Source organism: Salarias fasciatus, chromosome 20 (genome assembly GCF_902148845.1).
Source record: "Salarias fasciatus chromosome 20, fSalaFa1.1, whole genome shotgun sequence".
In the NCBI taxonomy this organism is placed as follows: domain Eukaryota; kingdom Metazoa; phylum Chordata; class Actinopteri; order Blenniiformes; family Blenniidae; genus Salarias; species Salarias fasciatus.
Window position 1 is genome coordinate 17,525,378 of NC_043764.1, and position 60,948 is coordinate 17,586,325.

At 42.3% G+C, this 60,948-nt stretch overlaps 1 protein-coding gene across 1 annotated transcript; it reads left to right on the forward strand.

The window, feature by feature from the left end:
* The first annotated feature begins 25,412 nt into the window (after positions 1–25,412).
* On the forward strand, positions 25,413–60,123 carry LOC115407644 (prickle-like protein 2). The gene is made up of 9 exons (XM_030118070.1): positions 25,413–25,645; positions 51,764–51,948; positions 55,157–55,270; positions 55,369–55,506; positions 55,972–56,175; positions 56,948–57,134; positions 57,793–57,947; positions 58,069–58,870; positions 58,962–60,123. The coding sequence occupies exons 2-9, from the start codon at positions 51,817–51,819 to the stop codon at positions 59,909–59,911; spliced, it is 2,682 nt and encodes an 893-aa protein (XP_029973930.1). The 5' UTR covers positions 25,413–25,645; positions 51,764–51,816; the 3' UTR covers positions 59,912–60,123.
* Positions 60,124–60,948: the final 825 nt, after the last annotated feature.

The window sequence follows — 60,948 nt, forward strand, 5'->3', positions numbered from 1 at the left end:
TTTTTTTTTATTCTATATATGGTTCATTTGGTTCACAATATTGAAAATGTATGAATTGTGGCAGTTATTAACAGGACAACATTTTAACTCTTGCTCTCTCTCTCTCTCTATCCAGCAAACCACCATTTTTCATTTCTGAACCTTTTTTTTTGTTTGCTCCATTTTGTACCATTTCATGCCGCTGACAGAAAAAAAGCGATCTCATTTCCCAGCACAACAGACATTTGGCAGAGTAAATCTTCCTCCAGATTGGTGGCAGAAACAGTCACGCAGGTGTGAAACTGTCATTTTTTAGTAATCCTCCTTTAAAGAGATGCTAATATTCTGCTTTTGCGAGGTGTTTCATGCAGGGAGTCACTGTGATGAAGTAAACTTAGAAATGCACAAAGGATTTTGATGTGCTCCTAACTTTGAGGTACTTTTATTTGATGATAGAATGTCATCTCATTGAATGTATATTGAAATGCAACACATGTCCATCTGAGGTAATAAATCAAATAATCACTTTTGATATTTCCCAAGCAAAGCAAGTCAACTGTGTATATTCAGATAAAGTTTATTTAAAAACTGCTTTACATCTTATTATTTTCCTAACTATTCTCTACAGCTAAGATTGTCAAACATACGGCCTCGGGGTCAAAACAGGCTCACCAGAGGGTCCCATCCATGGTGAGGGTGAATTTGTAAAGACATTAACCAAACACTGAAAAATGACAAAGCATGTCAGTTATCAATAATGTAACTGTTGCATAAAAGACAGGGACATGAGGAGAACTGGCTGGATATTTAGGACTAGTCTTCCACCTCTTTTGTGTAATCCAGAGAAAAATGACAGTGTGGCCATGTCTGTTTTCAAGATCATTTCAAATGAGTGTTTTCAAAGAAAACTGTGCTCTCTGGTGGAGATCAGATGGCACTGACTGTTATTTTTGCCATGTATATATATATATATATATATATATATATATATATATATATATATATATATATATATATATATATATATATATATATATTTGATTGTACTAAATGGGAGGGTAATAAAAAGCAAAAGTAACGAAATTGCATTAGAGTATCTGCTGACATCAGTTTGGGGGTCAAGTTTGGACTCCTTCTGTCCTTCAGCCTTCAGTTTGGATCAACAATATGCACTAAAAGGTTCTACAGAAAAAGATAATCTCAATAACTTTATCAGAGTTTTGTTCATTATCAAACATTTATGAAACAAAAACGTAGTTTCAACAACAAACAGCTGAAGTCCAGCAATCAATGATACATTTTTGATTTGATATTGATTAACAAAATGAGCCAAAACATTGCTGATCAGACACATGCCTTTCAAGAATATTGAACCCTCAAGAATAACGTTAAAAAAAAATCATCAGTTCTGCTAAAACCCAAAAATTACGTTCTAAATAGTGGATTGATAAACACAAAATTGATTGGCCAAACTCTGAGATTACTGGTTATTCCACCTAATGCCAGCACCGATGAAGAGCCTGGTATAAGCGGCGATTTATAACATTGGAAAAGCTTTTGGAAAGAACTGCAGCTAGTAAACATCCTTGATCACACTGATGTCTAACGATAGGTATAAAATTAAAATGCAGTGTGCAAATTTAAAAAAAAACTTGCAAAAGATGTGTTATGTGGAGGAAGATACTTTAAAAGATGAAAAACACGGAGCAGTGTAAAGAGTGTGAAGAGACTCACTCATCTCCTGCCAGGAAGGGGTTTCCAGATGCTGCGGGCGGTGAGGGTGGACCTGTTGCTGAGCTGCATGACTCTCACATCACTCGGTGTTTTGCTGCCCTCTTCAGGATGCAAAGGAAGGCACACCTGTGTACAATGTCTTTAATCAGAATTAATAAGATCTAGAGGAGTTATCATTGCTAAATTGCACCCTCCCTTTTCAAGCTCCATCCAGTGATTTGAAGAGTGGAGTTTGCATGTTCTCCATCTGTGTGCAAGAACTTTCTGTAGGTACTCCAATGTCCTCCCTACAGTCAGAAAAACATGGAATTAGGCTGCAATACCGCCAGCCGGTGAGTGAGTGACTGTGTGTGGTGAACTCTGCCTTCATTCCAGCATGCTGAGCTGTATCGAGACGCCGTCTCTGGGACTGTTGGGTTTGATCAACTGCTGGATTCCCACAGAACTCTGAGACTAAAAATGGACGTCCCCACGGTATATAAAAAGTATCCATCTGTGGCGTGTGTGTTTGACGCCTCAGACAAGGACCCCTCTTATGAATAATACACCGAGAGTCGGCCTCCTCATGAATAGTGCATGACTTTCCCTCCAAAGGGAAGGAGATAAGTATAGGGAGATGTACTGTTACTGCCCACAGGTCTATTTATTTGTGAGGCAGTATGAAGGAAGATTCACACAGAATGAAACAATCTCCCATTTAGGCCCCATCAGCAAATGATTTCTTTCTTCAGCGGCATTTATATTTCCTAAGATGTGTGAGTTTTAACTCTTTAATATGAGCAGAGCCGTCATTTTTGACTGTCAGATCCACTGTTTTGGCAGCTGGCTCCTTTCAACACAGATGTGAGGCTCTTTTGATAGTAACATTTAGGCTTTTTTTTTTTTTTTTTCAAACAGCTCATAACCACACTGCTTGATTCTCTCTCTCTCTGCATATGAAGATGACTGTGGTTTTTAGAGGACGAGTGTGTGGGTAGAGTGTGATGCTCTCTCACTCTGCCCACAGGAACTCTCTTGCTGAGTGACCGGTGGAGAGAAGGGAACACTGTGACCAGGACATGGCACATTACACACCTCCAGCGCCCACATGCATCACACTGCCTGGTCATACATCACCGACCCAAAAGAGCAGGAAATGACACCGGGTCGAGCGGGCTGAAATCCCTTCAGGGTCTGCATGTCCAGATAATATCACTCTGTTGTATTTTACACTTATGTTTCTTATTTTTGGGAAGCTACTTGCCCTCATTATTGGCTTTTCTGTTACAGAGCTGCAAGATTTTTCACCTTTCTGTGAGATTTATACTGTTTTTATCTTCGTGATTTTGATACGTAATGTGCCATAACTAGGGAGAGTTTTTTTTTCAGACAGTAGAAAATAATCCTGCTGAGAAAAGGCTTTTCCCAGACCCCAAGTGTTCTGGTGAACAATCAGAGAGAAACACTCAGATATATTTGTAGAAAGAAATTCTAAAGAATGAATAGTAAAGGAGATAGAGGCTGGAGCCCTGGGCTATAAGGAACTTAAAAACATGGTCGCTAGCTGGTTACTGCAGCCGTTCATTACTGCCTGTGTGGATATTTACACCATCAATACATTGTTTTCTGCTGTTGAGATGGGGATCTCCATCATTTATAGCACTGAAATAATATTTTTAAAAATCTGATGTATAGAAAACACACAAAATAACAATGTAGCAACAATGACTTGGTTTATATGAACGATGAAGAATAAGTTTGTTAGGAAATGATGTGGGAGAGGAGAAGGATCTACAAACAGAAGAGAACAGATACATGACCTAAATGAGTCACTGCTGGGGAAATTACAGCTGATTACTTTGTGAACTAATAGTATCAGCAAGATCTTGAGGTGATTATGAAGTGGCTCAGGAATAGCACCGTGACTGTGGTTAGACATGATTAAACAACAGTCCAGGGAATAACATAATGACCAATAATCAGACGGTAAAGTTTCTGACCAGCCCCAAAAGACAAAAGACTATTTTTATATATTCAAACGAAAAAAAAAAGGGGCTGTAAATCAATTACAGCTTCACAAACTCACCACTGACTTCTGTGTGTGAAGCTGAAAAATCTGACATGAATTGTAATTCTGCTTTCATGAATGTGATGAATGTTCAAATATGTTTGAGCTCATTACAGCATTATTGACTCAGCCTTGCACTAATTTTCAGGGAAGCAACTGAACTGGACGTACTAAGGTCCCTCTGTTTACCAGCAGTGGGCGCCGTTTGTCTTCGGTGTGCGCGAGCACGTAAGGCTTTCACGCTGCATTATTATTGATTCAACAGGGATTGACTGAAGCAACGTTTGCATCTTGTTGCTGAATTAGTAGCGGCGCTTCATGTTGGCAGCGTCTGAGGGGTCTATTTATGACAGCGCACATTTAATAACAGCAGCAGTCCTCCTCCTGCATTCCGGACCCGTGTGAGTCCATTCAATCTTTGACACCATTGTTTTTTTTATTAGTGTGCTGTAAAAATGTGTGTCAGCTGCTTCTCTATTGACTCGCCCCAACACTGCTGCTTGTGAGGAGGAGTGTTCAGGCCCACTCAGCCTCCTGAAAGTATGGACGACAACAGGTCAGGGGTGAGTTGACAGACACGTTTACTGGAAATCTCAGTGCACTGTATAAACACTGTGGACATGATGAGATGTTGGGGTATTTGTTCGACTCTGACCGACATTTATTCATCTATGTACTACAGCCATTGATCTCTGGTCGTAGGCGCACTTGTTGGATTCTGCTTGTTGGTGATACTTTGACAAGCTGCAAATATGGCAGAAATGAGTCCCTGCAGTGGGAGAGACAGAGAGAGAGAGAGAGAGAGATTTCACCTCATTCATGAGTTCAAAGAGCAGGCATGGAGTCCCTCACGGGTCTTTTCTTAATTTCCATCACTGCCCCCCGATTAGCCGTGAATTTCTTTTGCTCCCTATGTCATTGTCTTTGTGATAGTCGTTCAACTACACACACACACACACACACACACACACACACACACACACACACACACACACACACACACACACACAAAGTGACTCCCTCTTACCACCCATTGTTCATGTTTGACAACTGCAAAGAAATTAGCAGTCTTTGGCATGATTCATCATCTTTGAATCGGCTGGTTGCTAAGGTGATGAATCCACGGTGTATGTGCAGAGTGCTGAAATCCTGCAGAGTGTGTGGAGAGCGGTGTCCTCAGTTTGACACACACATCCCGACTATGTGGATTAAATTGGAGGTTGGGCTTGGTTGTTACCTCTCTTGGCCCTGATGTTTCAGGATTTAGAGAAAAATGTCCCAGATGCTGGTGGTTAAACCTCTCACTGTGCGCTGAAATGTCAACCTCATCAACAAACACTTCCAGTTAGACGCACACACACACATACACACACACGCACACACACACACACACACAACACCTCCCACGCTCTCATCTGCACACGATCACACAACAACCGCTTCAAAGCCACACGTATTCATCAGCTCTCTCTAAACTCCTTTTATCATATCTCAGTATTCATATGCTAAACAGCCACATGGATTTTGGGGTTGTAAAGTAGAGCATGGCAGCGAGGAGGGTAAACACCGGGGCAGGCTTTTGTCCAGCTTGTGTTAGCTGTTGTTTTATTAAGCTTGTACGAACAAATGTTTTCTCCTGTTTTGCATTTGGTGCAGTGATAAACGCACCACTTTGTCTGTTTTGAGGCTGAGTCTGTCTGATGCAGTGATCACATGGAGCCCGGTAGCCAAACAGGGACCTTGATCAAATACCCGGCTCCTGCCAGACCAGCCACCGGTTATGTGCCAAATTCAATCAGTTTGGGCAGACAAAACAAGTCCTGAACGACTAATGAAAAACTTGTTCTCTGTCCAAATGATCTCCATGAACAAAGTCTGAACTGAAGTGTCATCTAATGATGAATACGCAAGCGCGTACTCCAATCAGCAACAACGTGATGAGAACCTGCCTGACACCGTGAGCGTCCCTCTTCTGCTGCTAAAGCAGTCCTGAGCCATCGGGGCCGCGACTCCACTCGACCTCTGAGGGCCCGCTGGAGTGTCTGGACAATAACAGCCGGTCGTTAAGGCCTGCAGGGTGAGTCTCGTGCAGGAATAATCCAAGGCCCTGGGTCACTTTTTGAGAGAAAGCCATCACAGCACAACCAAACCCCCCCCCCCACCCCACCCCCCCCACCCCACAGGAGGTCAGCTCTGTCGTCGAGCTGTTACAGTTTGGCTTTTGCCACATCCGCTCACATCCTCACTCGAACCCATTTTCCCTGCTTCACACATCAACACTGAGGAGGAAGTGTCCACTCCCAGCCTAAAGTTGTATGTTTTATTCATTTATGCACAGTTATGCAACATGTTTATAATTATTTTTTTATGTAAAAAATAGCACAACTTGTACACTTATGTAGTGAGAATTGTTTCTATATTTGAAACTATCCATTCAAGCTGTTTCACTGAGTTTTAGCTGTTTAAGTCATTATAGTTCTGTTTTGTTTTTTAGGTAGTTTTAGTTCATTTTAGTCTTTTTTTTTTTCAGACATCTTATTTGGAACCTTAGAAATAAGATCAAATGTTTCTCCACACTTGAGGAAGTTGTGGAAGAGTGCATCGAGCTGCGTGCGGCTGCTGAGTGGTGGATGGCAGACCCCTGCACTAACAAGACTAAGACAGACAGCAAATTATTCAGTCGGTCATAATGTTATGGCTGATCGGTTTGTCCTCAGCGATCGCCATTTGCATTCCATGTAGTCCATCACATTAGCCTCCTGTAGACTGACAGGGCTGGATTACTGCTGCTAATGCCAATATTAGTGCAACTGTAATCCCCAGAGCTTAAAAAAATTCTAATTATCCAATGAATATTCAACACCAAATTTGGAGTCAATTTGAGTCAATTGATAAGCAAATAAATCCTTCTCTTTGTCCGACTTTCTTTCTGATGCCAAAGTTGAAGTCTTTTCTCTGTTGACCATCTGATTTGTTCCTGGAAACCTTGCGCAATGATGATTACACCGCTTTAATTCACACAAATGAATAATAAATTAATTAAGCAAGAAAATCATGGGGCAGATCAGCTGCTGAAGATAAGAGAAATAAAAATGTCAAACTGTGGAGTCGAGGCATTTTGTCTGGATTAGCATTTACGGACTGTGACCACATGCGAGCGTAAATAGAGAGAGAAATTAATTTTCGGTAAGGAATCATCCAGTAGAGCGAAAAACATGTTGGAGGTGTTGTTGGACTAAATCAGTCCGCTGTTTCTGTTGGCAGGTACGACGTTTTGACCAACATATTCACAGCGGCTGTCTGTCTTTTGTCCGCTCCACAATGAAAACAAGGAATAAAACTAATCCAACGAGCAAGGCTGGAATGGATGTTTATAAAAACCGAATGTTAAAAAAAAAAAAAAGATTTTAACAATAAAAACTAAAACTAGAAAATTTGCACAACCCTGACATCCAACTCTGTGTTTCTAATTAGTTATTTCGCACCAGTGCAGGAAAGTGATGTCCTAGAAAAGCGCAGTCGTCATGAACATGATTATCTTGGGTTCAAAACGTTTTTATTCATGCATGACTATAAGAACAACTCACTAGTCGTCATTCCAATTTACCCTCACAGATTAGTTGTGGTGAAGCAGCATGTTTGTAATGTTTGAAGCCATTAATCATTGGACTCCTAATGTGGCGTGAATAGTAGAAAGTGGGCGAAGATGAAAACATTCAAACAGGATATGCATCAGTGGAGCTGCCTCCCTAAATTTGTCAAGTATGACTCCGAATTAGGAGAAGGGAAGAGAGGATTTCAAACATGTCAGTGAATTTACACAATTTCCAATTAAGGCTTTCGTTCCGTAATGAACGGGAGGGATGAATAGAGCACCAGAAGCACCAGATGAACAAGATGGTTTGAGCTCTGGAACAGGCCTTAAAAGCTTTATTCTATTTGACTTTTCTAAAAAAAACAAAAAATCACTTGATTTAAAGTCTTTCTGGGATGTATTTTTCTGTCAAAATTTAAAATGCTTCACAGTCTAAATACCAGAGGATTTTGTGTTTCAGTGAAGTCAGTGTTGTGAAAGACTCGGGTAGATCTCTCAAGGCTGGAAAGTGTGACAGCTGCATTTCAGGAGCTTCAGATCCAGCCTGAGAGTTGATTGAGGTGTGCAAGTGAGAAAGGCTTCCCTACATGAGCAGCGGGACCAGACAGCCTCGGGTCTGTTTATTGTATTACATTTCCAGGGAGAGGGAGGGTAACACTGGCCTGATGAGAGGGACTCCGAGAGAGCAGATATCAGACGGTTTTGTCTCCATGAGGAAGAGCAACATGTCATCAAATCCACACAATAAACTTGTGCTTAAACAAACACCAAAAAAACAACTGATTGTTTTAATACAGTCACTGTCAGACTATGATGCTGTCAATACAGTCAGACTATTTTAAATTGCAGCATGCACAATGCTGGAGTGATAAGGACTGAGAGTGTGTTACTGCCTGTGACTGTTCAGGGTGTTTCTAATAGTAAGCTGATGGATGAATGGATGGCTAGATGGATGGATGGACAGATGGATGGATGGATGGATGGATGGACGAATGGACAGATGATGGATGGACAGACGGATGGATGGATGGATGGATGAATGGATGGACCAATGGATGGCTAGATGGATGGATGGATGGATGGACAGATGGATGGATGGACGGATGGACGGATGGACAGATGATGGATGGATGGATAAATGGATAAATGGATGGACAGATGGATTAATGGATGGATAGATGGATGGATGGATGGATGGATGGATGGACGAATGGACAGATGATGGATGGACAGACGGATGGATGGATGGATGGATGAATGGATGGACCAATGGATGGCTAGATGGATGGATGGATGGATGGACAGATGGATGGATGGACGGATGGACAGATGATGGATGGATGGATAAATGGATAAATGGATAAATGGATGGACAGATGGATTAATGGATGGATAGATGGATGGATGGATGGATGGATGGATGGATGGACGAATGGACAGATGATGGATGGACAGACGGATGGATGGATGGATGGATGAATGGATGGACCAATGGATGGCTAGATGGATGGATGGATGGATGGACAGATGGATGGATGGACGGATGGACAGATGATGGATGGATGGATAAATGGATAAATGGATAAATGGATGGACAGATGGATTAATGGATGGATGGATGGATGGATGGATGGATGGATGGATTAATGGATGGATGGATGGATGGATGGATGGATGGATGGACGGATGGACAGATGATGGATGGACAGACGGATGAATGGATGAATGGATGGACCAATGGATGGCTAGATGGATGGATGGACAGATTGATGGATGGACGGATGGACAAATGATGGATGGATGGATAAATGGATAAATGGATGGACAGATGGATTAATGGATGGATAGATGGATGGATGGATGGATGGATGGATGGATGGATGGATGGATGGATGGACAGATGGATTAATGGATGGATGGATGGATGGATGATGGATGGATGGATGGACGTTGGATGGATGGACAGATGGATAGATGGATGGATAGATGGATGCATGGATGGATGGATGGACAGATGGATTAATGGATGGATGGATGGATGGATGGATGGATGGATAGATGGATGGATGGACAGACAGATGGATGGATGACGATGGATGGATGGATGGATGGATGGATGGATGGATGAACCGACAGACGAATGGCTGAATGGATGGACAGATGGATGATGGATGGACAGATGGACTGATGGATGAATGGATGGATGGACAGATGGATGATGGATGGACAGATGGACTGATGGATGGATGGATGGATGGACAGATGGATGATGGATGGACAGATGGACTGATGGATGGATGGACAGATGGATGGACAGATGGATGATGGATGGACAGATGGACAGGTAGATTTCCTCATCCAGACTCGCGGTGCTTTCACGTTGTGCGGTTTGACGATTTGTGTTGACCTGTTGACCTGCTACACAACTGATGCTCCTGGTGCGTCCTCGGGCCTCCCCTCCTGCCCCGTGTGATGGTTTGTTATTAATCATAGACTGACTGTTATTCCCTGCCTTTTGCACAATGTATGTGCCATACCTCGGTGATATATGCCTGCTGCTCTCTTGGCTGAATGCTGAGGGATGCATCTTTTTTTCCCATCAAATCCAAATATAAAGCCATTTGTAGCTATAAATGGTCCTGTCTTCTTTGAGGCAAGCGCTTGTGAATTATTAATTCCTTTTGCACACTGACAGCAGATACAGCCAAATATAAAAACCAAACAGGATGATAAACAAGGAATGGTAACACACAATAGATGTTTACATTTAGTTAACCAATCAGTATGTTGTTTGCATAAAAATCTGTGAGAAGAAAAGGAGGTGTTAATCCTGCATTAGCCACACAACAGATTTTTCACTGTTCTCACAAACAAAGACAGGGAATAGCTGCTACCACACACACACACACACACACAGAAAGAGAGAGAGAGAGAGAGAGAGAGAGAAATCATGTTTTCTGCTGATTACTTTTAACAAGGATATCGATAGTTCATTTTTAGCTATTCTCTAAATCGGTGTGAAACCTAAGGCTCCTGGGCCAAAATCAGCCGGTAAAGAGGCTTGAATCTGGCCAAAACCCCCAAGCAAATTGTACAAATTTCAAAGAAAGTGTCGCCCAGAAGCTATAATTACAGTTCTATCACACATTCATTTCTATCATACATACTCTGTGACACAGCAAAGAAAATGTTTCATGATTGAATGTTATTTTACCTCTCTATAATGTGTTTGTGGCCCTTGATCAATAATCAGATCAATATCTGTCACGTGTACATACATGTACCAGTACATATTTTCTCTACAGCAGTAAATGAAACAGCATCTTAGAATGTCCATTGTGCTGCATAGAACTATTTTTGGTACTTTAAAGCTGGCTGTTTTACACCTAATATAAATGAATCCATGTTACACTCCTCCATCTTTTCTCCTGCCTCATATAGGAACACAAGATGAAGCTTCTTCCATCTCATCCTACACACACACACTTAATGAAACGGCCCATATCAGATAATTCCTTCTAAATGATGTTGCCAGAAATACAGCAGTCACGTCACCGATCCCTGTAAGGCCTGGAATAGAACGGCACAGCCACAGTGCTCACATGATCACAGAACAGACGGTGGTGCTCGTGTACCCGGGGTGGGTATGCGCCGCCGTCCCTCGCCCTCGCTCTGAGTTCTTGTGTGATTCTGCGGCGGCAGAGTGAAATCTTTGCATTTGTAGATCTGTTTGCTGCTCGTCTACGAGGCTGCTGGCACAACAAATCCCCCCGGCTCGTCTTGAAAGGCAGAGCTCCTCGCTGTCTGTTGCAGCGCCTTGCAGATCATGAACAGTGTGCTTATGTTTGCTGAGCCCGTGGTCTTACGGAGCACCAGTCTGCCCAGTTTAACATTCCAGACACCCACCATATGAGCCCTGCGAACAACAGCCTTGATGCACGTGCTGCTCTCGTCTTAGCCAGGCTTTCAGCGGGCCTGCAGCAACCGGCAGAGAGTTTTCTGCACGATGTTCAGGGAGGGAAAGTGTTTGTTTTGTTGTTGTAAACATGAAACGAAGGCAAAGCAGCCCAGTTTGACTGGATCATGTGCCTTAATGTGTTTGGCAGAGGAACACAGGCGAAGCGCTGTGATAAAACATGAGACATAAAAATAAAAAAAACAAGAAAAGAGGAAACCCTGTGAGCTTCCATTTGTTGTTTCATTCCAATTAAAAGTCAGTCTGTCACATACAAGTTAAGAGGCTGAACTCTTCCTATATGTCCTGGAATTCGAATGTAACAGCACACTTAGCAAGAAACAAAACCGAAACTCACATTGTTTTTTATCACCAGTCATTAATGGATTATTAATCCCAAACTCTTTATGCAGCTGAAACAAGTGTAAAAGTAAGACTGGGATACCTCTGCTTTGGACTGATAATAAACTCCTTTAAACTGAGAACGCTGTGAAGCCTGCTTTAGGGTTCAAACCTGATGTGTGACGCCCACAGTTCTTTTTATTCTCTGTGGATTCTGATAGATATCATTTATTTATTGTGAAGATTAAAAACATTCATATTGAGAGTTTTGCCAACAGTGGGTACAATTACAGCATGTAATGCAATGAAAAAAAAAATAGACATAACAGAAGGAAAACATCAGCTGAAATCAAAGCCTGCCTGTATTTTGGATTCATAGTCCACAGAAATAAAGATAAATTCAATGGAAATTGCAAGACTGACAGATGAAGGCGGTCGCAATCATCTGGCCCATCCTGAAAGAAAACAGGAACTTCTGTGGTCTCTGTTCACCTGCTAGCTCAAACATTGTGGCACTGAGAGCCAGACTCTGAAAATCACCATGAACTGGGAGTAATTCAGCTGACGACCCGTAACTAATGAGTGTGAAGCTTTGATGAACACTGTCAACCTGGAGACCATGGGGCGCAGGCTCTGCATATAATATGCAAATCTTGGTGAAAAGTGCATTTCTTCTTGAAATTTGCAAAAAAAAAAAAAAAAAAAAACTGAAAGTTTCAAAGATCTTCTTTGAAAAATCTATTCACTTCCAGCTTCAAATGCAGCTTTTCTAAAACCAGTGGAAGGTCACACTGAGGCTGAAACTGATGGAGGTCGTCACTGATCTCTTTTTAGTTTAAAATGGTGGAAAAATTTACGATTGACATTGAAAGTTGCACCCTGTGCAATCTTTATATCAAGAGCATATAGAACATAGCAGCAATGAAGGAAACACACTCTCACCCTGTACTTCCATATTCTGAGTTTATTCCATCTGCATAAACAGCAGCTTCCTGGATTCATCCTGAAACAGTAGGCTGTAATAATGAAGTGAGGTATGATGAGAAACAGTCTGTTTGACAGGGAACGGGACTGAGCTCCTCCTGTCTTCTGACCCAACCACCCTGCATTTATTAATGTTTGGGCGACCTGCACCTCCGGCTTGTTGATGTTATGTCCTACTGGGGCTGTTAATCCATGACAGCTATGGAAATGTGGCTGAGAGCATTTAGAAATAGAAATGATGAGGGTTTTATGAGGCTATTAATAGAAATAATTCTAAAACATTCCTTATCTTTGGGTGTCACATCTTTTCAGTTCAATTCAATTATTTTATTTTTTTTTTTTTGTACAGCACTAAATACACCAAAGTCATCTCAAGGCATTTTTACAGAGAAAAAAAACAACTGCATCCGAGCAAGAAGAGAAGACGGTGGAAGGTAAAAAAGGAAAAGAAGTGCTGTTCCAGAACCTCGTGTCTCTCTGAAATCACCTCATGATGTACCGACTTCCATATAGAACCACTCAAACCTCAAACATGGAGCTGATGGCGTTGTGCGCGCTGGTTTCTCAACTCGAGTTTCTCCTGCCTTCTCCATTGCGAGCATGACTGATTTCCAAATCCATCCCAGGTGCGAGCGGTGGCTGTGATTGGTTCCCCCTTCTGTGAGGAGCTCAGCATGAGGCCAACCGCATTTTAGAAAACAAAAACACCAACAGCTGACGATAAAGCTATGCTGAGTCTAAAAGGAATGAGTAACGACAAGCTACCTAGAAATGTCGTGGAGTTGAAAGTATAATCTTTATGTTTGAAATGTAGTCGAGGAAAGTCATAAGTTTCCACGACTTTCTCACTGCAGGCAGCTCACGAGTCGCAGGTTTGCAATCCTTGGTTTAGTTGAAGCCACAGTGGGAGAGAATTCAGAGAGTTCTGCAGGATGGAAGCTGTATAACTGTACATAAGCTCCTGTTGGCAGTTCTAAAGAAGATACGGTTGATAGGTCTGGGACGGCTGTGGGGAATGTCTTCAGTTTTATCCCTGATAGAGTTTTGTGACTGAGGAAATTCAAAAAGTCATTACTGCGCAGAGTTAAAGGGATCTGAGGATCGACAGAGCTGTAACTTTTTGTCAGTTAGTCTGGTTACAGTGCTGAGGAGAAACCTGGAGCTGTTCTTACTTTCTATTACTGAGGAGGAACAGTCAGCAGTTTGAATTCTGTAAAGGGATTTTTTTCTACAGTAGATTAACAAGTTATCTCTCCAGGCCAAAAAAAAAAAAACACTTCTAAATGAGTTAGACTCCATTTTTTCTCCAGTTTTGTTGCCGTTAATGTTTGCTGTTTATTATTATACCATGTAGCTACCCTGCTCTAAGTTGTTGCAGAGGGTAAATACAATCAAGTGTAAAGTAAAATGAGGCAGCTGGACCGTCGACAGCAAAATCATCCTGGGTGGGGCTAATGCTAAACAGGTCAGCGCTGAAAAGCCAACAGGCTTCCATTCATTCTGGACATAAATGTGTCTCAAAAGACTCATTCAGACATTTTAGTGATGATTAATTTTAAATATTTCTGTATTTTCAGGTGCGTTGCAGGTCTGATGACATTTTCAAAGCCCATCATTCTGAACGTCCTCACAGCCATCAGTTTGAGCCACATCTGAAACTTCTGTGGGTGCAGAGAGTCGCTGTGAAGCTGCATGACTTTGTATTGGAGTCACAATTCATGAATGACCTTCAGTGCAGGATGGATGTTCACTTGATGGCAAAAGTTCAAATGTGTGCGGAAATGTACTTCAGTTGTACTTCTATTGACAGAAGTTAAGAGGCAAATGAAAAGTTTTTCCATTTACTTTTCCTGTCATAGTATATCTCGTCTCACATGTGCGAATATTCCTGGTTCAGATGTGAAACCTTGGGGAGGTTTCTGTGTGGAGTCTTCTCCCTGTGTGTGTGCGGCTTTTCTCCAGGCCTCCCGGTTTCCTGGTTAAAACATGCAGCTGAGGCTGATCGATGAATCTCCGTCTCTCCATGTTTCCCCTGTGGCGCTGGCCGGTCGTCTGGTGTAAACCCTGCATGGTGAGCTCCGGTCCGCTCAAGCATTCTTAAGCTCAGCTTTCGGTGTGGCCTACAGATCAATAAAGCAGGTTTTCTTGACTGGATGTTGCCGGTTAGAATCTTTGGAGTGGCAAAAGATGCCTCACTTACCCTCCACTCACCACCACAGTAGACCGATGAGGCCACTAAACACCCGAGTACTGCCCCTTCAGGGTGGGTTCAAAGCAATGGACAAGTATCATGGTGACAAATAAAGTAATTTATTCTTTTTGAAGTCACTTCTTTGCGGCTTTTCACATATTTTTCTTTTGATGTTGGCAGTTGTGGAAGAAGTCAGATGAAAATATGAGACCAACTGCATCCAGGGCCTGCGTGGCTGTTTCCTGTCATTATACATTTATCCCAAATGTATGCAACAAATCCATAGGGCTGTCGTCAGAACGCCACACGTCATGCTGCGGTGCTAAATGCTCAGGGACTAATGGACACGGACCATATACTCAGGGAAAAAGCAATATTGACCCATTTCTCTTAACAGACGAGGAAACTTGTGCCCAAACAATGCACATTAATTCAGGCTTCATGTTTGTTTTGTTTTTCAGTTGAGGTTATGAAAAAGATCAGAGAGCCACACTTCGATAGACTTTTTAAAAATTGTGACAGATTGAGAGTAGCATGAGATGAAACAAGGCTGGCGTTTGAAAGGAAAACAGCCAGAGACCTTGCCTATCATTCCTCCACTATTTATTTCAATTTTCCTTTCCTTGAATGAGACATCTCTACATAAAGGTTCCTTTTTTTGCATCAGCGAAAATGTCTCTTAAAGAAAAAAAAAGTTTGCTGCAGAAGAGAGATTTTCAAGCTGGAGATAATAAACACTCAGAAGGCAGAATGTGAACTGCATGTACAATGTTCTGTCTGTTGTTTTTTGTTTTTTTGCTTTTTTGCACAGTTATATGTCTCATCTTGTTGTCGAGCTGCGCTCTGCGGAGCAAGGAGTTTGTGCTTTGTGCCCATCTTTCAATCGAGCCTCCTTTTTTCAGCAGGATTAAGTCCTTAATGGAGCTGTGATAAAGACATTTCTGGTGAATAAAGCACACAGTGCCTCCGCAGGACAACTGTTTACCAGTCAAAGAAACAGGTGGACACGAGAAAGAATGTGAAGGAGACGTGAACAGATTGAAAATGGGGAAAGAGAGAGGATGGTATTTAAAGAAAGTATATTCTAACATGGCTTTTTTTTTTGCCTATATGTGAACGTGTCAAATGTTCACTTGTATCAGTGCGCTATTCACCCAGGGTTTTAGCACAAACAGCCATCCAATTCCACCTTAATCTTCTTTTTGAATTATATGTTGTGAACCAAATGCTTTTTCTGGTCCATGAAAGTGGATTATGTGCTGAGCAGCTCTCCTCCTCCTGCATTGTGGCTGTGCTGCTGTGCGTTGAACCACCAAACAATCAATGGTTCATCTCCTGGAAAATCTTAGTGGTCTGAAAGTGAGAGGTTATGACCAAGTGTTAAGCCCTGAGGTGTCCTCATTCAGAGACCATCCTCAATAGCCTCGATTCGCCGAGCTAAGAGACAATCTCATTTCCTAATGGCCACACTCATTTAGGCCCCAAAGAAATAATGAATAAAATGAGCTGTGTTATCCTGAGGGTGGAAAAAAAAATTTGTAAAACGATTGCACTGCAAAATAAATAATTATCACTCTCCACATTATCATATTCTGCTTTCCCATTTTTCATCGGATGTAGTTTCAAGAACATTGTATTTCATACATGCTTTGCATCTTATTAAGTAAAGGCATGAATTTAATACAAAAAATGTGCATAACTGTAAAAATGGCATTCTCCAGTCATTCCAGATATCAAAAATGTAGTGAAGGCAGTTTTGTTTGACTTTTATTTTATTTCAGTGTAGAGAATAACCCTTGGGGAGGAAAAAAAAAGCGGACCTTTGTTGGCTAAAAGCAAACAGTAATTGGAAAAGGGACACTGGGACACAATCACTCCATCACAATTCTGGTATGGCGTGTAAATATTCACACTTTGGTGGAACAAAATAGCACTACCTGGAAATGGTGATGTTTTGTTTAGATGGAGAAGGTCGTCTATAAAAAGCACAGCCTAACCGAAATGAACACAGCAAGTGTCTCAGGACACACTTCTCCGGCAAAATGTGCTGTCACCCAAAGGAAATACATATTTTTCATGTTGGTCTGCGCGCGCCGTGTTTCCTGTGTTATCTGCGAACAGATAGCAGGTCTTTCACCCTTTTGAACAATAGTGTGAATTGTATCTGGTCTCCGCTGAGTTGCGACGGTTTCAGCGAGGGGGTTTTTTGTCTGTGTTTTTAGACACAAACTGTAGATAACAGATACAACAGGCTGTCATTCTTGACTTTTCCCTTTTTTTTTTTGTTGGTGGGTGTCAGTGAAGCTGCGGGTAGGTTAGAACCAGATGCTGCTGAAACTATAAAACAAGTGCATCCTTTTGTTGGTTATTGTGATACTATTACCATCCATCCATCCATTGTCTACTACTACTACTACTACTAGTACCACTGCTATGACGACTACTTCAGGCTTCTTCGGCATGAGAATCCTGCTCATCAGGCTGCGTGATCAAAGTAAAGTTCCAGCACGGTGACACAGACGCTAATAGAGGCAGCACGTCACTGTCATCCTCATTATCTCCATTCCCCATTCACTCCAGGGCCTCGGTAACGGTGCTCAGGCAGCACAATGGGTCCTTACTCTATTAAACTTTAAACAAGGTTCCCTCCGTGGAGCTGAATCACACCTGCAGACCGGCTCGCCGTAATGAAAGCAATATTGTGCGTATCACACGTTCAAAGTTGACACACTACATCTGCACACGTCTACAAGCCCAGTTGCCCGTCTGTATAAGAAAAGGCCGTTCAGGATGTGACCTGACGGCTTTATCGTCCCCCGATGCCACACGGGGATGAAGATGAATATGTGAAATGGAGGATGGGAGACTGAGCCGCCTTTGAGCATTAAACATCAGCGCGCCGGTGTGGTTTACGTCAGAGGTTAAGAGAAAGTCACTGACTCTCAAAATAAGACCCAAATGGTTTGAGCATACCTGAACAAATATATGCAATTTATGGTAATCCCAAGATGTTTTTTTTTTCTTTTCTGTTTATTTACAAACTCTGTCTTTCCTGTCAAACTATGAGGATAAAAAGTTGTAAAAATCATTTAAACCATCGAGCAGCTGGTGAGGCTCAGACCACAGCAAGGGTGATATGATTGAGGTATTGTAGAAGAACAAATCCCTTTAATGAATAAATGATTGTGAATGATGTGCTAATGAGAAAAAAAAAAGGCCAAAGCTGCCCGCTTTAATGGCAGAGTGGAAAAATATCTTTGATTGTGTCGAGAGTATTTTATATACATGAATATTACTCAGGAATGTCTGGGCCTGTGTGACGACATGTGCCTGATAAAAGTTGTGTCAAAAAGACCTGAAAAAAGCACTACTCCATCAATAATAGGCAGTACAGGTGGATGAGTAATGTCTGCACATAACAGATGATATTTTCAAGTCTACATTGTAAATGTCAAGTACAGTTTTATGCGTTTGCCGTGCCATCTATCACTCATCGCTGGTTGCTGCTTTGACAAGGTGCCGCATTATGTAAGGATGAGCACAGATCTCCCCCCCTGCTTACCTCCAACCGTGAAATGAGCATTAAGGCCTCCTCTTATTCAGGCTGAGAGGAACAGGGGAACTCTCAGTGAGTGACCGCTGGTAAAGACCAGTGTTTTACCAGGCTGAATGACTTTAAACAAGATGATCCCAAAATAAACATTTGGCCACTCTGTGCATTGCGTAATCCAACACTTTTTACTTTGGTACTGTTTTCTAAGGACAGCCATTCTCCACTGCAGTATTTGGTTCAGGTTTGAGGTCGCATATCGAAAGTGCTGCCCAAAGTCTCTTGAATGACTCACAAGCCATTAAAAACTCATGTCTCACCTTTCTGTTAAAAAAAAACCAAAAAAAAAAGCCAACAACAACAGAGAGTATGTGGTCAATAGTGTTTCACCTCTGAGCCAACAATATAGGTCAAAAACAGTGTCTGTGCAAATGAGTCAACTACTTCAACAGAGTAGCGCTGTTGAGTTCCGGTTTTTGCTTCTGAGACATCGGGACAAAAACTGTTCACCAGCATGCCTTTTCTTGATGGTAATTAAATCAAAGAAGTCAGGACAAATGGTAAACCTGACTTGTTTGACCAACCACCTTCTCAACGATCAATCGTTCGATCCGTCTTCAATCCGGACCATGTCCAGTTCAGGGTAACGGAGCACTGGAGCCAGTGGAGCCAATGATTCCAGCTAACTGGAATAAACTAATAGCTAACTAGGTTTTACCACAGGAGGAAGCCTTGGTGACAGCTAAGAAGTAAAATTCCCCTTTTACCAGGACAAGACCTGCAGCAGGAGGTGAAATTCTGCTTGCACTGACTGGAGTTGGAGGATTACTTGTACATTCAAGAAAAAGAAAGAACAGAGACAGAAAGCAACAAACATGAAAACAAGTTGACATCAAACAGCAAGCTTATCTACATGGCACAGACTTGGAAGTGGATTTAATTTATAGAGTTTTTTCACTTATTCAGCAGTTCTCAATGTGCTTTATGGTGGTAACAGGTGTCATGCCACATACTCAGTCCATCCACTGGGAGTTTTTGCTCAAGAGCACTTTCACATTTCGAACCTGCAGCAGCTCACTCTTCTAACTGAGCCCCAGCCAACCCCAAAAGGGCAGACACAGGTCATGAACTTCCCAGCAGGAAGGTACAGAGAGGACTTCGATAGAGAAAGACAGACTGACACATGCAGTGGTGACATATTAAAGTGTGGAGGGAGACGCTCGGCGCCATCAGACTCAACTTTACACCAAAGAAAGTGGTTCAGGGTGACCTGAGCCTGTCATGTCTGTAAGCTCCATCAAACAGGAAAATGTTCTTTTTGGAGCTGAGCTCATCTCTCAGCGCTCACCTGGGGGAGGTGTGGTTTCTATCGTACATTACCAGCATGTTTTGGCTCAGCTTTATGGGAGTTGCTGTATCGTCCATCTTTGCACAGAGTCTGTGAGAAGAATTTGCTTCTACCTCTGTCTTCAGATGTACAGTATGTTTTCAATCCTTTAAAGGGCTCTGAATACTGGGAGGAGAGGTGCCCAAGAAAACCTTCATCCTGCCCCACGCAGTATTTAATACAGGCTATTAGTGTCATCAGGATAATGCAAGTGAAATAGTCGCATTTGATATTTTAAACACTGCACTGCACTCCTGTGTTCACTCATTCAGAATAGCTCCACCAAAATGAATCCGTTTGGTCCTTCATCTGTAAATTTTTGCTCAGATAATAGATATTTTAAGACAAGAATAGCATGGCAGGAATGACTACAGCTTAGTCGAAGAACCATCAGCATATGCTATTATTTGCATGTGATGGCAAAGTTTATTTTCACCCAGAAACAGAAAATTGGTGGGGAGGAAATGATTTTAATAGCTACACTGCAGTGTTCCTTTCAGCCATATGGTACAGTCTCCTTTTCTTCTCCTCACTTGACCCTCTTTCAAACTATCATTTTTTGATTCCACTTACATCTCTGTCTGTATTTTCTCACATTCACTCACTTTGGCTCAAATGATTTCTGTTCCTGGTCCACAGATGACAGGCAGCCATTCAGACGCGACCCACTCCAACAGTCTGGGGCTGACAGTTATTAAAACAGCTTTTGGTGACATTTAGTCCATTTATTGTATTGTATGGCACTGGCATCACACAGGTCCTGTATCTTATATGAAAAAAAAATTGACGTATTTGGAAATTTTCAGTTTGTGTCTCATCCTCATAATTGCTTTTAACCAAGCCAAATAAATTCTGCTCATAATTGAAATCCACCTATTGTAATGATGACTCGGTCAAATATTGTGTCCTTTCAATTAAAATATCCGAGCGTTTAATTTCAAACAGCCTTATCAGTCGTCACTCAGCGGAACAGCAGCTTCTCATGTAAATTTACACAAGAAACTCTGCAGAGAAGAACATTTTCTTTGCACATCTACACTGAAATTGGGCCTGATTTTGATTTGATGTAATATTTCACATTCACTTTACAGAATCAGTCACAAAAGAAGTCTTTTAGGTGCGAAATATTGCAAAAACTGAGTGAGAAAGAGGAAAACCACCAACTGCAAGAGAGAGCAGCACAATATTCATTCACTTATTCTTTTTTTTTTTTTTTTTTGCCAGCACCACACTGCACATCAGTGTTCATGGGAGCAAAGCACTTTTTCCCTGCATTCCAGTAGAGAGTTTATTAAAAAAAAAAGAAAAAAAACAAACAATTTAAAAATTCATCAGAATCAAGTTGTAAACAATAAAGCAGAAGATCGGCTATTAGAGAGGTAAGTATATCAGTCCTGCAGCAGACGCCGGCACAGGCCCAAATAAAATAAGCTTTAATACAGCAAACTGATGCTTTTTGCTCAGTGGAGTTGAGACAGTGGAGGAACTCGCTGTTCTATTTCTAGGAGAAGAAAGAGCTGTGAAGTCCAGCAGACTTCCTAAAAAAAAAAAAACCTCTCATGTCATGACATCCATGGTCACAATAAATCTCGGTGTTGTCCACTGTTCAGAGTCTCATGAGTGGTTTGAAAGTAGCACACAGAAACCTCTGACCATGTATGTGTAATCCAGCTTCCTGAGCACATGAATATTGAGCCTGCACATCACCACAGGCTCAATATCTAAGTGTCTAAATGTAGAGTGGAGAAGAGGCACTCAGTGCATCATGGGAGGACAAACCAGATTGATTAGAAAATGTTTGCCTTCCAGCTCTGCTTGACTCCACTGTTGATGTCGGGGTGGTCTGCATGTCAGTCACACTCCATTTTACCCTCACTCATGACCAAAAAACCATTTTCCAGTGAGGCCCCCACGCTCAGGCTGGAGGTGTAAACTCTGATCAGACTCTGCAGCCTCCAGCCGGGCCGGATCATGCTGGGGGTCACGGTCTGATGAAGCCTACAGAACCACAACGTCTGCACAGAGCACAGAGGAGCAACTTTGGTATCATGAAGCAGACCTCCTGCCCTGGACTGCCGTGGCACCCCAAAAACTGCAACCACAGAGAGTGACAATGCTCAAAATATCTGCTTCCAAAAAAAGCAATGTTCTTTTAAAATAATATTACTGAAATAAGACTACAAAGTATGCATTCACGATATATAAACCAATAACAAAGTGCCTGCATTAAAAAATACTGAAGATACTGAGTAATTGCTGAGTAGCCTCATTATCATCTAAGAAGTTAATAAACTATTAACTAACTAACTAACTAGTTCAAATTGAGATATACAGTATATAAAGTGCATTAAAATTAAATATATTAAAATTTGTCATTATTAATATCGTTACATCTTCATAAAACTACACATTGAGGCACATTTTACCTCAAGAATGCTTCATATGAATATATATTTATCCATTTATTTAATGCAAAACACAATTTTTCCAAACAAACATTTTTGTCACATCACATTATTTTTCCTTACAATGCCGTAAACAGAAATTACTGTTAAGTACTAACATTAACTTATTCATTTACATCATGAAAGGTCTTCAAATATGTAGCTTTTCTTAATGTAAAAAAATCAACTATTAACTTGCCATCTGTTTGAACCCTGCAGTGATATTTCAGTTATAAATACATGAATATGTAAAGTTCTGTATATCCAGACGTGCAGTACATTTAAAGTGAGTGGTGATTTGTACAGTAGACAGTCCCGTCAGTCAGCTCCTCTGTTACTGAGGCCTCAGGCTGATGCACAACTGCATGACACTTTTTAAAAACCTGTTTCTCAGAAACTAAAAAGTCTTAACTATTCAGATATTGTAACTATCTACATGAAAACCTATTTAACTTGTGTTCTTAAAATTTAGAAAACATGTGCAAAAAATATTCCAACACATTAAAGGTCTAATACACGATTTTCTCGAAAAGACGAAGCCCCGCGTCTGTTACTCACTTTTTGAACAAGTCGCATGCGCCAGACCATCCGCCCGGCTCTCCTGCTTCTCCCAGGAAACGCGGAAGTGTACGAGCGCGATCTCCTCTTCCCCGGACGTGCACGGCTCTGTTTACAGTTTCTGCGATCCGCCTCGCTCATAAATAAAGCTTTTTTTCCGAAACAGTTACAGTTTCATTATGTCAGACTCGCCATCGGTAAGTACTAGCTCAGAAGCTCACCGGCTACATAAACACTCTGAATGCGCATGCGCAAAAGGGAGAAGCTGATTGGGCGCAAGCACGTAGAACCGCCTTACGAAAGCAGCTCGTCAGAATGATTGACAAACGGACCCACCAATTATTTAGGTGATCCACCCGGAAATCAAAATGTTGTATTACACCTTTAATCTTAACAGAGCCAAATTCCTTATTTAAAAACCAGGAAGTGAACACACTTTCCTCTTAAACCAAGTCATGATGCCACAATGAATCAGAGCGAAAAGCTCTATAAAAGCCTACTTAATGAACTTACTGGACAAGATCTTCTATTAACTGAGAGATTCAGCACCGATGCAACAGGTGGGCATTGCTGGCAAATGTAGATGGCTCATCTTGTGTGAACAGAAGCATTTTATTTCTTCTGTTTGTCATTAATGAGAAAAATATACATTTTACACAAGTTGTGAATTTACACAGCTCATGATGATGTATTTCCTTTATGCTGATTTGGGTTTGAGTTGCAAACGGGTTAGAAAATGGATGGATGATATATTTGTTTCAGATGTTTTAATATTTGCATGATATTATCACACCTTTCTTTTGCTGTTATTGGCTTCCTCTGTATTTACGTCTTGGATGGTTTCTATTTTCTTTGCTGCAGCAGAATGAATTACAGCCACCTTTCTCAGAGAAGCACATACGATTAGAAAACACGGTACGTGCAACTATCCAGTACTGAGCTGAATAAATTAAAATAAAATTGTCTAACATGCATCAACATGAATATGATTTTTTTGGTGCAAATCTGAAAAATAGTGATCAATATCAATATTCAGACATGTAAATAAGATGGAATACTCACAGCTGTTGCTTTCTGAAGGATCCACGGGAAGGATTATGTTGGATTGCCCAAAGGAAATGTTTTATTTATGTTTACGTCTCCACAATACTGCATGCTTCCTCTGTACTTCTCTTACCTTCAACCACTTTCACAATAGAGGCTCAAAAGAACAAAACAAATGCATTATTAACCATCAGCTCGGGCTTTTAGCTTTATAAACACACCGACGGCAGAACAAACACTTTAAACATCTGTTTGCTTCCCTGGCCTCATACTCCTCCCTGAATTTTTTTTGTTTTATAGCTGGATTCTTGTCACTAAGACGACTAACATGAGATTGTAAAACCGTATTTTTAAACAAGTGCCTCACAAGACAGTTAAAACCTCTGTGGTACCTTTAAGGTTTGATAGCAGCTCCAGTCCAAAAATACATTTCTGTATTTTGAAGGTTTGTGTTTTTTTGCTGCATCTGCTTGGAGTGTTTTGTAAGCTTTGTTCCTCTTGACTTTTCCCTCGTGAATCAACTTGAATCAATCTTTCAACTGTGACAGTTGATTTGCTCATCGCAGAAACGCTTCGACAACTGAACAATGTCTCTGTAAAAAACACCTGATCCCGAAAATAGCTCCTCCCACTTTAGTACACCCAAGGACACTGGGACCGCCACGGATGAGTGTGTAGCTGTTTAATTTTCGACCAGTGATTTTGGAGTCTAATTTAGAAAAATCACCTCCGTGTCAGCGGGAAAGTTACGAGGGTCAGAGCCTCCTTTATTCAAAGGTAGTTGCAGCCTTGATGGAATGAATCACCAACCTCACTGAGTCAGACTTCAGAAGTGATGCAGTGAAGAGCATTTATAATCATACGGTGTCGTTGTGTTGTTTGCTTTGTATGCAACTGAAGATCCTCTAAAAAAACACACACACACACAACTCTTTGTTTCCTAGTTTTATAAAATAGTAAGGGGTGAAAGTGGTTTGAGGGTAAAAATATTCATATATTCAAATTTTTTTTTCCCCCCGTGTGTTTCTCTACTATTTGAAAGAATAAATCACGTAGGGATGTTCTATCGCCCGATCTCCCCCCCCCCCGCCAAGCAAAGTATGTCAAGCCCTCCCAGACAATTCTCCATTTTATCATGTCATTTTCATCCCCTTCAAAACTGGAGTGCATAAATACTCCTGTTATTCAAATCGGAGGCTGTGTGCCACGGTGCGATTGGCTGATGGCTGATGACTCATTTCAACAGGCTGGTGTGGGGCTGGCGAGAAGGAGGCTGGGTGGGTGGGGAGGTGGTGCTGCTGGTGAAAAGGGGGAGCAGAAGGTGGGAGTAAATCCTTCTCCCACTGCCTGCACACTTGTGTGTCAGAGCCGCCGCTGATTGCACACAAACACATATTATAAATACTTGGAGAAGGAATCAACTGCGTGTCTTTACTTTCTTACTGTTTCTCTCGCTCCAGCTATGATTGCCTGTAGCCATACTTGAGGAGAGACACAAAGCCTGGAGGAGAGAGAGAAAGAGAGAGAGAGAGGGGTTGAGAGAAAGAAAGAGAGGTAGAGCAAGAGAGAGAGAGAGAGAGAGAGAGAGTTGTGCTGATCACAGTCTGCAGCCCCCAGCCTTCCTCTGTTGCTACAGTACCAGAGGGAGAGGAAGCAGAGGCAGAGCTGCTGTTTGTCTCGGAGAGTCGGAGGGGAAGAGGAGAGAGAGAGAAGAGCCAGATCCAGTCTTCTGGTATGTGTCCAGTGTGAGCCGCTCAGCCCAGGCTTCCTCTGCACTTCTGCAGCTGTTTCAATATCCGCTCACAGCAGGACTCCAACACCAGCCACGCAAACAGGTCAGTCACCACAGCATCAACACGAATTACGCACTTCTGTGGTATATAGCTTAAAAAAAAAACTTTGATTAGATTGTGATATCCACTGGTCATTGTTTTTTCAGTATGTTTGTGTTGTCAGAAGCCAAAGTGTATGAATATGTTACTCCATTTATAGTCTATATAAAAAAGCAAGTGTGATTTAATATATGCCAGTATGGATGATGAATGAAAGTTCTCCTGAAGAAAAGAGGTGTATCCATCCTCTGTTGTGCTTTGTTATGTGTGTGTGTGGATGTGACAGGTGGGGGATGTTTTTCACATTTACGTTTGTGCTAATTCCTGTTTACCTGCTGACTGACAAGTGAAAAACATCACTGGGACCTGGAGGGGGGGGGGGGAGAAGCAGCCTCTGATAGGAGTGAATGTTCGTCTGATTTCAGCCCCTTTTCCCCAAGCGTAAATCCATGTGTCCCTGAAACAGAAAGTGGGTGGAGTGGGAACAGTTTCATCGCTGCTGCTGCTGCTGCACTCAGTCCTGTTAAGAAGCAGAACATCGAGATGCTGCGCTTCAGGCAGACTACAGTATTTGATGGCATGCAGATTGTGCGTATTTCTCAACCCGCAGTGTCTCAGTGTGCACTCTCAGGAAATTCTGCAGGTGTTTACAGTTCAGATTTTATACAGGTTTTTTTTTTCTGTAGCTTTGAGTGAGCCTTTTGTCTCAGCTGCGCAAAAAAAAAAAGAGCGACTGCACCCAACCCTCAATTATTGAAGCACTGACACATTATGATCACAAGATATTCTCAGATCAACATCTAATCTATTACATAACAAGGTTGTCAGCATTATGGCACGAGTTCCAAAAAAACAGGGCTGCCATCAAAACAAAGGTCCTCCCAGTGAGCCCCTTTTTTTTTTTTTTTTTTTGCTGCAATATTATCCACACAGCTGCATAGGTTGTGTAAAGTCATTAAATTTGATTTTATTATCAGTCTGTTTACCTTTTCACAGTGTGTCTAGAGTCTCATTACGGTTTCAGTTGATCCTTTCGCGGGTTTTAAATTTTCCTCAAAAAATCCTCAACTCTCATTATTCGCGCCATGACACAAAGCGGAGTTGAGAATTACCACCTTCTCCTCCATGTTAGTATGTAACACTTGTCGCTTGTGCTGCATCCTGGGATGTAACTGTGTGTAATGGCAGCTTGTGGATGTTTACTGCAACATTTCGGCAGGTCGGAGCGGGATTATTTTCCTCCGGTTGGAAACTTGTTGAATCCACTCCGCTTCTTTTTGAAGTTTGTCGGCGAAGTGAGCGTTAATCCGCCATGAGGACGCAGGGATACGAGGCTCTGAATAGACGCGTATGGCTGAATGAGATTTCACAGAGAGACATTGTCAGTGTCAAGACGGTTTAGACCCCTGAGCCATGACCGTGATCTGGGCTGGCACTGACAGTAGAAAAAAAGGAGGGAAAAAAAAATAAAAAATCCCCCCGGTGTTTGTGTCTCTCGGAGAGGATGCTGCTTTTGTTTGCTGACGACTGTCAATCTGTCACTGTGATGTGGACGAATCAGCCCCAGCTCCCCGCCGACTCCGACCCATCCCTTCATCAAGCAGCCCTCAGTGTGCCCCCCCCCCTCCCCCGTCCATCCATCCATCCATCCATCCCTCCCTCCCTCCCTCCCTGCCTGTTTCTCCCACCAGGTTTTTCAAATGTTTGTCTCTTCACTTTCACCGCACACCTCCCTCCACTCCTCTCCGCTCTGGTCGCCACAGAAACGGCTGATTCAGGTGGTGGGCGGGTGTCTCGGAGCTCTTGCTGCTCTGCCCCATGCGGTGCTTTCACAGTACATTTCTGCTTCTGTGCTGCTTTTATGGCCCTGATATGCTGACGGTTCAGGTGGCTCAGTCAGATGTTACACAATTGGATCAACCGCACAACACCCATTTGTTCAGTTCCCTCTGAGGACATGTTTGGCATTCAGCGCCGAATTACTATTCATGTTTAGTGTTTCCTCAAACAATGCATCTCAGGGAGCATCTTTGTTGCCTACTGACAAGTCACTGGAGCAGAGAGGGTTTTTTTTTTAAAGGGGTTTATTTATTTTTTTTTAAATTAGTGATGACTTTATTTATCATTCTGACGTAAATGGCTGAGCCTTGACCTGTTTTCCAATTAAGTGATCCAGAGAGATGGGAGGCCTATTTTTACCCAAACCTACATGACACCTCAGAGTCACGCTGTGCGTGTCTGTGTGTGTGTGTGTATGTGTGTGTGTGTGTGTGTGTGTGTGTGTGTGTGTGTGTGTGTGTGTGTGTGTGTGTGTGTGTGTGTGTGTGTGTGTGTTTAGAGCCTTTACCGATGCGATTAATAATGTAATATACCATGACCGGCTCATTTAATAATAGATATGCTATGACCTTTCTCTTACGTAAGACCGATGGAACAAGTTTGCATTGAGCGAAAAGAAATGGACATTTCTGTATAAATTCCCTCCTTGAATCCTCGTATTTCTGCAGACCTCCCACTCAAAAAGCATTCAACGTCAGCTCAAAGGATTTGCTCTTGTAATTACCCATGAATTTATCAGAAGTGGCTTTTTGTTTTGTGTCGTGGGTTTATCCATTTTGTTGTATCTCCGGATTGCTCTTGGTTGCCATGGTGATAGTTTGTACAGTAGCAGAAAACACTGTCTTTTAGAAAAGCTCCTGAACAGGAAATGAAACCTGTGTTGCACCATAGTCGATCCCTCACAGGTCCCCGTGAGTTTGTCCTGCTGTGCCTGATGAAATTAAAAAGGGAGTTGTATTCACTAAGGAGATAATCGTGAAGGCCGGCTCTGTCAAAATTGTTGTGAAAATCGAACTGTACAAACAGTTTATTGATTTGTCTCTGCTGCTTTATGGCATATCTTTGACAAATTGGCTGCTGAAAAAAAGTAATCGCAGTGCTGTTCAGCCTGAAAAGATGAAATTAGAAGTCTCACAAAAACATGAGATTTATGATTTAACTTCTGCTTTTTTGCAAACTTGGAAGTGTAAATATATGCAGGTTGCAGTTGTTTTTCAAACCTGCAGTGTTGAGCCATTAGACTGAGTGGTGACGCAGCCTGAGACTCATACGGCACACTGCAGACCCATCACGAGACACAGCCAGAACAAAGAGCACACACTGTCATCGGAGTGAAAAACTACAGACACACAAGCAGTCTCTGCACAACACAACACAACACAACAGATGAGTGTTGCACAGGAACGTGTGACATGCAGGATGACGCTGCGTTCCCAGACCTGACTGGCTCATCCTGATACACAGCGTCCTCCACCTCCACGGGGTCACTTTTAGATCCGTTTCTTACTTGTAAATATGGCGCAGAAATACTTGGAGAGGAGTTTACAAATGATGAAAACTTTGACATCATGCAGTTTGATCAGTTCACAGTGTTCAGTAAAAAAAAAAAAAAAAAATCCATCCACCTTGGTTCCCTCTCGGTCTCTGTGGCTCCCTAGAGAGCAGAGATGCTCTGTCAACTTCCTTCTGCTCTCCTGGGAAACCCAAGCTGCTCCCAAACCAAACCAGAGATGGAATCTCTCCAGTGAGTAATGGGCCTTCCGGGGGAGCTCCTCTCAGTCGGGCGTGCCTGGTAACCCCCAGATGGGAGGCGACCGGGGAGTATGCTAATGACCCAAAGTTCATGACTGCTGGTGAGGGTGGACGGAGACCGACCAGTGACCAGAGAGCTTTGCTGTACAGCTCAGCTTCCTCTTCTCCTGATGAGACCATGCAGGGTAATTTAGTGCTAAACTACCTAATAACATGAATGCAATTGATACACTAAAGGTTCCCCATTACGTACAAAAGAATGACAACGAGAAAGGGGACGGTCCTGGACTCATATCTTCAGTGCTGCACACTGCTCCAGCTATAAGATCGAAATCACAGTTTAAGAAGCCGCTCTGACTTTAGTAGGGATGCAACCCTTTAAAATAGAGAGTGCTAAAGAAAGTCTGTGAATCCACGTGGACACAATAAAAATGCCTCAGGAAGATGTGCTGTCAGTGGAAAATCCAGCAGCAGTAGTAGACCACTGGCTGGCACTGACCTGATTTACCATATTAATAAAAAGTTGCAGATGATGAAGGAACAACGGTCTACCTGGGACCCTGCAAACCGCTGTACCCTTGGCTGGAAGAAGCAATAAAAACAGCAAAAGTCAGATGATGTTATATATTTCCTCTTTCGTTATTTGAAAGCCATCCTGAGCTGCACCGCTGCGCTGAAAGACATTTTCCTTCGTTCCATCAACTCTGATATATTTTGAGTCGGTCCCACGTGAACTGTCCTGCTGCTGCAGTAATCCGTCCCCGATATACGAGCTATTTAAACTGCGCTGGCCAGCATCCATACAGTATCAGTCATTAAATTATTAACAGTCAGCCCACTAATGTACGAGTGTGTTCTTTGCAGCCACATATGAAACAAAGTGTGTGTTCTGACGCAAGTGTCAGAGCCCACACCGCACCGGAACATCTGCAACAGGTGTCATGACACAAAAATAACAAATGTTTCTCGCTTCACCTGTCAGCAGTCACAAGGTAATGGCTGATCGCTGTACTGCATGTCTTTGTCATGAAGCAATGCGCTTGCCACGGCGTTGGCAGTAAGGCTATCAGAACTCAAATAGAGAGATCATCATATGTCTGACCAATATTATATATTATAATAAGGCCACAGACAGACCACAGAGTGTGTTATGAATGCAGACAAATATGTGATTTTGGTCAGTTTGAGACTCGCCAACTAATGTCAAATATCTATAATGAATTTTATGCCTTCAGCATTACATGGTTCAGATTTTCAGTATGGAAGTATTTGAACAAGTGGCCTACAAAGTGTTTAAACCTTGAGAACTCTGTAAAGAAATGCAGTGGTCCAATAGCATGAAGCGATTGCATTTATTCTTTAGATTGGCCTTCAATATAGATGTCTATAAAAAAAAGAACTTCCAAACTGAAAAAGGAAATTATAGAATTGTATTTCTTATTTTTCTTTATCATAATGGACTTCACTCCGCTCTATCAGTAAACCATTCTCCTCAGTAAATTGTCCCCAGGCTCTAAACTAAACAATCTAGAAGAAGGACTGGGACATGAAGATGTACAAGAACTGTTGTCAGAAGGATTTAATGCAGATAACTTCTCATCTCAGTGATTTAAAGAAGGCCTGTTTTTTTCTTGTTGTTGACGAAAACATGCTCAGAGGAAATCTGGTAAATCTTACTCTGCATATTGTTTCATTTGTGAACTGAAAGGCGAATAACGATCCTAGGTGATTTAGTGGCTTCAGTTGACTGTTGTAAAATCCTTATTAAAACCCTTATTGAAGCTTGTTGTTGTGCTGACACCAAGGTGATGGTCATGGCTTTCTTCCCAAAGCTGTGTGATCCTGTGCGCGACACCTTAACCCTGCCCCAGGCCTCATCAGGACCAGCACCCTGCCTCAGTGTGCTTCTTTAGAGGTTCCTTGGCGCTTTGTGTCGGGGATGTTTCTACACCAACTTTGCTGTTCTGGCCAAAGATTCCCATCTGGACCCGCTCTCCCTACCATCTGCTGCGCCGCTCTCTCATTGGCCAGTTGTGAGCCTTCTAGATCAAACGGCCCCCACACGGTTCTGCTGAAAGAAAAGAAAGATGGAGGTGGAGGAGGAGAGTAGATGAGGAGGATTCACAGGCACAAAGATTTGTAAATCCCGGAGTTTAAATTTAATTCGCGGCCGTGTGTTTCTCCAGCGGGTGCCTCAGCAATTTCCAACCAATCTCTCTGTACCCAGAAAGTGCTGACTGGCTCATGATAGGGATCACTAAGAGAACAATACAGTTTATGCTTAGTCAGAGAAAGACTCTTTCCCTGAAATGAAAACTTAGAGAGAGAGAGCCGGGGACAAACAGATCCAGCGCAGGTGATCACTGCCAGAGGAGAGCGACGTGACGCACACGCCGCAGCTGCGGCTCAAGCTGTTGTTGGTCATGAACTGAGGGATATGAGGAAAGTTAACTCGAGGGGAATCATCTGTAAGCCGCCGCTCCCTGAGGTTCATTACTCACTGCCTTTAAACTAATTGTGTCATTACTGGGGTTCTGAAATCGCATTTCAACACTCACGAGATGTGTATGCAGCACACTGGAAGCCAAGCGGCGCATTTCCTCAAGGAAAAACTCATGAACCGTTCATCAGATAGCGGAGGAAATGGATGTTTGCATGAACACTGTTGGGTGACTGAACAAATGTGACTGTCGTCCACCAGCTTCCCATTAAATATATAAGCACTGCAGCATATCCTGAGCGTCAGAGTTTAACTGCGTCGGTTACAGTCTTGCCTAAATTATGATGTCTCCTGACTTTGTGTCTTAAATTATGAGTACATGAACTCATGCTCTTTCCACATTATACTGTGATGACTTTTTCTTTTTTAAAATTAACATTATGTTTTTAAAGTCTCTCACTGTGATCTCTTTCTCATCACATCCTTATCTTTTATCTGTATTAAATCCAAAACTCTGAAAATTCCTGAGACAGCTTTTTTTGCTTCCTAATGAATTCCTTGTGTCTTCTGCAATTTTAGTTGATTTTGACTTTTTTTTAATCACTGTAATGCACCCAGCAGATATATAATTAAAATATTGCTCTTATATAATAACAGATGTCCAACAGTTTTATTCTGAGTCCAAATGTATGGCAGTTGTCCAAGTAATTATGACAGTAAACTTGATTTATTAACTTTCTTTTGAATTGTGTGAGACTAAAATGTGATGATTTGCCAGAGCTGTTAGGATAATGAATGTGAACTGGAGGCCAAACGTACTGATAGAGAAGAAAAATTTCAGCAATTAAGGCTTAACCTTAATTTAGAGAGCTTATAAAAAACTGGAAGTTTGTTCAGGTGTGTTTTTTTTGTTTTGTTTTGCTTTGTTTTGAAATTGTATTTTAATGAAAACCATAATTTGACCCCTGTGGACACTCATCTGTTGAAGGTTGTGGTGAAAAACAGTTTACAGGGATTTTTTTCTGACAGATTTCATAAATTAGATTTTTTTTTTTTGCCTCCTCACAAAAAATATTGTTTGTTTTTTTGTGTTTTAAATGGCAACAAGTGTCATTTACTCCTTGTCCCGTGCGCTTTCTTTAGGTTAGTTGATCCCATCTCTGTTTCTCTTGGTGGTGTCATGAATAAAGACTGCCATACGTTTAGTATAATTCAAGAGGATCTTATACATTCAGAACAAGCATTCTGAAAAAGTCCAGCTTGAATGGTCACACCCTCATGTCCTCTTCTGTCTTTGATGATTCACATATAAAAGCAATAAGAACATTTATTTAAAATTTAAAAGACTTTCTTGTGTGTCTCCCATAATTCCATATGGATGAGAACAAGTATATCTTTGCTTATATTTTTGTTATCATTCCATCATCAGTTGAACAATGTATGATCAGGGTAACTGAGGTAATATAACCAGGAAAGAAAGTTTAATCAGAACAGTTTTATTTCCATTCAGAGAAAAATAATGTTCCAGATCAGTTTAATCCTGACAATCAAAGTACTTTTTTCCTTTCCAACCACTGAGCAGTTAAACATACAATCAAAGAAATGACATATTGACTGTTAGTAATTTAAACTGGCTGTTTGCAGAGGGTGTTCAGGCACTCTGGAACTGCTTATTCCAAAACGGCGAAAATGGAGGAGAGCATTTTTGCGTTTGCCATTTTTCCTATAATTGCAGATGTGTTTTACGTTGGTTTTACATTTAAATACTTTGCAAGTCCACAACAGATGAGCAAATGTAGCACCAAAGACAAAAGGATCACAACAAGCTGAATCACCAGCAAAACAGAAGATGAATTTTAAAATGTGTTATCCAGTTCAGTTTTATTTTTTGCCATTAAGATCTCCATATGTCAGTTTCCTGACTACATACCAGCCTTTCATGCACAAATCAATTCTTGTGTCCCAAACAAATTTGTGTTTGCTTGTGTCTTATTCACGCTGTTGATCGTCTGTTTCCCTTTAACAGGAAAATTAAAAAGAAAAAAATCTTTTCTTTTAACCTCACTGAACCTGCCAATACGTGGCAGCGACAACACAACTTCCCTAACAACTCAGTGCCTCCTTATTGGAGCCACTTCTTGCTTCTTTACGCATTAATCTGTTTGATTCGTTGGTCATGTTTAGTGACGATGTGTTGGAGAACACAACATTGGGTCCTTTATAAAGAAGCATCGCTGCAGTTTTAATTTGGGAGCATTAATGTCAGGGACACATTTCTAAACATTCCATTGAAATGATGTTTTTCCTGAGTCTGGAACAACACCGTCATCCCAAGAGGGTTTTCTGTCATTTTTTAAGTCGATTTTATTTAGAAATATCATGAATCTTAGCACAAAATCACTGCTGCACCGTAAACGTCAGAAAAGTCAACAATGCTTGTGTGTGATGCCCCAAAACTTGCAGCGCCGTCGAGCTGACGGGGAATTACTTCACAGACTGAAATCTTTGGTCTTGTCTGATGAGCCCTGCGTCACTCCAAACAGCCTCGATGAGATGGGAATGCGATGCAGGCAAAGCCGCTAACTATTACACCTCCTTTGTGAAAACCACACTCTACTCAAATACTTCTAACTAACAGATCCTCTCCGTGGCTGCACCACCTGCCTCTCATCAGCCCCCTCATCAAGCAGGATAAGATCGCTGCTAATCCTCTCGTCTCAGCCTGTGGCGAAGCCGCCGCGCTCCCGCTGCAGGGCTCGGCGGCTCCCTCGGGGCCTCCTGCAGGAGCGCGGAAAGGTGCTCTCAGCCTACACGCTCACTTCATGCCCTCTTTTCACTCTCTTTATTTACGCATCCATCTTTTTCTCTTCACCTGTGTGGCATTCTCGCTTTTTTTTTTTTTTTTTTGACTGGAGAAACAACCGCAGTTCGTGGGCAAGTCAGGCAGATTTTTTACCCATCGAGAGCTGTTTATTGGGTTCAAATCTCTCCTTTGTAATAGTGAATGATTAACAGTGTGTGCCTGTGACCTCCCAGCGAACAGGCGTTCATACGTATCATCACACTATATTAAACTACCAAAGTCTAATATCCTGCATGTAGATAAAACTAGATCTAACTTAACCAGCTACAGACGGAAATGTCGCACACGAGTGAAAATTTGACATTCAGAGTAAGTAAATTGTCATATTACAAATAATATTAGAACTCATTGTGTAGATTTGCAGCAGAGCATCGTGTTTTTATTTCTGCCAGACAACAATTCTTATCGTCTCATAAAACATGAAAATAGAAAATGAGGTTCTTGAAGGAAGCAGATATAAACAGGGGCTGTTTAAATGAGTTCATGTAGGTTTAGTACTGCGCAATAATGTTAATCATACACACCTCGTTCACTTTGAGGAGCATGAGCCAGGTTCTAATCTTAACGGTGCACTAATTCTGAACAATAAATGCTGCGACTGACCTATGAAATATATTTGAGGTATTTAAACCTCTTAAGATCTTTTCAGTGCAAGTGTGGTCTTCATAAAAGTTAAAATGATTATAACACATTTGCTATTTTTCACAAAATAAGTAGGATTTTTAGAAAACTCCTGTTTATCATCACTACTCCTGAGTTACTGAGTAAAACATGAGATGCAGAGATGTCATTGCACAATATTTAGTTTGAATAAAAGGTATAAATTGATAGCTATATCAACCAAAAGAATTTTTAGATCGTCTTGCAGCATTTTTCCACCACTGAATTCTGGACCTCATCTGTTTCATTCAAAGCCCCTCATAGGCCCTCCAAATGTGTCTGTGATTTGGCCCCTTCATCAAGATGTTGAAGTGGGACAGCCATAGGTGTTACTCTGGCCACAGAGTCCTCCAGAGGACCATTGGATCCAGGGAAGTAATTGAATTTGAGGTTCCAGCTAATGGTTTTCCTCGCAGTAGGATATCCCCCCCCATCCTGTGGGCTCGCAGCGTCATGTATGGCCTCCGCAGCGCGGCGCTCAGGCAGGCCCTAAATCATCCCGTAATGACTCTGGAGAAGCTAAGTACCTCTTACTCTTTTAACAGACCTGATTTAATAGCACTTGTTAATCCAAACAACATATAACAAGCTTTCCATTTTGTGTATCCTTTATCGGCTTCGCTGAGCAGATGTTATAGTAGATTCACTGCCTTTGGATAAGAGTGACATTGTTAAAAGCCAATTAGAAAGTAAGAATCTCAATGAGATCAGGATATTCTGGTACACCTCCACATTTTACTTCATTAGTTGTCCTGCTTGGATCGCTGTGTCTTTCACCTCAGAGGAAATCTGTTGTCCAATCCACTTAAACCAGTCTTCTCATTAGGAGCAGCAATAAGGTGATTTGTTTGGTCTTTCAAACTTTACAACCCCTTAAAATGTCATTTTGACAGGTTATACTGCCACAATAGAAATATAACGGAGACCAGATTGATGGTGCGTCGTTTCTTTGCTGTTTTTTTTAAAAGAAGTGTTTTAAAGCTCTTTCAGACCTGCCGCTCTCTGTGGCTCGGGACAAATTGACAGTTTTCTCTAAACCTGGAAACTTAAAGACTCATCGGTCTCATTTGTAGACTTCTCCCCTCGGACCCCTCGTCTCTGCACCTCCATTGTTATCCTTTCATCCTTTCAAGCAGTCTCCGTATCGCTTTCTGTCTTTTCCTTTGAGCAAATCTATCTCAGTCATCTACCCTCTATTTCGCCGCTTTACATATCTCGTTTTCTTTTTTTTCCTCCCTTCAGCTCCGACCAAGCGGCTCTTATCACAAAATGAGTGTGTATCATAATTGTTCTGTTTGCTGAATCCATTTCGGTGCCACGTCTTCTTGCTGCCCTTCAGCGGTGTAAAGTCCCCTCTAAGGGCCACTGGCTTTTCCTCATTAGTTAATTACATTTTGTCACGACGGCTGCGACTGTGAGCAGCTACCTGAGTGGCGTTCGGGTTAATGCTGACACAGACCAGAGCTGACCTTTCCCTGCACCTGACGCGGCGTCGTCTGTAATGTCTTGAATCGCCTTTCATTAGGTTGTTGTTTATCTTGGCGAACTCCGGCGAGCTTTTCAGCGGCGTCACATGATGGTTCGTGACGGAGGTCGCGGTGAAAAGCTCTCAGAAATAACTGTGGCACCTCCTGCTCCAGGTGTAATTACACACTCAGTGTCAGACCAAGTCATTTTCCTGTTTCCAGGTGTTCCGGATGGTTTTCGAGTTCAGCACACCTCTACGCCTGTAGCAGCTTCAGGCCATCATGTACAGACTTGTTCTCTTCACATATTTTTTTTTTTCTGACTCTGACTTGATCTGTTGAGATTTGATCGATTTGTCCCAACTAATCGTCTACTCCTTTTTTGTTCCATTGCAGCCAATTTATATGCCTTTGTTTGCTTCTGAACGACTCCAACATGAGTCATTTCTTGGCCATTGTTGACTGCATTGCTCCACAAAACTGTCTTTTTTTTTTTTTTTTTTTTTTAATAATAAAAATGCAGCATTGACCGAAGGTGGCAGATGAATCCAGCTTTCACTTGTTTTCGTTCGCTTCTCTCGCCTCTCTTTTAATTTCGGGTTGATACACCCTCCCTGCACAGGTCTGCTTTTCAGTGTTTGGCGGCGAACAGATGTTGTTTTTTGTGGGAGGTTATTTTTTCTTCCTTTTTAGTGCACGCCGATGTATCTGTTGCTTGTTGTTTATCGGCACAACGATGCATGAGCTTTAAGTGCAAAAGCCACTTCTAATACAACACTCAGGCCAATTGGAGTGTTGTTAACTCATCCACCGCGTCTTGGAGAACGAGGTGAATACGTGAGAAGAGATGTGCTGCATCCTCACATGTTCCACGTACACTCAATCATTCCACTTTACAACCCGCACTGAAAAAAGGCTCCATCGCCTGTAAATGTTTCAGAAAAGTCATTCATTCAGCTCAGAGATGCCTTTATGCACTTCACATATAACTGGAGATGCTTCCCATATGGCATCATCATCCACGTGTTCGTCAGTCCTTCTGTGCTGGTTTAAAAATATATATACATATATCTGCGGCCAGTTTTCTGCCAGTAAAAGAAAAGATTATGGAAATATATTGAGATTTAGAGCATTGTTTCTGGAGGGAGTGCTGAGATTGTGAAATTCCCACGGCGCTGTCACATTCTAGCCAAGTTCTTATCAGTCAAATGCATCCAAACAAATCAGAAAAAAAACTGCCTTTTCCCGGAACTAAATCAATCACCTCCATTGTAGTTCATCACGAACGGACATGGACACTGCTGTTTGACGTGTGTGCCGCAGTGAGTGCCACTGCCAGCTGAAACCCAACGACCATGGGTGGCATAATAACACTGATGGCAAGACACTTGCCAAAGAAAACAGAGGTGATTTGATCTCATTTCCTCTAAAGAAAACCGTAATTAGATCCATTGGTGCTCAGGTAAGTTCTCATCATGCTGCATTTATAACACAGTAATGGGTCGTTTTAGCAGCTTGTCTTTCAAAATGCACTAAAGTATGTTTTCATGGCGGTAATAATAGCTTCATTTGAGAGAAAACATCATTTATGTGGCAAAAATATACAAAGGGAGCACAAAAGAGGTGCAAGTCTGATTCGGGTGGTTGAGGTAGATGGATGGATCAATAGAGACCATATTTTGATTTTTAAACCAGGAGACACTTGGTTCAGCCTTGAGATACATGAATGATTTTTTTTTAAAAATTGGCAAAAAACACATGATAATTTCAAAATATGAATACAAAAACTATTTGATTGAATAAAATAGTTCCTCTCAATAAGCGAAAACAGAAATTCGGATTCTCAAATGCCACTCCACTTCTGTGCATGAATGATCTCTCTTCAACCAGCAATAGTTCAAAAATAACTAAGGAAATCATCAGGGGGAAGAGTTATGACAGATAATGCCACTACTATTTTGAAAATCATAATACAGGAGCAAAATAACGGTTGACAATTAATTAAATAAACTATATGGAACAATATTCAGATTTTCACTGTTGTTTCAAAGTAATAGTGCAAAAAATGAAACAGTAATCTCATTGAAAAAAAAGAACAAAAAACACTTTGATAAGTATTTTGAGAGCCAACAAGAAGCTCTCTGTCCTCGTTGCGATAGAACCACATGACCAGTGCCAGTCAAGTTAAATACTTGCTCAATAGATGACTGAAAAACAATGCAAACTGTACATTTTCATGACTTTATGAAAACCCCACGATGGAGAGCGTTTTCAGTTTATATACTGTCTGCAGTAATCAAAAACTCCAGTCATATTTATCCAACCACTGGATTTTAATGGTATAACTTTTTTTCTAAACGCAATGAAATCTTTATCCCAGCATAATTGATTTAGCTTGACGGGTCATCGCTTGGGGAGGTGATACATTTAACAAGGATCCATCACGTTTTTTGAGATTCTGATTTAATGGCTGAAACAGCAGGAAGAACAACTAAGTCTTTTCAGTCGAACGTGTGTTTAGTTTTTTAACTATTACATAAGTTTAAAAAAAATCTTACGTAATAAGCCGTGTTACATGACTCCGCTTTATAGGTTAAACTTGTGAAGTGATGCTGGTTGCAATGATGAAACGTAGCTCTGACTTCGGCGGCTTTAACCCACATTCCATCAAAATAATTGAGCAATCTGGTGAAACAACAAGCAATTTAAGAGGTCCAGGCCCTTTTCCCTCACGGCGTCAAGCCGCCTCGTGTTATCTGTCGAAGCTCTTCGGGCTTTTATTGCTAAAATGTTGTCGCCTCACAGGAAAATGGCTCGGCTCTGTGTTCGGCTCTTCTCTGCCGTGATGTTTCATGTGAAGAGACCAGTGGGAGGACGTGTAAAAATGCATAGCAACAGACTCTTTCTCCTGTTCTCTCTCTCTCTTTCTCTCTCTCTCTCTCTTCTTGCATACTTACACGGGCACATTCTCACACACACACAGGCATGCACGCACGCACACACACACAAAAACAAATAAATATACGCCTGCACAGATATAGCACACACGCTCCCTCCGCCCCGCCACCGACACGAGCTCAGTGGAATAACAATGGTCCCATGTTGAGGAGTCCACCCTCCGGCAGATGATGTAAATGGCATCACACAGCAGGAATTAGGCTGAGTTTATGAATCATCGGCAGCGGTCGAGGGGAGAAGCTGCGCCGCTGTCCGCCCAGCTGGACTCCTCACGCAGGTCACACGAGTCTGGTTCGGAGACCGATCGGCTCCCCCGGCGGCCTGCCGCCAAACCCCCCCACCCCACCTGACCCCGGCCGCCATCGCAGCCGATCACACCTGTCTGTCAGATTCACTTAGTAAAAAAAAAGATGTGGGGGCTCGTGCGCACAGACGGTATCCATTTCCTTCCCCGAGTCGCAGGATGGTGCGTGTGCAGCGGCGCGGAGCGCGATTTGCCTGTTGAAACCCTGCAATTCTATTTCAGGCCATCCCACACACAGTGGGAGAGGAGCAGAAATGTGTCACCCTTTAATTACAGCTTTTCAGGTCCTTGTGAAATTTTGTGCATCTGTAGGTAAAAGAGCCCTTCTTTGGATTTCAGGAACACACCTCCAGCAATTAGCACATCAGGGATACGAACCGTGCGTGTGTGTGTGTGTGCCATAATTGGTTTCATTTAAGCATTTTGGTGGAGTTGGTTTGTACTTTCGGGATCCACAGCGTCGGCACATGAAAATTATGTTCCTCCAGCGATTGATGACAACACCGCATGAGTAATACAGACGGACAGTTTGAGTGTGTGTTATGTTCCCAATTATATCACCAGTTTCGCCACTCACTCCAAGCTTTTCTCAGTCTGTTCTGCCAGCTGAACTGTGGAGCTTTATTCCTATAGGGTCAGACCCTTTCAATTAATTTCTTGTTAGTCTTGATCCAAATAAGCTGTGGTAAGAATTTAATCCTCATAACTGGATTATGAGCTGATTGGAGCTCCAGGAGAGCTGTTTGTTACAAAAAAAAAAAAACCATGATGGGTTACATAATTCAAGATGGCTGCTGTATTGACATCCAATCAGAATCAATTATTTGTTTTGTGGTAGTTTTGTAGAAAAATACAGAAATATTCATCGCTAAACGAGTTGATGTGGCTTTGATTGGAGGAAAACATAGAGCAGTGGGACTGTTTTTATTTTAAGTGCCCTTCATAGTGATCAGAGTCACTGAGCACGCACACACACACACACACACACACACACACCGTGCACATTAGGATTAAGAAACAAGATGGAGGCATGAAGGACACTGAACCAGTTTGGAAAAATACGCCACACATAAATTTCTTCTGGATCTCTGGATGAATGAACAACATGTCTGCCATGAAGCGTTTCTCCTCGGCCGCCATGCCGAGGTTTTCCTTTTCATTTCTTGGGACTGTTCTTGAGAGAGCCGGGCAGGGGTGACTGTCTTCACTCCTCCTGGAGCATCTTCCTGTATGGAAGGTTACCGCGTACTCGATTACTTGTCCCCCCGCTGCGCGCAGTCGTCCGTCGCCAGACACGCTCAAACGACTGAGAATGCATGTAAGGAAACCTTTTGTATACACTCGGCTGTGTGTTTATGTGTGTGTTTGTGCAGAAAGCCTTTATTATTTATCAGGGATGACTGTGAGGTCAGCAGGGAGGGGAAAGGGGGCCGGGGGTTGACATTTTGGGCTGATGTTAGTCCAACAGGGAGGCTCACACACACACACACACACACACACCATCACTGGAGCAGTAGGTTACTATTTCAGGCTTGGCAACAGCGCCGGGTTGTGTCTCCGAGAATCCGCGTGAATATGTTAAAATATTTGTGAAGAGATTTGCACCGGAATCCATTTTTAAACCTCCTGATCGTCGCCTTACTTCAGTGTTTTGGAGTGTTACTGAACACACACTCCGCAGAGAACGCCGCCAAACTAAACCCACCCAGCCATTTGAAAGACATCTGCAGCAGGAAGCTGACTGAGGTGGAGGGAATGATACCAGATTTCACCCATCTGTGGTCCCGTAAAATTGATTATATCAGTGGATTATGTAAGTGAGGAATGAGATGAGCCACCAAATTGGTTTCACAGTTCGGCCCCGAGCGCCAGCAAGATGCATCCCAGAGTGAGTTGACAAAGGCAATATTAATAAATGAGTGACAAACTGTATTAGCGTAATTTACCATTATATTATGTTGAAAGCAAAAAACTGGAAATGCAAGTTTTCTTGCTCCATTACAGCAGCACGTTCAAGAGTGATGGAAAAGGCACTTTGGAGGATAATTGCAGTGAGAAATGCTCTCAGACAGAGGCAGATTATAAAAACAAAGGCAACGTCTTTGAGTGTTTTCCTCGTCATGTATGTGTAAAACGAGCTTTTATCTAACACAAGACAAGAACTGGTTACTGGAGAACTGGTCTTCTCTTGACCTACAAAGAACGGTGTCAGTATAGTATTTCATAAAATAGCATAAACACCTTTTGCTTAAAGTCTAATATTCCATTTTTGGTATTATCTAGTATTTAAGTGTGATATTCCAGGTTAGTGCAACTGATTGATGCATTTGAGAACATTTGGGTTCCTTTTCCTCCGCTTACAAGAGATGCGATTGTATAAACAGCATGTGTGGTGTATTGTTGCTCTGACATCGAAGATGCAGAAGTATCCCATAATAAGTCCAGGATTAAACATGGCTTCGCGCGTGTTTTGGAGAGTGCCATGTCATGGTGGAATATGCACCAAACAAGCACTGCTGAATGTAAACTGCAGATTCTGTGTTGTTGATTTCGCTGTCCTCCTACTTTGGCGTTTTGATGAATCTCTTCATACCTCTGCGCCTCAGCAGTATCTCTAAAACGAGTAAACGAATTAGGCTAAGAAGAGAAGATGATACCTGAGACTGTTCATTACAGGACAGAGGGCTTTTCTTTTTTCTTTTCTCCTTCACAACTAAAACCTGCTCACCCTCTGAAAATGTCCCTCTTTTTTTTTCCATGAAAGCTGACCTTGTTGGATGTACTTTGTCTTTCCAGAAATGCGAGCGCTTCAGTCCTTTTAGGAAGTGGTTTCACTCCACAGGACTCCTGTATGTTTTTATCCAGCACCATAAAGCAGATCTATGAGGCTTCAAACCCTCCTCTGTACTCTGTATTAAATATTTCATCATTGTAGAAAAGTGCTGCCATTACCACATTACAGAACCGCATGAAAGAATTATTCTGCCTTTAATTGTAGCAATAGCAGTTTTATAGAGATATTTTTACAGCATTTATAATCTCTGGGCGTTCGTGCCTGTGAAGGCACTGTATCCGGCGCCATTACAGTCAAAGGGTGATTAATTACTCTGTGCTGGAATAATAATTCCATGCAGAGTTTGTTTACAGTGGGATGGAAAAAAAAAAAATAACGGGAGAAAAGATGATAGCCAAGAACCTGTTGAGACAATTAGTATCCCTGCTTGTTATGCTCTGTAATTTACAAAAGTCACTCCGCCGGTTTTCAAGAGTGACGCTTTGAAATTTCAGTCTCACTTAATGATTGAACTCAAATTACTTGATTATTTTGTTGATTGGAAAATGTCCACGAAAGGCTCAACGTGAGCGATTTGTTTCATCGTCGTTTTGCTGTTCCGACGGCAGGTTGTCCACATAAAGACAAGCTCATTAGTCGAGAGAAACTGTAATCACTGTCTGCGTTCTCCTGCTCTGCATTATAATTTCTGTCCGCTTTCGCAACAACATGGCACCGCTCTGACTGCGAAGAGTTAACCGAATCTTCAGCCGAGCACCTCCTCTCATGTCAGCTTTTACATAAATAAGAGCTTTTTCCTTCCATCACTCCCTCTTCTTCTCTTTCTCTCATGCACACCCACACAGTGCCTGTCAGAGGCACATGAGGAAGGGAGGAGGAAGGAGGGAGGTGGGTGAAGCATGACACGTGAAAAAGGAGAAGCGTTGCTCTTAACACTGCATCCACAGTCGTTTATCTGCTGCTTCTCTATTCCTCTTATCGTCCTTTGATTTTTCCAGTACTGTACACTTTCAAGAGTATTTTCTCTCAACGAAATTGGATCTATTGTGGGTTTATACACAGAGTCTCTTTGCTTTGTTCCTGAAATTACCCAATTTGTTACGATGATCTCTCCTCCGGCGAAGACGTGTTGATTAATCTCTGTAATTTATGTGTAAATGAAGACACTGCTAATTGGACTCGACCACAGAAAAGGCACTTCATGGAAAAACTAAATTCAGGTTGAGGGATGATTTAAAGCACAATATGCCGACAGCACGTACACGATCCATCAATAATTATTTATCAATTTAAGAGCGATGACTGTAGATGTGCTGTAGGTTACAGCACCGCAGGTCTGCCTGTACTTTATTGTTGAATCTCATGCATTTCAACAGACACAATTAAATGGGTGTTGTTCAAGACTTTGCACATACCAATCGGTTTCCATGGCAACTTTCAGAGTTTTTCCAAATGACTGAGAGTTGGCTGAATGCTGCCTCACTGAGCCGCACATCGGATGAGTTTTCTGCTTTTCTGTACACCATGATCATCAAGATCAGATAATCCCTCTGCTGCAAAGCTGAACACAATCTACATTGTCAAGAAACAGACCAAAATGAAGTCAAAGTGATTCGTCTCGATGTGATATTCACACTGAATATTCACCCTTTGTCTTTTTTTTTCTTGCTTTATGAAAACCAACAGCCTCTGAAGAGCTTTACAGCATTATCCTCACCCATTCTCTCTCTCTCTCAAACACACACTCAACTCAACTCACACAAACAAACTGATGGAGCAGGTGCCAGGTGACGGGTTCACTGTGTTGTTCAAGAACAAGTCGACAGGGTATCGAACTTGGAACCTTCTATTCGAGAGACAACCCACTCACAGCAACCCAAAATGCACACTTCAGCATTGTAATCATAGCTACAAGCCATCATTATTTCAGATTAGTTCGACATATGGTTTAAAATAACAAGCATTTTTGTCACAGCTTAATTTAAAATTAATGTAGCCCTAATGAATCCTCAGGGTAAACATTATGTGTTTGTTCCACTTGACCAGCCTACATGAGCTGACTTCTTTGCTGCTGGCATAATTACATAATGTTACATGAAAATGAGCTACGGTGCTACAGCGAACATCTTTATACACGTGCTGATTACAAATTGTTGTTTTAATTGTTTGCATGTGGCTTTATTGTTTATTAGAAAGAGATCAACCAGAATTGTTACTGCTAAAAAAAATAAGTGATAGTAGTTGACACAATGCTGTCACGATGTTTGGATGTTTTAAAGTACAGAATGGTCACTACATCGTAAAGTCATTATTGCATTTTTAAAGAGACATTTCTGTTGATAAGTTGGAGAAAAAAAATCCCAATACTCCTTTGATTTTAAGAAAATAGGCATAACAGCAAACTGTTCGCTCTGGGTGAATTATTCTTCAGTGTTTATCATTGTGCACACACACAGTGGAGGCAGACGATGGTGAGGAGATGGAGACATGACAGCTGATAGTATTCACGTTTTACTCCCTGCAGGTTCCATCAGTCACCACGGCTCTAAAGAAAAACTCGGCTGAAATCATACAAAACCCATCTGAACGATTCCGGTTTGTCTTTCCTCAGGTTTCCACCCCTGAAGGAGGTTCCGACACAGTATCATCGATGTTAATTGGGATCTCATTGTGGTCTAAAGGTTAAATATTGAAGGAAAACGGAGATAAACCAAGTTGGATTGTGAAATGTTTGAGTGGAGGGCAGAGAGGGTCTCTTCATTCCTGCCCGTCTCACCTCAGGGTCATTTTACTGATTACTTCTTTTCATCTGTTTGTAAGAGTATTGGTCGGCTGCTCGGTCTTTTGATCCTGCTCGCCACAGCCGTGTCTATTTGTGCTGCAGACCTTTTTTATACGCCGTTAATTATAAGTACCTTTCACAGCTGAGCCTGTGCGCATGAAAAAAAAAAAAAAAAAAACCCAGACCGACACTGAACATAACGTAAGTGTGCTTCTCAACATATCAATGACTTCTCGGTAGTGTAACACTTTGATCAATATAACTCTAAACAGAAACTGTCATCTTTCATGTGAGCTATCCTGATCGATAGATTAATTAACAGGCAAACGTTGATTATTTTATATTTAGAATTCTCTTAAATCTCAATCCAAAACAAGTCTCGACGCGCACTGATGGAAAAAGAATCAACAACAACAACAACAATGTGGGAAATTACAAAATAGAAAATTCTCAAATGTTTATTTTCTCCCTCAATATATTACCACTTCTCTCTGGATAATGAATAACCCAAAAGTAGCCTCCTCCAGGAAACAGAACTTCACAACTTGTCTCTCCTTGTGTTGCTGGGGAAGAACAGAGGAGTGTGTGATGACTAACCAGTCGGCCTGGCGAGTGTGTATTACGTCAAAAAGTCACACACTCATCAGCAGCCTTCTGTACCAGCTGAATGTGCATCCAGTCAAAAGTTATGGTGTAAAGACAGCATGCCGCCTCGAGACTGTTGGACACCGTGTCTTTCTTTAACGATGCAGAGCAGAGTACGGCACGTCTTCGTGACGAGTGTGAAGGGAGCACTAATCGAAGCTCTGATCTAACTGTGCGTGTGTGTGTGTGTGTGTGTGTGTGTGTGTGTGTGTGTGTGTGTGTGTGTGTGTGGGGCTGTGAAACACAAGAATTGAGTAGATCAAAATCAGCTGACTGCTGTATTTTTTCACAGGCTTGTATTTGTTTTTACTTTCTTTCTTTTTCTTTTTTTTTTGGGACCACGCTCATTATCACATCAAGAGAATTGACTGAAGCGAAGGTCACTGCCTTTTGAAAGATCATTTTTCCTCGCGGACCTTTTGACATGTCGCAGCAGGCAAAACTCATGGCCGCAGTCGACCATTTCACACAGCCAGCGTGCATAATACCAAGGCCTCAGCCATCATTGCTGTTATTCATCAGTCCTGTAGACTTTCCTTCTCTGACATGTCAAAATATCCACAGTGAAAAAAGCGTAACATTTCGGTTTCAGACCTTCAGTCTGCAGGCGTGATTTATTTAAGAGAGCACTCTGACATCCACTGCCGCTGCAGAGGATGAGACCTTCTCTTGGTTCAGAGACGACGCAGAGGGGGTACAGACAGTCTAGATCCCCTGAAGGGGCCCTCCAATAAGCGAGTCTTTTGTATTTAACACTTTCACATAAAAACAGATATTGTTACTTAACAGGCAGATCTTTTTTTACAGTTTGAAGTAATTTGTCATCTGGAGCAAGAAAAAGAAACAACATCAGACAAGTAATGTCTGATGGAAAATGCCAGCTTCACATTCTGTTTTTATATCCAAACAAAGCTTGAGTTATTCGTGTGTATTTGTCATTGGATTATTAAAAAAAACACACATATTAACAAAACTATCCTGAGGCCATAAAACAACATTTTGACAGTCCCTTTTCTTCTTTTCAGTCATTTTACTGTTGATGCAAAGCAAGGCTCAATAGCTGGATGATCAAATGTTTAACAACAATCAAAAACTGGCTCATATCCAGTCACTGCTGACAAAGTTTCACATGTAGAATTCCTGTTAACGTTACTCCCTGACTGCTTATGTTGTAATCTATTGCTTCACGTCCTCACATCGATTACTATGACTGTCTCCAGGACTTCCACAGTGGGACCATCCATTCAGAAATACCCAGTCACACACAGTCGAAAACAAAAACACAAACACACACACAATGAATTAACTGCCAGGAATGTTTCTTGGAAAATTGGGAGAAACTCATTTTTCTTTCATTGACAATTCGAAAGCAAGTAAATCAAAACTTAATCCAAAACTAAATGAATTTTTGTGCACCACATGTGACAGTTTGTAAGTCTGCAATAAGAAATCTGCCAGTGTGTGTGTGTGTGTGTGTGTTTCATGCCGATGCAGTCGAACAGATGTCAGTTGAAGAACATTAACATCAACCACACTGCAAGCAAGTGAATGAGCTGTAAACCAAATCCACGATGAAACAATCCAAATTAATTGTGTGAAAATCTAAAACCCGAAATAACTACTCCTCGATTGGCGACAACAAAAACAAAAAAAAAATAATCTATCTAACTATGTTATCACTGCAAAAATTAATTCTGAGACATTTTCCGTTAAGACTGTTGTTGGGCTCTGCAGCCCTGAATCGCAGATGTGATCTTGTATTGGCAGGATGAGTTGTGTTTGAATGAGGTCTAACAGGCTCCGGGTTAGCCAGCAGGCCCACTCTTCACTCAGACTCCTGGCACTAATGACAAACAGCCTCGGGCCAGGCTCCAGGCTCAAGGTTACATACCTACAGTCTCTCTTCACAAAGAAATCAGCAGCACCCATCTTAGAGAGATAAACAGTACCGGGTTCAGCCTGGATGGAGGCTGACTCACTGGCTCAGGCTGTGGAAATGTCTGCTGTTCCTTGGCCACTGCTTAAGCTGTGTTTTTCTGTGATTTCTAATCTGTGGGAAATAGTGTTGCTGTCTGAAACCGCCAGAGAGGACCTGTCTGTAGTCATAGTTTGAGAGGAATCATTTTGAATTCCAAATGTCAGGGCCTGTTCACACTTTCTCACCATGTTGTTTTTCTCCGTTAAACGATACGACCTTGATGCACGACCTGCAGACACCGAGCCGTGCTCTCATTCACTGTCTGATGTACTCGGGTACATAGTGCACAACCGTCTGTTAAACGATCACAATGGATTTTTTTTTTTTTTTTTTTTTTGTTATGTGTTATTCCTGATGTTTCTGGAAAGCCTGATTGTTCTCTGCAGTGTGCAATAATAATAAAACCTACAAGAGCTCTCCATTAATCAGATTCCAAAATAACAAACCATGAGATGTAAACACAACTCAATCTTGCTCTCATTTCTGGCTCACTAAATATTCAGATTGGCAGCTGAAGTAGTGGTTTTTCATTTTCATACTTTGGTGGTGGAGGTGATACCTTGTGTTAATTATTCATGTGTCAGTAATGTGTGCAGCTGTTCACCACCACACAGGGAGAAGCAGAGGAGGAGGAGATCAATTTGATCTCTAATCTATAGCTGAGAGGAGACCAATGAATGTTGATATAAAACGTGTCTGTCGATAATGACGTCCTGGGTTTGCACTGCAAGTAATATGCTGTTGATTGTTAGTATTTATAGCGCTGTGAATGCATTTTAAAGCTCTGGATGAGAATTTCCCTCTGGGCCGGTCAGTCCGACACTTCAGACTGTAAAACCTATCTGATGAATAATCACTGAATCTTTTACAAACAGTCGTAATCCCCATTAGGTTATTCCTGCTGATTCTGATGATGGGTTATTTACAATGTCTTTCTCATCTTTAAAATTTTTCTCAATATACTGTTTGCAGTGACATTTTTGATCCTCTGGTGATTTAACTGTGCATAACACAAATGATCCTATTGGTGAGCTTGTGCTTTGCTTTATGCTTTCTTATAAACTATAACAATTCTAAACATAACAGAACATTAGTAAACAGGACAGAATAGCTGTTGTAGCTATTGAGATGGGGATCAGTTTGTTGTGTTTCTTGTTATTGTATCAGTGCTGCACCTGATTCATGCATTCATCAGATAATGTAAAGTTTACTCTAAAGCTCATTGATAGAATTGTTTTATTATTTTAATAGAAGGACTTCCTGAATGCTTATAACATTCTCTCCCCATACCATTCTAGCTTCAGAAAACAGCACAGTACCACCACAGCATCCCTAATGGTTGTCAACAACACAATTGAGGATAATAACAGGCTTTGTGTCGTTCCCTTCACTGATCTTTCAAAGGTCTTCAACACTCTTGACCACCACATCCTGAAACAACGACTGCTCATGTAGTGTTGTTATCCCAGCAGGTGGTTGGCTGCTTTGAAAATCACCTTTCTAATGAAACTCAATGTGTTAAAGGTGATAATTTTGTCTCTACTGTATTAAATGTCACATCAGGGATCCCCCAAGGTTCTGTCGTGGGTGCACTTTTATTTACTCTTCATGTTAACAACCTGGGTCATAACCTTCTATATGCGCAGCTTCATCTTTATGCAGATGATACCGTCATTTACTTCAGTGTTGCTTTACCTTTACTCAATCACTTGAGAATCTGCAGGCTGCCTTTGACACTGTACAACGACACCTGCTGGGTTTAAACCTTGTGTCAAATGCCTCAAAAACCAAAATGATGCTGTTTTCTTACAATGGGCATGAGGCATTTTAACTGATGAACATTTAACTTTGAGACCTCATGTTGAAACCTAGTGAAAAAAAATTAATCTCAAGCTCAGTTTCTATTTCAGAGACAAGTCCTGTTTTTCCTATGCGTCGAGGAAAAAAAAACTGGTAGAGGTAACATTCCACCCATTGCTTGATTATGGTGATGGACACTCCTGTCCAATGCTTGCATTGCCTGCACACTGTGGTTCTTTGAGGTTTGTCACAGGCTTCTGAGCTCTATCTCACCACTACATCTCATGTACATACTATATGCTGGAGTTAAGTGGCTCTTCCTTATCATTTGTACACTCTGGTGCAAATGCATTAATAAATCCATCCTCGGCCTTCTCCTCTTTTACCTTTATGGGTACATTTTACTTAAAACCCGCAATTATTGTCTACACTGAACTTGACAAACAGGCTTTTACGCTCTCTGCTGCCTGGAAAAACTTCCAGACTGAGCTACAGCTTCAGGAACTGATCTTGATGAAGAATTTTCAAAATGAGTTGAACGATATGGAGCCAGGTTCTTTTTGAGAGTGTAACTGAGTTCATTCTGAGCCCGTTTACGAAGTTTAGGCCTTCCTTTGCAAAATTATTGCTGTTTTTGTTTTTTTTTTTAATAATGGCTGAGATATGTGGGGTTTTTTGTTTGTTAAATGTTATTGTAGCTAGGCACTCCTGTCATCTCAGGGCTCTCTGGAAAAATTGATCCTGCCATCACAATGGGGATCACCTAAGGGTTTATTTGTTTGTTTGTTTAGTTTGTTGCAACATGGCACTACAGATTTCAGTGAGTGCCCCTTTATAAAGAGTTGGTTCAAGAAACACTGGTAAATCTTGAATGGTTTCCCTAGCGCCCCCATGAGGCTGATATGTGGATTTCACTGAAAAATGTATAAATTGAAATTACTGTCACAGTTGATGCAGTCAGTCACAGTACCTTCAATAACCCTTTGATTTGGAGTCATCATCAAGCCCGAAAGCCAATTTATGCAAACATGTTGAATCTGCTGAAGTCAGTCATATTGGAGTTAGTTCTAAAGTTAGTTCATGGTTGAAGATAGTTAAATGTAGCTCTGACATGCAACATCACTCACCTGACTGCAGGAAGCTTCAGAGAGATGAGCAGCTCCACGACCAGAGTTTAATTCTGATTTGGACTTTTTAAAAAAAAATTTCTTGGTTTCCATTTTTATTTACTTTGCACTGCCAACTCGAGCTCCTGAATATATTGTCATCGTTTCTCAAACAATGATAATGAATCCTATTCTGACATTTCAAGTCCACTTCCCATGATGATTAGCATTTAGCTCAAAGCCGTCACAGATATGAAATGTGGGCAGTTTTTTTTTTTTTTTTTATTCTTCTGGGTAATTATTTAAAGAAACACACAAAAGATTAATATTACTTGACCTGATTTTTTTTATGAATGTCATCAATTTACTTATTTCCATCCACACTGAAAAATACTAAATTGGTTTCTCATTCATTTCCAAGCTCCAGCTGAGAGTTGAAGGATGCTGATCTGGGCAAAACTCCCTGAACAGGTCTCCAGTCCATTGCAGAGCAAATGCAGAGAAACGGTCACACACACTCACATTCACAGCTACGGTTTGACCGATTTCGCAGTGCTTAATTAACCTCAGACAACTGAAACTGTGCTTGGGAGAAACCACACACATGCACAGGGAGAACATGGAAGCTCCACAAAGAAAGATCCAAAAAGCCCCACCGCTATAGAGCGAACCACGACAGGACTGTCTGGGATTTTCCTCACACTCACGCTCCTGTCTGTCTGTTTCCCCCACAGGAACGCCTGTGACCACTAAGACGGCTCGTGTAGAGGAGCATGTTGTGACAGCCATGTCTCTGGAGATGGAGAAGACCATCACCAAGCTGATGTACGACTTCCAGAGGAACTCCACCTCTGACGATGACTCCGGATGCGCACTGGAAGAATACGCCTGGGTTCCCCCTGGCCTCAGTCCCGAGCAGGTGCACACACATTCCGTCGTTAGCGAAGTGATTTCGTTTTTGTTTTTTAACAGTGGATTATATGGAATCTAATCGAATCAGACAAAGAAATTCAGTCACTGGGCTGATCACGTATGAATATTGTTGCTTTAATGCCCTTCATGGCGCTTTAATCTCTTTGATTTCGAGACAGGAAGGGCAGGGATGACAGGAATCACCGAGATTCAGCTGTCAGGACTTTCGTGTGAGAAATTGTAAGGACATCTTTTGGTTGTCAGCGTTTAGCGCCGACGCTGCAGGAAACAAATCCAGAGTCAGGCAGAATGACAACTGTAACCACAATTATGAAAAGAAGCCACACACTGATTAGTTGATTGCATTATCTGAAGAACAGATGTGAATAGATGAATACATTGACAAATCATCAGAATCGCCCCATTGTTCCACTTCAAAGTGGGAGATTTTACAATAACGTTTTATGTGTACAGAGGCTTTGTTCATCTGGGAGGCTCCAATCTCGGTAAAAGGTAGTTTCCCTGATTATCATCGAGTACATGATTCCTGATTTTACAAAGCATTCTACCTGATAACCATGCTCGCGTTGTCATTTTCAGCCTAATGATGCTTTCGCCTTATTAAGCCTGGATTTTCTTGAGTATTTGAAAGTATCTTTGCAAGTTCAGACCCAAAGGAATGAAAGCAAATTAAACCAATTAACGTTTGGATGAGTCTAATTGAAAATGTGTGGCAATGTGTTTATGCATGCAGGTTTCCCAATTCCCTGTCTGGACTCATTTGCAGTTTAAATGCCTTTTAATAGCATGCATGAGCGAGCTAATGTAATCAGTGGTGCAAATCCACAGGAAGATATTTTATCATTGATTTTTTTTTTTTATCTGTTGTTTTCTCCTCGTATTGTGACACAAGATAAACACACTTGCGTTCAGCAATATTGAGTATCAACATTCCTGTCCTTATTTAGTGAGAGGAGCACTCTAATGCAACAGGCCTCCTCAGGCTCTGCTAACAGATGACAGGACGGGCTGATAACAGTCATTTTCTCCAGTCAGCCATCTTGACAGGATGCTGAAAGAGGCTGCAGCCTCTGTCATCCAACAGGAGGTGCAGCCGATTGTGGCTGCCTCTTTCTCTTTTAATGCACTTGAATGTAATGATTTTCGAGCCCGTCACTTTGGAGTTGTCTTTGCACAGCGTCATTCAAAAGTCTGGCATTTAAAAAGAAATCACCATTTTGTGTAGTGTCGTTTATTGAGTTGTCATCAGTCACAATCTGCCGTCTTGACAGCATTCAAGTTCGATTGTGAGAGACTTTGGTTTTTTTTTTTTAAATTCCGACAAATTTTCTGTCAAGACGTTTTTGACCCAGTTTTCGTTCGTCCATCTTCTGCACTCCTTTATCCATCTCAGGGTGGCAGGATGCTGCAGCAGATCTCGGCTGTGTGTGGGTGAGAGCAGGACAAGTTTTCACTCCAACACAGGGCAAACGTTCACATTCCTGTTCACACATACAGGCAATTTAGAGCTGCTCACCCAAAAAACTCCAGAGAGCTGATCACGGCATCACCACACAGCTGAAATCCATCCATCCGTCAGCTATACCACTTGTTCCTGTGCAGGTTTTCCATGTATTCGAATAAAAAGAATCAAAATAGCTTCAACAACACATCACATACAGCTATGATTAAACTCCACTGATGTAAAGGTGCTGGTTTTTGGGTGAAATTACTAATGTGAAATGACCTTGACTGGAGCAATGGCGAATGTCGATCTCATTGATGGAGAACAAAACAAGTGGGCCTGATGGGGAGCACTCAGAGCGCCGTGCCTTTGCCTTTCACTCTCCACCCCACTGATTATGTAAATTGAATCAGGAAAAACTTCAGCAAAATAGATCTTAACACTGCACTGAACACCAGACCACTTTGTGTCCAAGGCTGTTATGCTGAAATCAGAGACAAGTGACAAGATTGCTTTCCATCCTTTGAGTGTTTACTTCTCCGACGCCAATCAAGGTTTTCTATGTTTCACCCACGAACATGTAAATACAAACGGCAGTTCGGGCCACGGATACCAAGTGCAGCCGCATCGTGAATTCTAATTGCAGTGCCAGTGTGTGTAACTGAGGATTTCCTTTAAACCATGTGAATATTAGCTGTTGAAAATTTAAAGAGGCTGATGCTGCTGAAGGTTGTGTCTGCCGCAGCAGCACACGGCTCATTGTGCCACACTTTCAATTCCAGACACTGACTTCCAAGGGCAGCGATGAAAGAGGGAAAAATATAACAAACTTATGTTGGTATCAAGACCATGACGGGTTTATTTTAAAGCAATCCCAGATTCATCCTGGTTATTTGGAAAAAGGTAGATTGTGTGTAAACTAGCCAACATTTAGCCCAACATGATGTCCACATAATGGTGCAGATATCACTGTGTAAGCCACCTTTTCATTGTTGATATGAAAACAGCTTTGCTTGCACTGCTAAACTTGTTTTATTTGAATTATTGCTCATATCTCATCGGAGTACCTGCCTAAAAATCTCATAGCAGACCGATAAGATTATTACCAGTTTTCTAAGGAGCATGTCGCAAAGTAACGTGTTGCTGTAATGCCACTAATCAGGACAATAACACACTCTGATCTGAATACAATCATGTCACGATTGACACAAAGCCCCTTTAAACTGAATAAGAAGCATCTCTTACCTGCTGCACAAACCATCCGACTCTGAATACCTAATATTACCTGTATCCACAGTGTCTGTGATGTTACTTTTATAAAAACTGCTTTTGGCTGCATGTTGCTAGTTTAATGCAGCCATTCTGATGTTGCTTCTTATCTTGGTAATTAGTGTGACAACAACACAGCTATATTATCCACAATATCAATAGAGATAGATAGATAGAACATGCAAACTTCGTACAGAAACATGGTCAATCAGATTTGAATTGGGGATATTTTTGCTGTGAGGCCTGAGCGCTAAGTACTGCACTACGGTGACGGATCCTCCAGTTCCCACCAACAGTAAACTGTAATGATAAAACACTAGAGCTGCTTAAAAACCCACTGAATAATGATCTTGTGGTTTTTTTTTTATATCTGCTGGATTCTTCTCTTTAGTTTGTTTTAATTGTTTACTGCCAGAGTTATTCTGAAGTTCACTGCCCTCGTGCAGATTTCAAATGAATTTGTCGTTTTTGATGTTTTCAGGTACATCAGTACTATAACTCCCTACCTGAAGAAAAGGTTCCTTATATTAACAGCCCTGGGGAGAAATATCGCATCAAACAACTGCTTCACCAGTTGCCTCCACATGACAATGAGGTAAACAAATCAGAAGAAGGTGGAAAATCAGTTCCAGACGTAAATGTTTAGAGAAACGTTTGTATGAAGAAGGGTGACGATGAGCCGTGTCACTTCAGGTACGTTACTGTAACGCTCTGGATGAGGAGGAGAAACGAGAACTGAAGATCTTCAGCAACCAACGCAAGAAGGATAACCTGGGCCGGGGAAACGTCCGTCCGTTCCCTCTCACCATCAACGGGGCCGTCTGTGACAAAGTAAACACACGAGCTTTCTTCCTTTTCACCCTCATGGTTTTTTTTTTTACTCACTGAAAACATTGATGATCAGCCAAACAACTTCAAGAGCTCTTTCTGACAAATCTTCAGCCCTAAAAGGGCCATCTTGTCTCTTTACCTCTTCACATCTGAGTGTTTGTGTTCTCCGATATTTCTCCCCACACTGATTCCTCTCCTTCTCTCCTTTCCTGTTTGCTCTTGTCTCGTTTCCTGTTCTTTCCTGCCACTTCCTTTCCTTTCATTTCACTTCATTCTTTTTAATACATTTTCTTTCCTTTTTTCCATCTTCTTTTTTTGATTTTTCCAATTTTTTGATTAATCTTCTTTTTTCTTCTGTTTCGTATTCCTTCCCATCTGTTTCCTTTCCTTTCACTTCTCTTCTTCTCCTTCTTTTCACTTCTTCTTCTTCTTCCCTTCACTTCTGTTTCCTTTCCTTTCCTGCAGTGCGGTGGTCAGATAAACGGAGGGGATATTGTAGTTTTTGCTGTGAGGGCAGGTCATGGGAAGTGCTGGCATCCTCACTGCTTTGTCTGCGGCACGTGCGAAGAATTGCTGGTGGATCTGATATACTTCCATCAGGATGGGAAGATCTTCTGCGGCCGGCACCACGCCGAGAGGCTGAAGCCCCGCTGCTGCGCCTGCGACGAGGTGCGCTGGTCTGGGCCCGGAACCCTTCTGGGTTGGAAACGACCGAATGGTTCATAGTTCATAGACTTGGACGGGGTTGAAACCGGCCTGGAGAGAAAAGATGGCTTGGTATTCCTGCCATGTCTCAGAAAGTCTGTTTTCCAAACAGAATTTGTGGATGTCAAGCTTGAGATGTCAATAATGACAACAACTCCGGTTCATCAAACTCTGGCAACGTTTGGTTGGGAACGTTATTAAAAACCATCATCAGTTTGATACTGTCTCATCTATTCAACACCAATTGAGTTTCTTCTAAATATGTTCAATAGCAACCTAATGAGTCACAAAAAAGACTATTGAAAGTCTGGAAAGCTTCATTCCAGTTTCATTTTTAATGTAACATTGGCTTGCTTTAAGTCTTGATGTCTTTTGTTGTTTCAATTATTTATCTTATTAAAAAAAAAACAGGATTTTTAAACAATCTGAAAGTAAATCATGCATAACTCAACCAAGCTTGCTTAATTTCAAAGGGTCTTGGGGTAAAATGTTCATCATGGCAGAGATTTCATGAAAATATTATGGGAAAAAAATAATGAACTGAAAATGCACCCATGAAGGACCCAGAACATCATCCCACCATGAGAGGATTCTTCCGAGACAACATTAAAGGAAAAAGTTCATAATGAGCTGAAAACAATCAGAAAACACATATTCCTAATGTCCTCTGGTGGCATTCTTTCAGTTGAAACCAACTGTTGTGTCTGTTAATAAATGCCATGTCTGAATTGTGCAGATCATTTTCGCTGATGAGTGCACCGAGGCTGAAGGCAGACACTGGCACATGAAGCACTTCTGCTGCTACGAATGTGAGACCACCCTGGGCGGCCAGCGCTACATCATGAAGGACGGCCGGCCACACTGCTGCAACTGCTTCGAGTCCCTTTACGCAGAGTACTGCGACGCCTGTGGCGAGCACATAGGTACCGCATGTCTCCTGGATGGCTTATTAGCATTGCTCGTATAGTCCCGTAACATACATGAATTTGCTACAAAAGCACATGGACATGTTATTTTTCCACCAACATCACAGAAAAATCCGACAGCCGTTTATTGTAAGCGTGGGCGTTATCAGCTCCGCGAGCCATGTGCCACAGCTGTGGAGAGGCGGATCCAGTACACTGAGATGTGGATGCTTATTATCATCCCAGGCTCACAGTGAAAGAGTGTTTCAGAGGATGCTCCCATGTTGTATCCAGATGGGAGCCGCGAAAGATGATTACTTCCCCTTGCCGGGGAGCAGCGGCGGTGTAATGTATTTGTGCCATCATACAATTCAAGGGCTGATGTGTGAGAGTTTGGAGTGAAAGGTGTGTGTGGGGCTTTTTTTAGAAGTAAAAAAAAAAAGCTGTGTTCAAAGAAAATGTTATGACCGCCAGCAGACATATCTAAGTGGTTGATTTTCTGGTGAGCAACTATGATCAGAAAGTGAAGAACATGCTGTTTTACATATTTGTAGTTTTAGTTGCCTGAACTGTCAGTTTAGGCAAAAACACCTTTCAGTCGCAATGAAACGGACGCAAACCATTACTCCAAAGTAAGATATGTGAGTGAATCTGTTTCTTTCCCAACTTACCAAAGGCATTGACCAAGGACAGATGACATATGATGGGCAGCACTGGCACGCAACTGAGGAATGTTTTTGCTGCGCACGTTGCAAGCGCTCTCTGCTGGGTCGCCCTTTCCTGCCGAAGCAGGGACATATCTTCTGCTCACGGTCCTGCAGTGCCGGACAGGTAAGACAACAACAACAACAACAAAAACACAACAACTTTCTCAAGTAGGATGTACTTCCTCCTGAAGTGATTCGTAATTCCACCTGTTATTTCGCTAATCTGTTTGATTTGCATCGACCAGGATCCAGAAGAGTCTGACTCCTCTGACTCTGCGTTCCAAAGTGCTCGTTCCCGTGAGTCCCGCCACAGCACCAAGATTGGGAAAAAGGAGCGCAGGAATGCTGAGCAGGAGCGGCGGAGTTCAGAGACCCGCCAGTCGGCGCCTCCACCGATGCCTGACCGACTGTCTGCCGAGATCGATCCCCTGTCCGTTCAGATGGATCGTTTAAGCGTTTCTTCCAGCCAGACTCCGAGCAGGACACCTAATCGCACGCCGAGCCGCACTCCAAGTCGCGCCCCAAGCCTTAACCAGGTGTGGATGAGTCGGGATGATCCCTACATTCCTGCTTCCTATGAGGGCCCGCAAAGGGACCCATCCCCCTCTCCTACATCTTTGCATCTGTTAGGTCAGTGCAATGCTCGGCAAGGCTACAATCCTAATGCAAATGCACACCAACCAGCCCAGACTCCTGCCAACCCAGTGAAGAGGCCGGATTCGTGGGGGAAGGAACAGGGTAACACCAAGCGGGCCCCTATGGCCGCCCTGAGAGGCCATTCCTTTAATGAAAACTGGATCCACCACAACCAGGAAGAATTCCGACCGAACAAGCTGCGCACCCAGATGAGCTTCAACGAGATGTCGAGCCAGAATCAAGGCTTCTCTGACAAGAGGAGCATCAGTCTGCATGGATTTCAGAGAGACGGCAGACCCCCGCTGACCAGGAGGAACCCGATCAACGCCATGAGCTTCAATGAGCCTCTGACTCCTCTAGAACAGACTCCTCGTGGATCCATGGACTCCCTCACTATGTCCAATGCGACAGGTACAGTGTTGTCAGCTACGCTGTTCAATATAATGTTTTGATAAATTGCAGAAAATGGGATTAAAATGACATGTTTTATTTGTGATTCCAGCTGGGAACTCTCTGGATGGGGTCACTAAGCGTCAGGAACATTTGTCAAGGTTCTCCATGCCGGACCTGAGTAAGGACTCAGGCGTGAACGTGTCTGAAAAGAGCAACATGGGAACACTGAGCTCCTCTGTTCAGTTCCACAGCACAGAGTCGCTATCCTCCTCTCGGCCATTCAACAACAACATGTACACCCCGCTGAGAGTTGGCTACCCGCTGCAGTACTGGGACGGCCCGCAGCCGCTTGGCTTCGACGGCAAGGCTCACGCCGGGGTGATGGGCAGCAGCGGAAACCTGCGAATGGCTCCCATGAGCGACAGGATGCCACGCCGACGCCTCAACGCGCAGGAATCTGTGTCCCAACAGCAGCAGGCGCAGCCGCGACGCCGCAAACACCACCGTGGGAACAACGGGCATCACCGCAGCGGGCGCCACCACAAACGCTCCCGCCGCTCTCGCTCCGACAACGCCCTGCACCTGGTGGCGGACCGGCCCACTCAAATGGTGGAGCCGCCCTACCGCCGCGTTCAGGAGGATTACGATCGCTTCCCCTCTGGCCACGCTGCCCGGGAGTTGTACGGTCTGGAGCCCGGCGGGTACAGGCAGCAGCCCCACCGGCCCTGCCCCCGCACCACGTCTGATCTCACCCTGCAGAATGCTGGCTGGCAGCCTGTGGGGCTAGGGGGGCCTTGCTGGGGCGACGGCTACATAGAGGCTGCCGACCCTTGGTGCTCTAGCTGCTCCTCTTCCTCCGAGTCCGAGGGAGACGAGGCATATTTCCTGGGCGAACCGATCCCCCGGCCCGTGCAGCTGTGCTACATCAACAACGAGGAGCTGCGCCATCGCTACAGCCCCTCTGGGATCGGTGGCCATCACGGACCGCTGCACGGACCGATTCACGGCCAGCTGCACACCCGCCAGAGGAGGAAGAGCAAAAACTGCATAATTTCCTAGATATAGAGCAAAGGGATGGCGAGAAATGAGCAGGAGAGTGAAAGAGATGAGAGAGAGAGAGAGAGAAAGGTAAGAGAACAGTTAGAGAGGAGGAACAGAGAGTGGGAAGGTGAGAGTGAGACAGCTGAGAGTTAGAGTGAATAAAGACTTTTTCGTGTGTGTGTGTGTGTGTGTGTGTGTGTGTGTGTGTGTGTGTGTGTGTGTGTGTGTGTGTGTGTGTGTGTGTGTGTGTGTGTGTGTGTGAATGTGGTGGGGTTGAAGAGGAAAAAAAAAAGGCCTATTTTTTGTGCTTTTGAGCTTACACAACTCCACACTGGGTTGTGTTTGTGTACACCTACACAGAATGATCTAATCATAAGAGGAAGCTCAGCTGGCTTACACAACACAAATGTTTACAGTGATGGAGATCAACTCAGCTGATGGTCACAGGAAGCGTCCATGAATTTGACCACAAAATAAACTGCGGTCGGGGTAAATAACATGATGTGCGTGAGTGTCTATGCGTGTATAAATGTTTGAGAGATTGAACAAATTCCTTAACAGTCTGAAAAGGAAAGCGAAACTGGTCAAACTGCAGAGATCTGACTGCTTCCGTCACAGCTCAGTGATCCAAGCCCTGGGCAGTCAGCTTCTTCGATGTGGACAAACGAGAACTTGTGTTGGGATAGTGAAAGCTACGTGCTAGATTCCAAGCTATGTCATTGTTTACCTCAGTGGAATCCAAATGCTGCTGGAATATAGTGTTGGCTCACTAGCCCCCGTTATCACGTTGTACAAAAATAAGTCTGTTGAAACTTGTGCTCTACATAGCCAGCTCTCCATGCTTTACCAAGGACGAAGGCCGGTCAGCCTCTGCTCCTTGACCATTCAGGCACAGTAATGTCAGGTATGGTCCCGTTTTCTCTTCTGCAACATGCTTTGTTTTATGAGAGTTACTTATAGATGATTTAAAAAATAATAATAATATAAACATTAATAACCCTAACAATAACAATAATAATGCAAATAATAATTATAACCATATTAAAGAATAATAC

Bases quoted from the DNA above. Each gene is read 5' to 3' on its own strand.
- LOC115407644 (XM_030118070.1), top strand. From the start codon at position 51,817: ATGTCTCTGGAGATGGAGAAGACCATCACCAAGCTGATGTACGACTTC. The intron at 57,135-57,792 runs GTACCGCATGTC...AACTTACCAAAG, and splicing joins CGCCTGTGGCGAGCACATAG to GCATTGACCAAGGACAGATG. The intron at 57,948-58,068 runs GTAAGACAACAA...TGCATCGACCAG, and splicing joins GGTCCTGCAGTGCCGGACAG to GATCCAGAAGAGTCTGACTC.